At 39.2% G+C, this 64,582-nt stretch overlaps 1 protein-coding gene across 1 annotated transcript; it reads right to left on the bottom strand.

Moving 5' to 3' along the window:
* Nucleotides 1-9,590: 9,590 nt before the first annotated feature.
* Nucleotides 9,591-63,906, bottom strand: ddb1 (damage-specific DNA binding protein 1). The gene is made up of 27 exons (XM_080885711.1): nt 63,748-63,906; nt 62,471-62,619; nt 62,062-62,178; nt 61,452-61,673; nt 61,135-61,249; nt 60,769-60,866; nt 55,521-55,679; nt 54,323-54,406; nt 53,759-53,875; nt 51,074-51,176; nt 50,273-50,348; nt 50,079-50,187; nt 37,494-37,672; nt 35,036-35,199; nt 31,713-31,820; nt 29,283-29,490; nt 28,922-29,017; nt 28,448-28,559; nt 26,215-26,338; nt 24,427-24,591; nt 23,796-23,890; nt 20,903-21,073; nt 18,062-18,171; nt 17,121-17,290; nt 13,256-13,358; nt 12,408-12,531; nt 9,591-10,258 (listed from the first exon to the last, which is right to left on the bottom strand). Exons 1-27 carry the CDS (start codon nt 63,806-63,808, stop codon nt 10,175-10,177), a joined length of 3,423 nt encoding a protein of 1,140 aa, XP_080741837.1. The 5' UTR covers nt 63,809-63,906; the 3' UTR covers nt 9,591-10,174.
* Between the last annotated feature and the right edge of the window lie 676 nt (nt 63,907-64,582).

Raw genomic sequence — 64,582 nt, 5'->3', positions numbered from 1 at the left:
ATGCGTGTCATGAAGAATTAATGCAGTCGTGAAGGGAACCTAGTATAAGCAAGGTGTACCTAATGAAGTGGCTGATGAGCGAATACACTTGACTATGTGAGCATGTTAACATCTGCATCATTCCACATGTAGTAGTGTCTCTGTGTATTGTGATTTGTGATCATACAGTATGCATTATCCTATTGTGTAACACAGGGTTTTTGACTCATTGAGACGACTTTAAAAAGGCTTCAAATTCTAAATAATTCCAAGTATTTATTCCCATCTTGTCCTTCAGTGAACAAAATCTGTGTGGTCAGACTTTAAACCAGCCATGTGAGGTAAAAAGTTTGACCTGGCAAACTCCCCTGCATGTGGTCATCAATCAAACTCTGGCTGGGGTCCTTTAAATCGCCACTGATCAACTGACATACCAGATTGCAGCGCAGTTTGTAAGCAGCAGAAAATAACTTTGGCTTCAGTAATTTTTTCTTTACATTTCTCAAGCTGAGAGTGAGAAAATACAAACCACACAGCACTGACTATTTTAATACTGCTCCAATTGCTTTTCCACAATGTGGGCTTTTTGTAAACTCTGGTTTACAATCCAGAACAACTCTTCCTCTCTTTATGCTGAATTGTGATGCCAGCACTGATAATACTGTCCCGGTGCATTAAAAGGACACGGCAGAAGTCTGGCGAGTGGCGACAAATGAAGAGCTGGGGGGTTTCTGCACAGAAGAATATATGTCCCTCACATTGTAAAATGTCATTTTTTAAAAAGCAGTTTAAATAATTTACGTATTTCATTAGCAGACATTTGTGTTTGGTAAATAATATCAGATTACAAAGAAATGCACAGTATTTCTATTCATTTAGCTCCCTGTTAAGTCCAAAATTGAATTTAAAAACCTTCTCTTAACATACACGGTCTTGAATAATTAGGCCTTATCATATCTTAATGGCCTCATAGTATTTTATTATCCAAACAGAGCACTTCACTCTCAGAGGCAGAGTATTTAAAAGTAAAATGGAAGGCAGAGCCTTCATCTTTCAGGCCCCTCTTTGGAAATAGCTCCCAGTTTGGATTGGGGAGACAGACACACTCTCTTTTAGGATTAATGTTGAAACATTTCTTTTAGATAAAACTTATAGTTACGACTGGACTCTGAATTATCCCTCAGTTACTCTGCAATGGCTGCTGGGGGTGTTTCTTCTTTACTCTTGTTACTACTCTCATATGTTCACACAGCACTCTGCACTTAAACATTAGTTGTTTGCTCGCTTCCCTAGTGTGTTTTTTTTGTCCCGCCTCTTACCCATTCCCCACCCTGAGCCTGGTCCTTCCTCTTAAAAGGGAGTTTTTCTTTCCTGCTATTTCAAAGTGCAAGCCCACTGGGGGTCATCTGATTGTTGGGGCTTTTCTCTCTTTATCTTATGACAAAGTGCCTTGACTTGACTGCTGTTGTGATTTGGTGCTATATAAATAGAACAGAATTGAATTTGTGACAAATACAGTAACAGGAGCATAGATTGACTAACGTAAGTGGATTTTCTAGTTTTCTCTTGTTCCTTGAACACAGTGGATGTTACAGACAGCAGGGAGCTTGGAAATGTCTAAATGATTGTCTTTGAACAGAAAGATCAAATATAATTTAGCTTCCAGTTTAAAGAATTTGCTGAGATTCCCATTTCAGAACCATACATCTTTGAAGCACTTCTTTATTTTAGTTATTTATTTTTAACCTGTGTCAGAAGATAAATTGGAGACGGCACAGACTGCCAGTGGCCCACCAAAAAAATCCTGCAGTGAGGTCAGACGACAGAATCAATATAAGATGAACCAAAAACAAACTTTTCCTCTGTCGCAAGCGGTTAAAACTTTCATGTCGCTCTGTGGCTTAAAATGTGTCTCAGCTTCACTTCCTGTTGTTCACATATTAAGATGATGTGGTTCAGAGATCATTTACATAAAGGTTTGGCATACTTAGCTGATGAGCAGAGCACCTTCAGGTTTTTGAGTACTGCCTTCCATCTGATATAAACGTTTAAGGAGACCCTTGAGCTGAGTGCAAGCAGGCTCACATGCACAATTTAAGGCAGATGTTAAACTTTTATATACCCTTAAGTGAGAAGGGGTCACAGCTTTTGTCACAAAAAATAATTCCTAGACATGAATTCATAGAATTGTCTTATTTGCAGAGCAGGCAGGGTCCGTCTCCACCGGGCTGTTTAGACTGCAGCACCTCGATGAGTGCATGGACGAAAATGAAAATGTGTGCAGACATTTAAGATTCCCGGTGGAGAAGTCATGCCAGCTTTGATGCTTCCACAGCGTTTCTCCTAATGCCCCAGTTTGCTGACATGTCTTGACAAAAATGTTGAAATGTGAATGAGCAGTCGCGTCCTTCTCGGGTTGAATAATAAAGCAGAAATCAGAAAGTCAGTCAATCAGTGGAGGGCTAAAGCTGCTGAAAACTCAGCCTTCTTAGGGTTTTCTGGAGTTTTTCTTTTTTATTGTTGTTGTTGTTGTTGTACAATTTGGTTGCAGCCATGAACACAAAGCCAACGCCACAGGAAGCTGTGTGATTCTTGTTTGTCTCCCTGCTGTTGAGCGAGTGCACGACTACTACCAGATTACAATCTCCGCATGGTTATCAGAGAAAATCGGTGTTATCAGACACTTGCCTCCAGTCAACTAAAAATAAATAAATAAACTGAAAAAAAAAAAAAAGATTTGCTGCCTAATGTAGGGCACCTCAATTTGAATATTTCATGCAGTACACCCGAGCATCAAAACCAGTCCCATCTGAAGTTAACGCGATTAGAGGCACTGCATCATTAACACAATCGGGCGGAAATGATTGTGCAGGGCGTGCATTAGTGGTCTCAAGAACAGTTTTCCATCAAATTTTATCTTCAGTGTAATTTCACGGCGTAAGCTGTGCTCATTTCTGCCTCTAATTTAAGAAAGAGATGGCTGCTCTTATCACTAGTACACAGAGGAGCACTCATCGTTCCTTTTGAGTTGGGCTATCATGTGTTCCGTGCATTTGCCTGAAATCTTCACATTACCCTGTCAGCGTTCGCACACGTCTCCATCTTCCTACGCAATTACGGATAATTGTGGTATTGGAAAGGCAAGAGAGGAAAGCAACACTGCAATCTTCTAGTAATCCAATTCCACAATAGTTCTGCAGGGTGTAAAAAATCTAAAAGTATTAGTGCACTTTTTTTTTTCTTCCCAGCAACACAATGAGAAATTATTTCAGTATTTTGACATTTGAAATTTTTCAAAATTACACCTGGAAGGAATTCATTTCGTATTCCGGCAAACAAGATACCTTGGGCCTGGACTGGGATGTAAGACGGAAATGCTGAAAGGACAAAGAACAAAACAGCTCTGATCACAAGCTTGCAGAAAGGAGACAACAAACGGGGCACGACAGCCCCTCAGCTGCAGCAGGACAGGAATGGCAATAATAAATTATGTGCCAGAAAGTAGGGGCTCCCTGCCAGGGTCGAAAGCATTAACCATGCTGTTTAGAGTCCATAAAATAGTCCAGTTGTGCGCTGGAGGGGGAAACACGTTTATCTGGGGACAGTGTGGAGTCCCGCTTGCTTGAATCTGTGACAAAGACATCAGGCTTTTTTTGGAGACACGAGTAACCACAATATGAAAGGCAGCTGGTGCAAAAACGTGCAGAGCTGTCAAAGGAAAATCACACGAAAATGTTTTGGTGGTTTCAAACTGGGTTTCAAACTCAGGTGCAGTGCAGAGTTTCCCAACCTGAGGCTGGAAAAGTGTAGGCGGAGAGGTATTGGCAGCGGGAATGAAAAGGTTCACATGTTTAAGTTTGACTAACAAGAAGGGACACCTCCATTATCACTTCTTACTATTTTTCAATGAACTTTTCTCTTGTGAGAACCCAAATTTGTAGATCATTGAACTGCTGCATCATAAAGTCTGAAGAATCTGACCGGGACGTCTGTGTAGAACATTTGCTGTCATTTCTACAGAAACCTCACGTGTTCTTTCAAGAGACAATCCTGACATAATTCTCCATCCAACTATTAGTGGCAGTTATCAGGTCTACCGCCTAATGCAACATCATTAGTGCCTTAAAGACTTTAGACACCGCCTGAAGATATATGCCGTTATTGTTCATAATTCTTAGGCAGCAAATCTCAAGAATTAGTTATATTTATTTTATTTTTCCCCCACCCTGAGTTAGAAATCTTCACTTGCGTGCAACAAATTCACCAGTTTTATTCCTGCCTATACTCTGGAGGGATTTTCATGGAGAGGGTTCTTATATTATTCAGAGGTTGAATTATAGAACTTTTCATTTATGGAAACATTGTTGCACAAGAAAACGTTAAAAATGGATCACTAAGCCACACAGTTTGTGCTGGATGATGGGGTTTTGTTTTGTTTTACTACAGAGTCACAGTTTGGGAAAATCACATATATATATCACACTTTAAAGATTCCCTAATGAACTAAATGTGTATTGATCCAAGAAATGTAGTATGTGTTCCTGACTCACAACTACAGAGACCAGCAAGGGTAACCTAAGAGTAAGGACTAAAAACTAAAACTAAAAGTGTGCTTTAGCAATTTAATCAAACTATGACACTCGAGGAGTCTGCTGAAGCTCTCTGGGAGGGATGTTTTGAAGCCGGGGGCACCGACATCAAAGACTCAGTCACTTTTGGCACCGGGAATGGCCGGGGGGGGGGGGGGGCTCTCTAGCTCTGGCTCAGTGGGATTAAGAGCGGCCATATGTAGCTGGGGGCCAGACCAAGCGGAGGTGCGAAAAACTTCTCAGTGAAAAGAGTCAGCCCTCCGAAACAGAGCTGCAGGGCTCCTCTCTGAGTACACCTGTTTAGAATCAGCAGATAACATGTCAAAAAATCTGAAATGAAATTATCTCTTTGAGCCTCCCAGCTGCTCCAGCAAAGCTGCAAGTTTATGATATGAGAGTGCAGATGTAATGGACAGTTGCCAGAGGTGGTTCTACATGATTGACCTTCACCCATTTAAAGGAGAGTGTGATACGTGAAAGAATATCACCCATCAGTGATGGGCAGTGCCTTGCAGGAGGCCTTGTATGCAGCTTGAAACCCATCATCGGGTTAGAAAGAGTACATGAAGGGAGAAAGGGCTAACAAGCCACATACACGTTTCTTTTGGTTATTTTTTCTGCTGCGTATTGCTTGGTGTTATTTATAGTAATTTGAGTTCAGAGTTCACAGACGAGCCTTCAAAATAGAATTAGTGGAACTTTTCTCAGAAAAAGAAAAACAGCTGCTGTTGTTCTAAAACTAAAATCATTAGCTGAAAGATGCCAGAACCTGCTCAGAGCTTTAAGGTCAACATGATAAACACATGGGTTAATCATCACAAGCAGCTCTTTTTATGTTACACACCAGTATGCTAATCGTTTCTGCTGTGGACGTAACATATTTAACAGTGCCGCTTTAAGGTTGTGTCTTTTGTAGTTGAAGAGCTGATTTTAGCGTGCATGTTAGGAAAGGATAAAAATGTCTTCCTTTGGGTTTTATGAAGACATCTCTAAATCCAAATGTATTTGATTTACAAGTCTGAGGTCAACACAGTGATGTTAGCCTACTGATTCTCCTCTGCTTTAACTATAATGCAGTGCTGCTGGGTGGCAAAGGAAGCAGTCTTTTGTGCAGCGTATGACACAGTAGACGTGCCATAGAAGAAAAAGCACCGACCCACTTAATAGCATTAGGGTCATATCAGCCTCAATCCAGCACAAGGCTTCTGCTGGACTGTCTCAGATTTGCATAAAAATGTATGCAAATCAAATTTATGACAGAAAAATCTCTTTTTTTAACAAAATAATTCCACTAGAGGTTTGAGTGATAGCAGCGCAGGTTAATCCTGACTGTACAAAGTTGTAATCATATTTAAATACAACCCCAGGTGAAGAACAACACATGACACATTGCACCATGTCATTAATTATTTAACAAACACTTAGATCCAGCTTTAGCAGCCATGATCATTTTCTTTATGCCTTTATCAGTTTTTCGCATCATTGTTGGGGAATTTTGGCTCACTCTTATCTTTACAAAGCTACTTCAGATGGTTAAGATTTGCAGGAATTCATTTAATCACAGTTCTCTTAAAGTTCCATCAAAGTGTTTTAATCAGGTTGGACTTTGAGTTCATAGCTGGCTCAATGACTGCAAAGTTCCCAGGTCCTGTGGCTCCAAACAAGCCCAAATCATCACCCCTCCATCACCGTGCTTGACAGTTGATATGAAGTGTTTGTGCTGATATGCTGCGTTCGGTTTTCTCCACACTAGCCACTGTCCATCATAGTCAAATGTTTCCAATTTGGCCTTGTTCGTCCAAAAGGACACTGCATCAAACGTCTTATGATATTTGTTCAGATGCAATTATTTTTTTCAGAGAAAAGGCTTTGTTCTGGCAACACAACAAAGCCGCTACTTGTTCAGTCTTTCGCTAATTGTATTCTCATGAATTTAACAGGCTAACTGAGGTCTGAGTCTGAGAGCTCTTAGGTTTTTTTTTGCAGTTTCTCTGAACATTGCACAGTTTGACCTTAGAGTGAATTTGCACTTCTGGGAAGACTGGCTGCGGCCTTAAATTGTTTCCACTTGTGAATAAAATCTTGCTCACTGCAGAATGATGGACTTCAAATTGTTTAGAAGCGCCCTCATAACCCTTCCCAGATTGATGGGAAGCAGCACATGCTTCTCTAAGATCACTGCTGCCGTCTTTCCTTCTTGACATTATGTTAAGATACACCCAAACACTCCAATCCAGGAAACTGCTAACACGTCTCCTTTCTTAAAGGCGCTCACATAGCTGATGATCAGTTAATAAGAGACATTTAATTAGCAGCACCTGGCTCCAACTGACCTCCTTTACTTGGTTTCTCACACGGCACTTCTGAATTTTGGATGAATTTTTGTTAAATAAGTCATGGCATGGTGTGGTATGTCATGTGCGGTTGTTCATCTGAAGTTGTTTTTACATAATTTATGTTTGAATGTGCCCTGATACATCAAACCTTAGAAGTGAAGGAGTGTGTGCTTTCTTTCTGTGGAAACGGGGTGAACTTGCTGTCAAAACATGCAAAGCCATCGTACGTAGTCATGCTTTCAGTTTTATGGTTTAATGGTGACAGATTTCCAAAACTCTTAAATGTGTTTTAAGCGAGTAATTATGCAGGCTTTGTGGAAACAGCTGGGGGTTAAAGCCTCCATTATTTAATACAAACTGAGATGAAGTGAGACAGATTTTAGACATAAACAAATCATTAAAACTTGCATTCAGTTACTAAATACAATGAGCCATGGGGCTCTACACAGCCACCTTAAAGCGTTAGAGTCTTGGTTGTTTCAGGGTTTTTTTTTTGCCCTGTTGTCTGAAAGGGATTAGCTGAGTTTTCAATGAAAAATGCATGGCGATGTTTTTTTTGGTTTTTTCGCTTGAACCTCAGGGCTGATTATTTCTTTTAGTCCTGAATATTTCATGTTATAAATGTATTTTAACATAACATGTGAAAGCAAGCAAGTTTGCAAAGGCTTAAAATATTTAAGATCAGACATAATAGTTCAGAATATATTTGTGTGTTTTAAACTTTTAGTGAGGGCTGACCGCTTTGTTAACATTCGGGTTGAGGATGGACACACCCCTGGAGATCTACAAGGGGAATTATTATTTAACGGTGGAACAAAACATTGGGTCAAAGCGCCACATTAACCATTTTAAAGCTTAATATCTTACAGCAATGTTGCCTGGAGTGCTTTTTTATAAACCTTGCATTAACATTAAGAATGAATGCTGTGATATACACGGTTACATAGGGGGCTGTCACTGTGTCCTGCTTTCTGGTATGTCCTTGGTAAGGCATCAGTGTAGTGTGTATACACACAACTTACAACATGTGACTTACACAAAATAAAAAGCAGCAGTACTCAGAGTGATATGAGTTTCCATCACAGAAAATTGAATCCCCCATCAGTGAAAACAGGTACAAATATTGAGTTGACGTATTATTTTTAATGTCTGCACTCTAATTTGATTTCTTTGTGACATGTACAGAGGTCTCCAGTGAACTCAGAGTACAGTGGGTGTGAAGATGGAGGCAGAAGCAGAGCAAAAATGCCTTTGGATGGTGACAGTGGGACAAAAATAGCTCAGGAGAATTGGCAGTGGACTTTCGCTGCCAGTCAGTGACCAGTTTCCTTCAAAATCTCAGTGGAGAGAATCATTTCTAAAAGGCTGGTGCGCACAGTCAGCCCAGCAGTATTTCCATCTGTAAGACCTTTGATACCTTCAACAGGAGACGCTGCTTTATTCCAATCTGACATTGTTTACTGAAGATGAAGAGGAATGTGCACACGACATAAATTAATGAGATGCTTGAGAATACAATGCACAGCAGCATTCTGAATTTCAGCAGGTCTGATAAAGAAACACAGATGAGACTCTGCGTGCTCGGTACACAAACAGATTTACTGTCCCAGAAACACTTTTTAAACCAATTTTTCTTTATTTTTTTTGGGGGGGGGGGCAAGTTCACTGTGGCTGTGGCGCTGACAGTAGCGAGTCAGCATTAACTGCAAATAAAACCCAAGGAGCTGTATTAATTTGATGAACGAGGCTGACTGCAGAGATCGTAGAGGGCACCTTCTGGAAGAATATTAAATAGTTGTACATATAAAAACGGGAAAAGACTCAACTTTGCAACCTAAATAAAAACAGTGCCGCCTGAATAAAGAGGCTATAAAGTTGTACGTTAAGAGCCGTGCCAGCCGAGCAGTGACATTTTTAGATTCTTTACAGAATTATAAGTATTTATACTGCACTATAAAACCCTCCATTTCAGGTAAAAAGTACTAGCAATGTGCACAATTAAGCAGCACTATCTATTAATCTCTGATATCCTGGTATTTTAGTCCCGGTCTCATGTTTTGTTTTAGTGTTGTTTGATGTGAAGCACTTTGTGATTCATCTTGAATCTGCTCTTTAAATACATTTAAAAACTCAGTTGAAGATATTATTATTTTATCTCAACTGATTATTTCTTATCGCTTTTTAACAAAACAATGAAATTAAAGAAATTGCATTTTCCCATTTTAAAAGCTGGAATCAAAACTGTTTGCATCATCAGCCCAATGCAATTTAATTAAAGCTTAGTTATTAAAGCTCAGAGCAGCAGGATCACAGCACTTTGGCTAAACTGTAGATAAACATGTCAAAATGATGCAGTTTAGTGCATGTAATGTTCAATATGGGTAGTTGAAGTTATTAGTATAATTGTGTTTTATCAGTTAGCACCAACCACAAATAACAGACAACGGGGATGTCTACATCTTTGCAAGTAAATGGCTCATATTAAACCTATCAGCTGCAGAGACTTTAGATTTGTTAATCCAGATGAGCTCCATGAAAAGCAAGAAGTTTAAACTAGTATGCAGAAGTCTTCATGAGCAACTCTAATTATTGACTTTTACATTAATTACTGACAGCGGTAACCTCGAGTGATGCAGTGCACCAAGGCTTGAGTTTGGACAACAATCAAGAACCGGAGATAAAGATGTGAAGAGTACTAAAGCAAAGTTTATTAGAATTAACAAAGAAAACATCACAAAGACAAAATATCTATAAATCTATCTTATTTTCTTTGTCATACAGCAAGTTTACTCCAGACTTGACGAATAAACTTGGGAACTGTAAAGCAGTCACATTTAAAAGGTGGGGTGTAGACAATCAGCTAACCTTAAACTGTCACAAACATCCCAGAGAACAGCTTCTGTGTGAGGAAAATCTCTGGATTTTTCCTGTTTATATTCCACACACACACACGCGCACTCGCACACACACAAACAAACGCACGCACTCAGACCAGTGTTTTCACTTCGGTCTTTCTGTTGTTCAGACAGGATGCTACGCACTTTGCCTGGAGACTCTCGTCTAAATGAAGAGTGCTACAGTCATCGTGTAGCACCTTCAGGGTCTCAACAGGTGACAAATTATTGAAGTCTGGCAGATGACCATGCGCACATTGTTTATTTATAATTATTTACATATCTGCAAAACAACCAAACCGTTCCCTTCGTCAGCGTCTTCACTACGCCTCGGGACCGTCCCCTCGCTCGGCGGGGCTCTCGATGCCACTGGAAACTAGTGGATCCTTGTCAGCTCCTCTACAATCTTAATCACCTCGTCCACTGTGGCTTCACGCTTCATGCCGCTGCCGTCATCGATCTGAAATTGAATGACAATTGGAGCTATGAGGCTCCAATACTGAGAAACCCCCCCCAGTGCCACTCAGCCTCACTCCTTCACCTGCATTTATTATTTCACTTGAGTGGACATGAAATGATCTAAAAAGCTTCTGAAAAAAATTACTCAACGCTTAGTTTCTGCCAATTTTTTTATTTATCTATTATTATTATTATTTTTTATATGATTGCACTTAATCCGTGTCATTTTTTTCATCACTTTCTGCTGCCTGTAGAGGCTCTTGGGTTTTCCTGCTGTGAACCGAAACTTCTTTCTACTGGGATTTAAATGATGGGCTTTCAATGAAAGTGCAAGCAAACAACACAAAAGAACTGATTACATTTTTTTCTTGGACTATGTTTTTTTTTTTTTTGTCCAAAAATGACTAAAATGGATAAGGCTGGATTCCAGAGTCTTCTTTGGACAGAGTAAATGTGATGGCATCACTTGAGCTTCATAAAGCTGAGATTTTAATGGGCTTTTTAGCGTATTAAGATGCTAGGCTGCTGAAAAACAAAACAAGAAACTGTTAGTTGCAGGCTTAATTTTTTATATCAAATATGCAATCAGTTTTTAGTGTACCTATTTTTAGTTGCACAGAGACACCAGTGAGCAGCTAACATATTTTATTTTTATAGCAGTGATCCAACTTTAGCAGAACCCTGGCTTTAAACAGGCATCTCCTGGCAAACAAACCATCCAAATACTTTGGACTGTCTTTATTGGCTGCTCTCGGGAGGCAAACAGGGAACAGCCTTTGTTTATCAGCTAAAAGTGTAATTTTTTTTTTTTAAATGCAGTAAGGCTAAGAAGACACACAAAGCAGTATATTGTTATTTGTTTATATGCCAAAATTTATTTTCCCACCTGTTCTGCTATGAATGTTATTTCCAGTTCCCAGTCAGCTAATAAAAACTGTCCAAAGAGTCATTCAAAGTTCAGCGTCGCTTTAAGCCAAAAAACCACAAATACAAACTGCATCCTTCTTCACCAGCTGCTCCGGTTGGACCTGTTGGCTTCTGTCAACCTCAGTTATTACACCAGCTTTCATATTTGTTTGTTCACTTGAAATTTACTAATAACAATATGCAACTATACTAGAGGGAATAACACTGAATTTACTTCAGTGATATAGATGCAAGTCCATCTCTGCACTCGAGCTGAGTACACATGCCATAGAGAAGAGAGCTGTCTCACAAACCTAACACAAAGTATTTCTTTACACCAAAATGGCACTGCCTGCAAGATTTCCAAAGCAATTCAAGTTCCTATTTTAAAAGTTATGATACAGCTGCACACCCGGGAACAAAGTGTAAAATTTCCCGAAGGAGCCTCAGACTTTCAAAACAACTGTGGAGAAAGAGCCTCCATATTACCGGCAGGTACGTGCTGGAGAAAGTGATGGAGGCAGGAACAGACAGGCTGTAAGCTAAACACTAAACAGGCACGGGCCTGATGCCTCGCTGCTCTTTTGAACATAATACAACTTAAATATGAAAAGAGACGTGAAGACAGAGGTTTGGGAGGCGGTTTAAGATTGGACTAGAGCTGCTATAAGACTGACGAGGCCAATCTGACAAGCTGCAAGCGCTGGCAATGTTTGTCGTGAGGAACTGATGCTCTCTTGGTAATCACTGAACGTTCCAGGAAGACGGGGATCCTGAGCATACTGACTATCTCAGTTAGCAGACTTGAATCCAAGTGAAAAGATTTGGTGGGATAAAAACAATGAGCTTTTACAAATGAGGCAGATGGAAAACAGCAATTATAGACAAAGGCAATCTGACTAAAGTCAAAAGGTTCAGAAAGTTTAATGTCTTTCTTAAATATACTGACTAATCATTTGCAGAGGCCAGCCCACACTTTATGTGTAATCAGTGATGACAGTACCGAGGGATGTACAACTCTTTCTTGTACTCAACTAGAGGTCATAAAGGGAAAAGTCATCAACAAACTGTTGGCTTGGGATGAATAATGACTTCTATTTTGTTTTACAACATGTTATCACTACACTAAAAACACCAAGCGGACTCTAAAGAGACCTCTGTTGGTATGTTTTTGTAACAATGTTTACTCATCACTTGAAAACCATCCTGGTTAAATGTAGATCCGAACGGACATGAGCTCCTACCTGCAGAGTGCTGACAACCTCCTGCATCTTTGCCCGGCCGAGATCCAGGAAGCTTTCAATGAGGTCCCCGTCAATGAATCCCGTGGCCTGCTCCGTCTTTCGCTCCGTGTGGAAGGACCTCCAGGTGCAGCGCAGTCAAGGAAAATCAATACAAGGCAGTTGCTTCGCCTGAGGACAGCACCTTCGGTACAATAACGCACACTTTACCTCAGGCCGAGTCAACAGATATTCACTACAGTGAGAAAGCAGTCTAATAAAAGCAGCACTGCTCAGAAGACCAGAGAGAAAAGGTTGGTTGAGTCACCACGTTACTGCTGAATCCATAACAACTGTGCAATGCTTAATAATACTTTGGGGAATGTATTATCTAGACTAACATGCCTGGACAAATCAATGAAATCTAAAAAACAGAAAAATGCCCTTCACAATTTCCTAAAACCAGAGGAGATTTTCTTAAGCTTAGTTTTGTCTGACCAGCGCTCTAAAACCTAAAAACAAGCCGTCGCAGTACGTCAGTAGAAGATCAATGCAACCAGTAAAACCTCACATCAGAGAAATCAGAAGTGGCTCAAGTTTTGCTTAAAAATGATAAAATAAGTCACAAAAGACTTCTTTTGCCAACTGCTAAATTGCTTTAGTTTAAGCTGTAAATACAAATCAAATGATGAGACAAAAGCCTGTGGAGCCGAATACAAATTTTCGCACACTTGAAATATCTATCAAACAAATCAAAGCTAATTAAAAGAAAACAGTATTACTCCTCTCGCTTCTCAAACCACAGCTGCCAGTGCAGTTCACCTCCATCTTTCTGACAGATGGCAAGCGTACTATAAAAGTAAAAAGGATATAAGTTGTGCTCGATTTTTCCCACGCTCTTGATGACTTTGTTGAGGCGGTTCTGCAGGTCCAACAGGAGGCTGTACCAGCCCTCGGACAGGGATGTCACCAGACCTAAACACACAAACACGCACACGTTAGTCAAAAACACAATGGAGGCGTTACAGATTTTCACCTCGGCAGTCTTTTGCAGCAGATGGGAAATACTTCTGGGTTCACATCAGCGAGAAGAATTTTAAGGACTAGATTCATAATAAACTCATAACAGCTGTATAATTAATAAATCAAAAGATCATTAGTGTGACTGCAATCTCCCTAATACAAATTTCATGCTTGTATGCTGGGACTATGTTGGGTGTAAAGAAGCATGATTTCAATAGTTCAATAATTTAAAAGATTTCCAAACGGTCTCATTTTGAGACCGACTGTGCTGTAAATATTGTAGTCGCACGGTTTTGGGGGAGTGGTGCGCTCTTCTCTGTGCTACAAATTAAAGTTCTGGCACACAGAGTGGGCTAATCTAACGCTCTGGGGAAGTAATGTGCACTCAAACTGACTGCCACAAAAAACAAAACAAAACAAAAAAAAAGCAACTTGTGAACAAAGAGTTGCACTGATGTGCAATGCAGAACTTATTTCTGTGTCTGTAAAGTCATGAAAGTGCTTTGGGACATGAGCCTGGAGGATAGCAGGGCAACAACTAACTACTATAATCATCTATTAATCTGATTAGCTTTGACTGAGAAATGTCAGAAATAAAAATGTAAAACAAAACTTGGAGCAACAACTTGATATTAGGCACTTAACGCTTTTATGTTTAATAAAAAATGCTAAAGTGAATACGCTGTATGGCAATGTGATGGAAGCCTGTGCCGTATGCGTCAATAAACAGTAAATTCTATTTAATATGCTTTTTGTGTTGCTGTGACTGATGTGGAGCAACAGAGAGACTATAAAAGTGTTCCAAATAAAAGCTGCAGAAAAAAAATGCGACATTATTTTTCTTCATCAGAGGGTTAATGAAAGGTCTTTGATCATCAGTCTACCCTCTCCTTCTCCCTTTTCCACTGGAGGATTAGTGCCAGCAACTCAGTGCACCCAAATACCACATTCTGCATCAACAGTTCTGGATGAAAAAAACCAATGAATATGCATTTTCTCCTGCTGATCTTCTAGGAACTTGTATGTAAATTGGACTCATGGCTCATCATTTGCATGTTGTCTTGTTTTGTTTAACAAACAGTCAGAAATTTTTAGATAGAATATATATATGAAGTTGGGGAAAAAATTAAATCGAGAGGAATAAATAGATAAAAACTACAATTTATTCATTTTGGCCTCATGCTAGAACAAAACATATTTTGGAGGTTTAGCTAAAAGTGAATCAAAAAAACTAAATAAAACATTTTAAACTTCATCACACTGATTAAGCTCCGCAACTCCTTAGAAAATACTAACATCCAGTATTCTCTATTTGACTAATAACAAAAGTAAAATATTTAGAATTTACATTTAGCATTGAAAGACTGTTCCTAAAGCTCTGCCTTTCCCAAATAATGGACTCTCCCGCGTTACTTCAATCAATCACAATAATCTTCCCATCTAAGATTACCTACTATCCATTTTCAACAAGTTTATTGCAAGTTTATCTGCTTGTTTGTTGCTATCTGGCTGGAATAATCTTGCGGCCTTGCAGCTTCTTTCCAGTAATGTCTAATAAATCAAAACATCTCAGAGCAATAACCCTGGCAGAGGTATTTATCTTCATTAGACACTGAAGCTCATTTTAGTTTACCAGCTCCTGTGGAAACCTTTAACTGGAGCGTACAATGGAAATTCTCGTATCCTGTTAAACTTTCTTCTGACACTTTTTCAGGAGTCACAGAGAGAGTGCTGAGGGGAAATTATGTGCTCTGGGAGACCAAGGGGTGAAATACTGCTGTGTCTGAATGTTGTGTCCTCCGCGTTTTTCATCCCTGCCTTCATTACTGCCAGGATGAAAGTTACTAGTTTTAATCTGAGTAATGAGGTGTAAACTGTGATTTCTTTTCCTTTCTTATTCCTTTCTCAAATGGAAACATTAGTTTTAAAGAAATGGCTTTGGAGACATTTGTGCACCGTCTAATTAGCCTGAGGAATATGAAAACACTGACAGTGACTGTAGCACTGCAGAGCAGTCATTTGCTAAAGGACTGTCATTGTGAGATTTTTCACCGGATTTATTTATTTTTTTTCTTTTTAAATTTCCTACCTAATCTGTTAGAAAACTGTTCACAGAGATACCTGTGGTTTTGTTAGATTTGTATTGTTGATTGTCATTTATGCTTAGAAATATTTACTTATATATGCTTAGAGTTTTGTAATTAGTTGTAGATTGGTAGAGGTTTTGATCCTTGATAGTCTGCAAACTTTGTGTGTATTAGACAGCACTTTGGGAGCATGAGAGGTCATACCGTGTCTTATTCTATCAGGTTTATCCTGAGCAATGGAGGCAGCGTTTTGAAGCTTTTGATCAACAAAAAATATGCAGCTCTGTAAAACATAAAAACCACCTGGCTGTAATAATCTGCTATTGTCTTAAATATCACGGCGACGCCACTGCGTGCAATAGGTCGGCAGCCTCATGAAATTTCCCCTTGTGGGACTAATAAAGGTATATCATATCATATCACATTTCAAAACACTAGAAAGAAGTAAGAAAGAGAAACCAGGTTTTTTAAATTAAAACTCTAAAGACTTGTAGAATTCTTCTCATTATTCATCTACATATGCTGATCAGCAAAAACACAGAAAACACAGAGGTGAAAAGATCAACATTGAGAATCTCACTAGAACTGGTTAAAAACAAAAAGAAAGAAAAAAAAAAGCTGCCTCTTAGACTGTGTCCTTTCCTGGCGCATTTCATGATGCACGCCTTACTGCTTGAAAAGAAAAGAGCCTGGGTGCTATAAACTGGCCTGTCCAGACCAGTCACCTGAGCCAGTAAGAGAGAAGATTTCTCTCTTAAACCTACAGCAACTCCTCAGTTCATCAATAAAGAGCGTAGCAAGAAGAAGAAGAAGAGGGAGATTCAATAAAGTGCTCAACATCTAACCTTTGACAGCATTAAATTTAAAATGAACTGTATTTCCAAAAACAGTTTCATTTTATTATCTTTTAAAATTAAACACAGGGTTAAAATGAGCTTGTTCTATTTACATCTTACACCACAGAATAACTCCTGCTATCAATCCTCTATTGAATAACGATGGAAACTCTCAGCAGTGGCTACTACAAATAAATCCATGCTAATCTATAAAACTGGACATTACTAATGAGTGGGAAAATATTCATATTTTTGCCATTTAGGTGAAGTAACGCTAAAAGAGAAATTTCAGCAGTTAAAAATCAGATTTAGCCAACAGTTAGATGACTGGAGCCCCTGACTTCTCAGTGCATCTTTGCACAAAGGCTGAAAAACAAGGAGGGCGGGGATAAATCTTGCCTGGCTCTGAAAACTATCTACCTCCCGTCACTTCCACTAATTAACAAATTATCTCTCATTTGTCTGACCAGGACAAAAGCCAAGGTGAAAGTAAAGTTTTGGAGTGCTACATGCTGAAAAGTTACTTGGCTGGGAGCCTCCACTCAGTTCAAGGAAACCAGTGGACAGTAGGAAGTTCCTACTACCAGCCAAGAAACAGTGCACCGTTTGTCTTTGTGTAGACTGAGAGGCAGTGGGAACTAAATATTGTTACCTTTGTCACTTGGCATGTAGTTTCCACCTTTTCTCAGTCTTGGGAAGCTAAGCTAACTAATACTGGCTAAGCTAAACTATGCTAACTAATACTGGCTGTAGGCTTACAGCAATTTGTCATTTGTCATCAGTGCACTTACCAATCATGCCATTAACCGTGCCAAAGAGCACTGAGCCCTGGGTGGGTGTGGAGCTCTCGCCGAGGTTCTGCAGCACCAGCGAACCATGGCAGAAGACATTTACAAACTCCCCAAGGTGAAACAGCCCCACTTCCTGCAGGTGCTGACGCTCCTCGTCTGTGGTGGCCGCACTGACCGGAGAAAGGACGGTGGGAGAGAAATGCAAAAGGTGGAGAGTGAGGGATTACAAACAATAAAGAATAAAACATGTGAGAAAAAGAGTTGATGTATGAGCAAACAGGAGAGAAAAAATAAAGTGCAAAAACAAAGAGAAAATTATGTTAAGGGAGAATAAATTATTGGGGGACAGACTTGATCGATTAAACAAAACAAAAAACAAGGGGGGTAGAGATATTAAAAGCGTTAGAAAAGGTCAGAGAATGATAGAGAAGTAATGGATAAAAGGGTGAGAAACGGGGGAGAGCAACAGGAAGAGAGATGTGCCACAAAAATAAAGGTCAAAAGCATTGAGAGGTCCAGCTTGATGTAGAAGGCGGATAATAAGCTGGGACATAAATGTAGCACACTCACTTCCAGATCACATCTTTCTTACTTTTCCTTAAAGTCAACACTTGTTTTATAGCAGAATTACTAAAGAGAGAAAGGCAGCAGAGTGACTAAAAGTTCACCGCTGAGATAACTTCCAAAACAAATGCAAGGACAATTGCTGCTGCATCACATTCACTCCAGTGATGGTGCTCTACAAAGTACCGTGCAACTCACGGTAAAAAACACCCTCCTAATAAGATGATACTGCTTTCAGTGAATAAATGTTGGAGTTAACACAAACTTTTTGATGGTTGACTTCAATGGAAAATGTAATGGGGCCGTAATGCTTACAGGAATCATTCACGTTAATGTGCAAAACTACTCACGGCACCGTTTATACTGCTCCTCCTCACCTGTCCTTTTGGCAGACAAACAGATTGAAGGCGTTCTCCGCCCCCAGGAAGTTGTCGTCATCCAGAATTTCCACTGCACTCATCCAGTTAGGATTGAAGTCACGGGCAATCTAAAGCAAATAATAAAAAAACAAAACAAACAAACGTAAGATATGTCAGAGAAAACAGTAAACACCAGAGAGGTCCTGGGCAAAACAAAGGTGGTACTTGTCTCCAAGTAGATACTGCATTATCTATGAGCTAAGAAGTGCTGACTCCAAACATACTGCTTTTATGTTTCAAGCCCCGAGCAACATGAAATGTCCTTGAATACAAAGGCATGAAAAATGCTTTTCAAATCTGTTCTATTCATGCTGATTATGCGCATAGAGGATCCTGAACTGGGTCTATGATGGACACTATATATAACTCAAAGTATTTGCACTGTGAGCTCACTGGCTTATTTTAAATGAAGGATGCTAGATCATGTACAACTCCAGCAATAAGCCAAACAATGCTTTATCATCTATTTTACTGTTAATAGGAGTCTAATTGGCAAAGTAGATCACCGTGCTGTATTAAAGATGACTGAAAATTAGTGTTTGAGATGATAAACACATTAAGATGACCCCTATTGATCATTACAAAGAATACAGGTTCACATGACTACAGATAAATATAAGGCCAATATTTACTTTTAATCTTGTTTATCTTCTAAGGTAAATATCTAGCTGTTTATCTGTTGAATGTGTCATTACATTCAAAAGCTAGTTGCAAACTATCTCTGCTTTCTGTTTGGTGTTGAGCAGTAGGGGTTATACTGTAATATCTATCTTGAAATATTTCAGGAAAGGTGTGATAATGATATTTCTGGCAATGTAGAAAAAAAAATACTGAACTGAAGCAGCACTTATAAGTGTAAATAAATGAAGGACATTTTCCAGCCTCTTCCAATGAGCTACTGTCCCTGATGACACACTTCCTAATTTGAAGTGTGAATCTACTGAAACAAGTTGTTAGCAGGAGGAACAATATAGTGCAACAGTAGTGACACAACATAAATCAGGTGTAGCACCAAAGTAGTTTGAGTAGCTAGTTTTCCCAGGAAATCGTTGAAAATAAAGTAAATGCTTAACACTAAGTAATTTAACATGGTAGCAGATAGGGCTGTTCGATATAACGATATATATTGGATGACGATATAAAAACGTCTATCGTTTCATTTTACGTTATCGTTTGTTTCATGGTGTCGCAAAATAAACTGTTTACGGCAATATTTTTTCATCGTTCTGATGATCACTGTAGTGGCTAAATTAATTATATTAATTTCTCTCTTAAGTTCTCTCTTTCTCTTATATATATATATATATATTTATTTAATATAACCACACTACTGATGGACAAGCGCTTGTTTTTATGCCTTGTGGTTAGCAACAGCGACGGTAGCACCTTTGCATGTCCGCTTGTTTATGTTCCACATAAACCTTTCACAATAAAGCTCAAGATCCTGCTGAGACTTTTCAAAATAAACTGAATCACGTGAAAGAGCAGATTAGAGCCGCCAGGTGCTAAAAAATAAACCTTAGACTCAAATGTTAGAACAGGCAACCCACAGCACGCCATGTAATAAATACAAAGAAAACGGCGGCCGTTACAACTTATGTCTAAAAATGTGTAGTTTCATGCATCGGTTAAAACACTCGACTCCGGTTAAAGGACGCTCTTATATCGGGATATGAGATTTTGGTCATATCGCACAGCCCTAGTAGCAGATGGTGTTGGGCAGCTCCTGATAAGTTACAATGTTAAATTGCTTAACTTATCAGGAGCGGCCCAACACCATCACATAAAAACATCCCACATCATCAACTGCAAGCATCTACTTCTTTGTAGCCAAGCTGCACTGGACAGCTTTGACCTAAAGTGTTGAAACACATTTGTTGTTTCCTTGTTTTGCATGAATGGTTTTCTTGCATGTTGTCGCGCTGGGTTGTATAAGTAGCTCCTGTTTTACATACTAAATCGTCATTGCAGGCTGACAGGTGTGGCTGTTGCTCTCACACACGCCTTGGCTTGTCTCGTTAGTCCATGCACTAGAGTGTAAATGTATGCCACAGCTATAGCAATGATATCACAATACGACATTTTAATATCACATATCAAATTGATTGTGTTATTGTGAATGATGTTAGAGTCCTGATGGCCAGATAGAGAAATATACAGCACTGTACACTAAAACAAACAGCCTGTTGCACCGAACCAAAGCTGCTGGCAGAGAAAATTAAAGATTTTCTATCTCCCAACAGCAAACTACAGAGTTTAGTACTTGTTTTTTTTTTAGTTTTTTTTTTTAGGTGCAACACTTTATCTATTTTTAATGTAAAATATTGATTATACTTGCTTTGGTATGTAAGTAGATAATATTTTCCATCTAAAATTTTAAGGCACTTGAAGGTATATTTTGTTTCTAAATAAATTCAAGCCCTTTTGGTCTCCAGGACTTATTGCACAGAGCATAACAACACAACACGCACACAATAGGATGCGTGACTCATCATCAAATCTCTGTATCTTTCTTCCACAAATCAATTTGAACACTTTGCTCATCAGAAGGCTGGGAGGTATGAGGCTATGCGTGGTAGACATTAAAAAAAAAACAACAACAACATTTATACCCTGAAGAGAAGAGTGACAACATGCAAATGTGGGTAAACAGACACTAAACCAAAGTCTTTAAAAATAAAATCAAATTCTTTCAAAACCAGCAGCCTTGAATGAAACTCAAGGTTAATTTGTGTTTTCACAGCTGTTTTCAGTACAGACAAACCAACTTGTTTGATATATTAAACCTTCTCTTCTTACCTCTTCAAAGTTGCCCTCCATGGATTTGTATGCCAGCAGCAGGACGGACCTCATCAAGTCTCCCACCAGAATGAAATCTCCTTTGGTCTTCAGGTAAAGGGCCATAATATTGTTGTAGTGGTTACACTCGGTCCTCAGCTCCTTCTCGGCCGTCCACTCGTACAGACGGACCTTAAACAAACAAGAAGTGTGTATAATTGTTGGTTGTCAAGCTGCCAAAGATAAAAGCAGCAGTGATTAGCTTTAGCCATGTTTGATGAAGTGTATGACATTTTACTTCCACAATGCTATCACTCCAGATTGTGTGTGTGAGCATGAAGGCGAGGTGCTGATTGAGTATGTGAATTATAAGCTGCAACATTAATGAACATTAAACGGCTATTTACACTCGCAGTTTCATGCTGTCTGCACCAGCTAACAACTTTTTTTAAATTAATTTGAGTCAAGCAATTGACAAAACAAAAAAAATCAAGGTAGACCAAATTTCTACTCATGACGGTAAACTCAATAGAACAAAGACTAGCCGGTTTTATTTAGAATGATTATTATTATCATTATAGTCATCATCTATTGTTGTTATTATTTCAAAAAATGTAACTACATGTACAAAGTTTACATTACAACAACAACAAAGAAAACCAACAAAAACAAAACAACTTCATCCTTTATTCATTTAATGACGTCTTTTTGTTTTACTTTCGGATCTATTTTTTTCTTTGTTTTTATAGTTGAGTATAATTTAAAAATGTAATAAACATTTTCAAACTTTATTTACTCAGCTGTACTAGAGTTACTAAGGGGGAGAAAACAAACAAACAAACAAAAGAAAAAAGAAAAACGAAAAAAAGAGAACCAAAAAAAGATGGTTGCCCAGTGATTACATCAAAGTAGCTGCAATCACCATGCAATATCCTCAACCTCTGGGTCACCAATTTTGATCACAAGGTGATTGCACAGGTCACTCGTCTCTAAACAATCACGGTCTCACTTCAATCTATTTTGTATTCCTACGCTGCAATCAATCTGAATCAGTAATGACTCTTGACTGTTTGTCTTTGCAGTAGGGGACTCCACTCAGCTTGTAGTCCAATATAAGAACAACATTTCTACTTGAGTCAGGAATTTCTTAAATTTCCAGAAAAAATTTAAATTATTTGTTTGTCCATATCAAGTTTGAGCAGAAATAAAGAGTGTTGTGCTTAAAAGACACTAAGGTGCAGAAAGAAAGATCCAAGTGTAAAACTCTGTAGTTTAAAAACAAACAAACAAACAAACAAAAAAAGATAAGAAAAAATAAGAAAAATTGTCCAGTAAAAAAATCCCAAACATTTTGCATAATGCTCTACTGAGGTTGTCACCATAAAGAAAAATTAATACTGCTTCCAGGATTGATTACCCTTTAATCACTGTTTATCTTTGGGAGCTAGATGTGGAAAGTTAGCTGCAGTGAGTGATGAGTTTCAGATATCTGAAACCCATCACTAAATCTTTGGATAAACATGACTTTCTAGCTTTTAATCTATCTATATCTTAGTGTGAATGAGTGTGATATTACAAAAGAGTGGGGAGTGAGGCTGTTTCTTTCGCACTGTATGTCAAGAAATCCTCATATTCATCCATGTGGGATCAAATGATTTAGATATTGAAGAAAAACTGCTAAGGAGGTAGTTTTTGTCATTTCCTGTCACAATCAAAGAAAGTCAAAACATGCAAATCACTTGAAAGTGGACTAAATGAAGCACACTGAGCAGTCTGACTGAAAAAGTATTTGTTTTGTATATTTGTCACACTTAAATTTTTCAGATCATCAAACAAATTAAATATAAGAAAAAGATAATAAAAACAAAATGCCATTTCTTAATGAAGGTCTTTATTGAGGGCCAAAAAATTCACACCTACATGGCCCTGTGCAAAACAGTTAACCCCCTTGTTTTAACATAAATCAACTCCAGCCACACCCAGGCCTGATTACTGCCACACCAGTTATCAATCAAGAAATCACTTAAATTAGGACCTGCCTGACACAGTGGAGTAAAACAAAATTCTCAAAAGTGTGACAAATATTAAAAAGGAACTCAGGAAGGGGGCGAACACTTTTTCACACCACTGTCTAACCTCTGCAAATTTAAAACGTTCACCACTAGGGGACAGCATTATATCCATGGTTGTGTTGTGCTGGTTTTGTTTTATTTTAAATGTTTATCTTTAGGTCTATTCTCATTTCCTCATTCCAACGTCGGACATGAGAATGTGTTATTTTGGTCGCCTACATAAATGTTATATTAATTCAATGCTCCATCTTGTGCTACAAATTCATATTATATGAAAGTACAGCCTGGTCCCAGGTCACCTTCAGTTGATGTCTCTCCAGCACAATACAAAGAAGTTTTACAAAAGTACGCTTAAGGAATAAACACTTTAGAGTGTAAATGTTATATATTCACATACTATTTGGAAGAGAATATGCAGCTATTCTTCACGTTAAGGTGAAATGAAGGATCCAAGCTGGAAGCTTGAGCATCTGCAGAGCCAGGTCAGTTATAAAAGTAAACACAGTTTTTTCATAACTCAGTTTCCTCGACACATGGTGAGAAAACTGAATCAAAATAGAGAGGTGCTGCTTTTAATCTCTGGACCACATGGTAAATTGTGACGTGTGCAGTGAAAAGCAATTGTGATGGAGGTGCACTTGACTCAGGCACCTTCCCAAGGGCCGAAAGTAAAGATTTAATTATGCAAGCAAGTTTTTTCAGTAAAAGAAAAAAAAATAGAATCTGACAAATTAAAACAATTTAACCTTCAAGCTGCACTTTTTCTTCAGGTCTTCAAGCATGACTATAAGAAAAAGTCAAGATTTGTCAAAGACCAGCTAAAAATACTAATGTCCACTTACTGTGCTATTTATGCTGGCCAGGAATTTGCCATTGAACTCTACCATAGAGTAGACAGCTCCTTTCACCTCCTTTTCAGCAACGGTTTGGAGCTTACCTGGAGGAAAAAGCAGAGTGTCTCCCAGTCAATCTTGTGTTAACTTTCAAAGCATTAGACATGAAAGGTTGAGTTAAACTAGCTCCTACAAAAAAAAAGTGACTACTGCTTAATTACTGAGAGATGTGGGAAAAAGTGAAGAAAGGAAGACGGATGCGTTCAGAATGAGGATAGGCATAATGAAGAGTTGCAGGAGGATAAACGAAAGGCACGCAATGCACCTTGAGAGGGGCGCAGTGTGAAAGGAAATGAGAAGAATCAGTAGTGTCGAGAGGAGGAACGTCTGATAAGAAGTGATAAGAAAATGATTAAGTGAGGAGGGAAACAGGAGCGTGGCAGGACAAAGTGTTCGTGCGTGAAATACAGGACAGAGGGTGGAGAGGAGAAAATGAAAACAGGTGAAGGATGAAGAGAGCAAGGCGAAATGAGACGGGCTGAGAAGGCAAATGGGATAAAGGTTGAAGAACAAGACAGAAAAGTGATTTTAGGTTTATTTGCTGCAAATGGAGAAACCTGAAGAATGTTTGGGTACTGACCGTCGGTGTAGTGGAAGACAATGATGCGTCCTTGCTTGGGCTCAGCCTCCTCTGGGTACACCATGGCGGTGCCGACGATAAAATATACAGATGGGTCTTTTCCCAGGCGACAAGACACCAGGCTGAGAGCATACTCACTGGGGAGGAACTGATGGGCATGCAGAACTGACAAATACACAAAATACAAATGACTTTGTTAGAAATGTAAAACAAGGAGAATGTTACTTGAATTTAAAGTTTTTGTTAATAGTTGAAGAATGAATCTCTTCACAAATGGAAACACTGTAACATTGCAATAAAAGTCGGACAAGGCAAGCATGAGTGGCCAAGCAGGTTTTTAACTACACTATAGAGGAAAAACTACTGCAATCGCTGTTATAATGTCCTTTCACAACACACAATGTCCACTTGAACAGTTAAGAAATATTATTTTAAAATTATTTAAGACGTTATTAGTATTGTTAGTATCTAAAAATCTACAGATAATATCCATGATGTGAACCTCTTTTCAGTTCACAATCTAATTGAAAAGCAGTGCCGCTGGATACTGTATAAACAACAGAAAATCAACAAACACACCACACCTGCCCAGATCTCCCTCTACCATCCTCTCACGTTGCTTCTTTTGAATCAGATTTATCTCGTTGAGGTGAGAGCTCAGGTTTATCTGAATATTGCAATCTCAGCAGCACATTACACTGGACTCAATGTCGTGCAGTAATTGTATAACACTGCACAATACATTCATTAGTAGAGCTATTTTAAACACATGTCCTACACATCGTCTGGTAATTATTCGCCCAGTTCAGCTCTCCATTCGTTGTTAATGGATGGTTTCATAATTAGACAGCATGCTTTTGTCTTCTCATCCAAATATCTTATAGCCAAGATGGAGGATTGCCTACAGCTTGTATACAGGTCTGTTTGATTGTTCTTGGCCCATTGTACTTTTTTTTCTCCCCCATTTGTGTTTAATGCCAATTTCGATGTGTGACGCTGAACAAGATTTTCAGAATTATGTAGCAAACCGGGCTGATCCCCTGCATCTGTATACTATGAAGACAGGCATAATTTCTAACCTCCCTCGCTCTCTTTTTAGTTTTATTGCACCTGTCTAGAGAGGAAATTTTTCAATTTTATTGCTGCTTTTGCTCATTAACCTAGGCAGTGTAGGTGGAGGTAATTAATAAAATATAACTGCATACAAATCAGGATCTGCACCCTAATGCATCAAAATGTGTCTCCATATCTGATGGAAAACTCACAACATCTAAATAAGCAGTTATCTGATTGCACATTAATAAAGCAGAATGGGATGTGGACACAGTGTGCTGAGCCAGTCCCTTATTTACATATTATTAACATATAACATACACTAATTTATGTGGGGATGGTCATGCCTGGGTATTTAAAAAAAAAAAAAAAAAAAAAGGCTTGGTGCAGTAAAATCTGCAATGCAAAACAGACTGAAGGAAATCCTGCCTGGGATTCAGCTTGAACTGTTTGCATGACTCCCAAAAATCATTCAGTTATTTAATAAAGAGCCAGAGGTTTGCTTTAGATACAGAATGCCAAAACATTTATGTTTTATGAACCTTTTTACAATCATAGAACACAAAAAACCCACCATAAAAACACAAATATTTAAGCAGAAAATAAGATTAAATAAAAGAAAACAGCAACTTTTATTAGCAAATGATGACCATGCACCATATTGCCAACAATTTTACATTACTTTACTATCATATGCTCCTAGTTCAAATGGAAATATATATTCTGCTGTCTCACCTTCAAAGGTGTGTTGATCCACAACCAGCAGATTGTGAACCTCCACCTCTTCCCCAAAGGAAGTCTCGTGGGGAGAAGTGCTGCTGGGGAAGAGCTTGCTGGAGCTCACACTGCTAGAGAGAGCCTAGAAGGATGCAGATTTATGAGATGGAACAAGCAAGAGAAGGGCAGACAAAGCCAAACACAGGTTTATAAAACAATTCAAATCCCCATTTCAACATGAGCTGTGTGAACAGCGCAGTCGGCACCATCTGTGGCAGCAGATGTGCAGCATTTTAAAATCAGGTAAACATCATTCTGGTCATCACATGTGAGAGGCGCTCTGGCAGTAAATGCAAACAAATAAAAGTATACACCTGTCCCCTTGGAGAAGATAAAGAGCCATGCTGAGCGGGCATAACACATACTGCCAGTGTGGACGTTTCTGATTAGCTCTCCATGTGAGAATCCCTTTGAAAGTCTCATTCTACTATTTTTTTCTTTCTTTCTTGTCAGCTAAAAAGTCATCATCTGCATTTCGTGTCAACAAATTAAACAAAAGCTGACTATGTTCCCTGTTGTTAAAATTTGATGTGAACTCTAAACTCTAACCAGATAAATTGAGCTTGACTGTGAGCAATAGTAAGAGATGACAATGGAATAAAGCAAATGCCCTAATCCTTCCTCATTCATTCACTCTGCTGCTTTCTAAATGGCTTTACAGGACAAATGTTCTAACAATAATTGTAATCCTTCAGGGTTCCTGCACCATTTGAAAATAAAAATTAATGTTTTTATATTAGACTTAGAAAATAACCTATTAATCATCATTTAGACATCATACATTTACTCTTATTGCTACTACATTATTTTTGTCACCTTTATTTTTATGAGATGCGTAGTTAAATGCATGCCCTAGCGCCTATATGGTCACTGCCACTACATACAGGGAGTTTTATTTTAATGGGGCGAGACAGAATATCAACCAAAAATGAAACACAAAAAACAAATTTTAAATTGATCTGATTGAATGAAGTGCTGCGGACAGATGAAATCAAAATCCAGCTCAACCTGCTGTGAGGAAATACTGATTATGAGCTAAAGAATAACATTCCCACAGTCAAGCACAGAGGTGGAAACATTATGCTTCAGGGCTGTTTATCTCATAAGTTTACAGGATAACTTCAGTACACGGAGTAGCCAATGGATGGGGCTACGAACTGTAAAATCAAGGATGAGAACCTTTTTCTTTCACCGTGACAAGGACCTAAAACATACCACCACAGGAACAAAGGAGTGGCTAAAGCAAAAAGACATTAAGGTCTAGAGGCCTAGCCAGTGACCAGACCATAATGTTATAGAAAAGTAGGAAGGAGCTAAAGCTTCGAGTTGCCAAGTGGCAGTCACGAAACCTGCAGGATTTAGAGAGTTTTTCTAAAGAGGAGTGGGACAAATTCCCTTCTGAGATGTGTTACATGTTGACTTAAAGCTTGCACTCTATACTAAACACCTGCTGTTTCTTTTTACTCATGTGAACCACCACCACCGCCAAAAAAATTACTGACAAGTTTATTTCTTCTCAAGGCAAATGTAATGGAATTATACCGTTTTACCATCACATTTGAACATAGATACCATGATTTGCTGTTCTCCAGCCAGTACAACATGCTTTCTCTTCACACTGAAAGCCAGAAACAACCCGTTGTTATCTAATTTGTATATTTAAAATGCTAAAAATTTCTATGACAAACCTGACAATGGCTCAGTAGTTGATTACTTCAATTATGCTATTAGGTTAGTGTTTAATTAACAGCTCCCATTAATGCATTCTAAAATAAATAGATGTGATCAAAACATGAGAAGAAAAAAAAAAACACATTTACTTTCTGACTTCTCTAAACTCCACATAGCAACATTTCGAACCTTTTAAAACTTGCATACAGTATTGTTAATCTCTGAACAGGAAACCTTTTACTGTAACAGCTTCAGTTACGCTCAGATTACAATTATCAGGTTGTGATTAAGCAAAGTGTAACACTGAATACCACAGGAGTCAGATTTTAGACTCCTAGCTGAGAAATTTGGGCTGCAGTGGTCCTCACAGGTAACAAACAAGACAAAACATTTGGCGTCTTGACAGCTCACAGATTCATTTTATGAACAATATTCTCAGTCAGTGTGCCTGGCTAGATAAGAGTGCAGAACAAACAAGCCCTGTGGTGTTTATCATCCAAACAACAGGGAGGTACCGCACCTGAGTGCTCGCGCTGGGTCGTACAGCAGATGTGGTGCCGCTCACATCCTGAATCTCCACTCTGCTGGACAGAACTCCGAAACACTGGGAAACCTCCTGGTAACAGATCCGTCTGAGTGAGAAAAGACAGTGATAGAAACACGTTAGCGAATATGAAAACAGCAAATGGGTAAACAGGATGAAAAAAAAGCCCCTAGGGGAGCCTGCTTTGTGTTTTCTGACTTGATAACATAACCTTATCAATAACCTAACCTGATAGCCTTTATCAAATGATATTAAGCCATGGCTATCACTTAAAAGATTGGGGAAAAAAGAATGACAAAAATTGATCCAGCGTATGTAACAAAACCAGTGTGAGAAAGTGGTTAGAACAAATGGGCACTGCAAACATGAAGAACAAACAGCATTATTTGTACAGATGACGGATGTGAAATGCTCATTTCAAGTTCAGTTCTAACTCAATATTTGACTGACCTTGGAGATTCATACAGGGGAACAGTGCGAATGTGGAGTTTCTGAATCTCATCGATGGTTCCAATAGTCAGAGTGCTGTTGTTGGCCAGAGCCAAACTGTGATGAAAAACGCAGCATTAGTAAGGGGCGAGAAAAGAGGCAAAATACACCCACTATCTGCAAATCAAAAAGTGGGATTGTATGCATCTGTAATCAAAAGAGACTACATCTGAGTCAGCTCTGTCAGCTAGAGGATCAAAACAAAAGACGTTAAGGGCTTACGGCTACCAACTCTTCAGAGCACAGAAAAGAAAACAGATGAATTTCCCATAAAACCACACACTGATAAAATATGATAGGGAAGAAAAGTTCTGCTGCTGACCTGTCGGGGTAGCCCTCAGAGTTGAGTGGGCACATATAATTGACCTCCTTGAGGTTGACATTGGAGAACACCAGCTTGTGGTTGGAGGAATAGATAACAGTGGGTCGGTCAGAGCAGGCAAAGACATTGGAAGTGGACAGGGATCTGAAGGTCCTCAGCACAGTGGGCTGTGTACCAAGAGTGACCTTCTTACGCTCGCTTAGGGCACCTAGGAAAAGGAAACGAGATCAAACCACAGACTTGAAACAGCTTGAGAAATGGGTCTACATCCGTATTTGGGTCAAAAGAGCCTTTTGCCAAGTTCCTTTAAGCCACCCAGAAAGACGCACTGAGAGCAGATCCTCTGCCAAAGCAAATGCTCTATCAGGGGGTTCACGAAATTCAACTTGGTAGTTTTGTTGATCTTGCTGGCATTAAGTATTAATGCTTTGCCCTTGTGTTCTCCTTGTATACGTTGCTTTTAATGCTCACCAAACCATTCAGTGGCCCCATGAGGTCTGAATAAAAGCATCTGCTTTAATTACGTTTCACCGCTCCATTCAGTTTTTTCTTTATCTTTTGTACAGCCAGTAGTTATAACAGCAGTATACAGAGAATAACCTGCACAGGCGTTGGCCTTTAATTTGACTGAATTACTGAACCATATTTATATGAACACACATAAATTATTTATTAATTTGCGTAGAGATAAAATCTGAAAAATCTTGTCTTAAAGTAAGGCTGAAAAGCTAGTTTATACATTGATTAGCTCCAGACTGTTGTAAATCATTATTATCTGGTCACTCTAAAAGCTTGAAAAGCCATCAGCTGATTCAGAAAGTTACAGTGATTGTACTAACTGGGACTAGAGAGAGAGAGAGAGCATATTTTTCTCCCATTTTAGCGTCTCTGCCTTGGCTCCCTGTTAAATTAAGAATAGAAAATCTTCCTCACATGCAAAATCCTGACCCCATCATATCTTAAAGACCTCATAGTACCTTGTTATCCTAACAGAGTACTTCACTTTCAAACTACTGGCTTATTTGTAGTTCAAATTTCATAAGACTATAATGGAGGGTAGAGCCTTCATCTTTTACGCCCCTCCTCTGTGGAAACATTAGGCTTAAAACTGTCCTTTTTAACAAAGCTTAAAATTAGGCCTGGATCAGGTGACCCAGGGGAATCTTTGTGATGTGTTTGTAAATGAAATATGGCATCTTTGAACTGCTGGTCTGACAAAACGAGCAATTAGAAAATGTATCTTTGTACTTTAATGGACCTCATAATTTCCACAATCAGTAATGAACACGTTAACAAACTGGCCTCCCCATTGGACTACATCTCAGCACATGCCTACATTTCACTGTAGAGGCAGAACAGATTAAGTCTTGATTAAGAGGCATTAATGGATTTAAATGTTCTGATTGGTTGGGACTTACATAACATTCATTCTAATACAGTAATAAAGAATAAGAATCAAAAACTTACAAAGATCGCTGTAAAACACTGCCAGATGTGTTTGGGTAAATCAGACAGTGATAATGCATGCAGCTATTTAAAATTCAAAAACAGACACCTGAAAATCGGTTTTAGTTTCGTCTGGCAGCAGTTCAGGACTATTCAACTACATTTGCATCAAATGACTGCACCGCCTGTGATAACAGTTGTTTATTAGAAGGAAATACTAACATGTTGAAAGTGCAGGATGATGAAGTGGTCATGAAGCCTGAGACCTAAAATCCAGAGGTTACCAGCCTAAGCAGCTTTTATTTTAACTAGCAATATCAGAAATACTACATTAATGTTAAGCAAGCTACCAGAGAGCCCTTTCTCTATAACATGGTCAAATTCGTTTGATCTGATGTGAATGATGCAGCATACTAAATGAAAACCGAGGTAATTAGTGGAAAGTCTTTGCTAGTCCTCAGTGCGTAACATTAGCTAATGCACATATAAACACTCACTGGACTTTACTGAACTGCACAGCATCTTTTCAGGACCAAAAAGCAGACGGTTAAACACAGAAAAGCATTTATTGTCTCACTCTCAAGTCCTCCTTTTACAATTCCATTTAAATATATCCATCTCATGTCAGAGACCCTTTAATATTTCTATTCTTCTGGCCACATTTGGCCTTGATGTAGGCTGCCTTGGTCCTGTCTGTGAAACTGCTGCTTTTTTCTGCCTTTACCACATTGAAAATCTTTAACAGTTCAATGACAGCCTTTCAATCAAACTTATAACACAGCTTTCTTCAGGCAGTAGAGTTTCTGAACCAACACATCCAAATATAGTGCTGGCAGTTACGCAAGTCGACAAGAAATGATAAACTAAAAATGAAAATGCTCACAGACAGCAGCCTGTGGCCCAGCCTGAAGGTCCTCATCAGTCTGGAGAAGTCTGAGAAGCTCTCGTCTAAAGATAGTAGCGGTAACAGTGAGAAGGACCTACCAGTCTGCAGATCCAGACCAAAGTAGAAGAGTGCTCCATCTCCCAGGGCACACAGCAAGTAGTAGCTCCCTTCAAAGGTGGTCATTAGGATAGAGCGAGGAATGATTTCTGAGGACACACACAAACAAGTGATTTATTTTTGCTGTACTCTAGAGTCACTGGTTCTATACTAAAGTGATAAATGTTTGTAAAAATACCTCCATCAGAAAAATCAATCAAGTTTATTCAGACTCTGTGGTAACTTTAAAAGAAACAACATTTGAATGCTTCAGGATAAATATAAAGAGTTCAGTTTTGCTCAGTTTCCCAAACACCGGTTTCTTTGACTGCAGGCCAGTTACATCAAAACAACTTTGGCTATGATTAAGTACTTACTGGCTGACTCACCAAAAAGCACCACTGTTCAGATAGAAGTGTACAAAATGAAAAGGGGGACATATTTCCATGGAAATGTACATCAATTATTTTTAGCTGAGCAGGACAAATTATTAAAGTTCAAACATGAAGATGTACTCTGAAGGACATGCATAGAAGGTCTAAAACACAATCAATGTAACAAAGCTAACATAGCTTAAGGGCAGGAGTGGGACGAAGTATTGAAATTCTGCTTCCACTGACAGATCTAAAAATGTCAACATGTTGAGTATTACAGTACTGTGCAGACATCTCAAGCCACGCCTTATTTCTTTATGGGATGCTAGGAAAATATGTGCAATGATTTATTGAAACATGTCCAAACATAAATGGAAAGACAGTATTAAGGCAAAAATAGTGGCAAAACTACCTCTATTCTTCAACAAAACCTGCACTCTCTCTTGCACAAGCTTCCTTCAAGTATCAAATCAAATTCAAATTTTATTTGTCACGTACACAGTCATACACAGTACGATATGCAGTGAAATGCTTAGACAACTGCTCGTGACCTAAAGAAAAAAAGAAAAGGCTACAAAATATACACAAATATATATATCTCTATATCTATCTCTATATATATATCTATCTCTATATATATATATATATATATATCTCTCTGACCTGTCTCCCCATGTGATGTCTGTGTTGTGTATGTAAGGTCGGGGGGGGGGGGGGGGGGGGGGGGGGTCCCATTTCGCTGCAGGGCAACTTGCATGTGACAAATAAAGGCTTTCTTGAGATGATTCCACACTGCTTCAAAGAAGTTGTGGTCTGGGCTCTGGGGAGGCCAGTCCATGACTCATACTGTTCCACTGTGTGTTTTTCTTTTTAGACATACTTTTACTTTTCAGAATGGCCCTTTATTGTCATTGTACACATACAATAAAGCACCTTTCTACCATCAGTTCCATTAATATTAATATCTCAAACATCACTGGCTGAAAGGTAGCTCCTAACCATCGCTGCAGATACTTTTGCACCTCTCTTCTGACCTGCTCATATTAATGAAAATGATTTGAACCAACATTTCAAATTGGGATTTGTCACTCCATAAGACCTTTGTCACAGATTTTCAATTCTTGTGTTCCTGTCAGCATTTTCTCTTTGTTTGCCTTCCATAAGAATAGTTTCTTCACACCAGCCCTGAGACCATTCCTGATGAAGCTGCAGTGAACAGCAGATGGATCAACTAATTGTAGATTTTAGGCCTGGAACAACTTCTTGACTACATTTCCAGAATTTTATGAGAACACGCTGCAAACCATGCTGAGATAAGCAAAGTTTTCAGTTAATAGTTCTTTAGAATCTGATTATCTAACTCTGCTATCGTTGGCATTTTTCATAGATTCAACTAAAAAAAGAAAAAAGAAAAAGGAACAAATTAAGAGTTTTTGCAACAGGATGCTAGTAACAAAGTGGCTAAAGATACAATATGAATCTAATTCTGTCAAATTGTCCGTTACGTCTGGAAACAACACTGGATCTTTAAAGAACACCAATAATGAGGGGTGGCTCAAGACTTTTGCACAGTATTGTATCTTAGCTACGAGTTTAAACTCTGCAGTCAGACTGTAGTTTGTATGGCAGCAGGCAAAAAAAGTGTAAAAAAGTTTGTTCACTGAGCATCTGTCAATCAAACACAGTTGGAAAATAAAGTGTGACACTGTGGGAAAGACTGTGGAGTTGTTCTTTGTGGAAAGTAAGAGGCCTGCCAGTGCCAGTTCACTGTTATGAATTTTTTTTTTCCCAGTAACTGCTGACTTTTTCATAAGTTCAACCCAAAAAGTATTCAAGTCCTCTCTTGCATACTTTAAACATTCAAAGTTTAAATTCTTCTCAAGTGTATAAGTGGTGCACTAAATGCATTTAGATTAGCAGCATATTTAATGCTTAAGCACTCATCAAGTACTTGCTAAAATGAGCTGCTTCATGTGAGATGCCATTTACATCTATTAAACTGGAAACTGGAGATACAATCCATTTCACTGAAGCCATTACTGCACTATTATGGACCCATGCCTTGGAGTGATTTATTAAAATTCTTAAAGCAATAGTTTCACTATTTTTTTTGTTTTGTCCAGTTCTGTCCGGTCACAAATCAACATGTTTCAGTCTGCTTATTTTTGAGCACAAAAACCAACAACTAGCTGTTTCAGAGGTCAGTTTCTGTAGGAGTATTTCTTAGCTGGGAGCAGTTGAAGGCAACAAGAGAAGAGCTACTGCTCTCATATAAAAAAAAACCTTAATATTAAAAGTTCATTCCTGAACTTTTAAAAGGTGCTAGTAGGCATATTTTGTTTTACCATTTGACAAAGCCAGGCTATCATTTTCTCCCATGGTAAGCTTAGTATCTAACTCAACTGTTTGTTGGATTTGACTTTTCCCCCCAACCATCACAGACCTAAATTGAAGAAATGTAAGCTTTTTTATTTAGAGAGAGTTCCACATCTCTTCAAATAAACCATGCACATAAAAAAATGGAACCAGTTCAGTAGATCAATGTGAACCAAAGTATTTTATATTGTTTGCCTTTTCTGTGGCAGGTATGTTTGAGAAATTCTGTAAAAACAGCTTCCTCAAATGAAGTTTGTTCCTGTTTCAGTATTCTTAATATTATTTTTGCTATCAAATCTTATTGGGATTAGGCTTTTGCTTAATAATTTTACAACACTCATGTTAGTAAATTACTGTGGTCACAGTGATATTGAGACCTCAAAGTTCATGTTATTCATACTTTCTGAGAACGGTTCAGGAATTGCTGCTTTTGTACAATTGTGCGGACCATGTATGCACTACTGTGCAACACAAATATACTTGAATGACATTATTTCCATCGACATCTCTCTCCACAAGCCACTAACAGCTTTCCACTGCTCTTGTCTGGGTAATCTCATTCTCATTTCTCTCACCTCCACCGAGCATTTCCTTGTGCAGGGCTGTGAAACAGGGTAGTTTGAGCACACGGGCTGAGATGTCAGTCCAGAGTCCCACAGCACAGAGCGGTGACTCACCGCCACCCTCCCCGAGAGGTGTGATGTCCAAGCAGGCGACCTCATGCTCCATTTCTGTGGTACTGAGAAAGGTGAGGAGGATTTGAGAAAAAAGTAGCAAGCTGCCCTGCAAATTGTGAAAAGAAGTGTGACCAAATTTGCGCGCGCGCGCGCGCGCACACACACACACACACACACACACACACACACACACACACAAACACCTGACTAAAATAGCTAATGGGATAATTGTGTTACTGACACGGAGAAGGAGTTCTAATCAATTTTTCCTCAATGTGAGATACAAACTGAGAAATGTTACACTGATAAGTATGAGTCAGTTTAACACCAGCTAAAATTGCCAGACAACCAAACAACCAACCTTATTCAATTCAGAGTAATGGTTGGTGATGTAGAGGAAGAGGCAGTGTACATTTTGACCAGGTCAATAATAATAATAATAATAATAATAATAATAATGGATTGGATTTATATAGCGCTTTTCAAGGCACCCCATTCACAATCACAAATTAACCTAACATGCATGCCTTTGGACTGGAGGAGAAAGTTGGAATACCCAACTTTGCAGACATGGGGTGAACTCCAACAACAAAACTTCCTTCTCAAAGATGAGTGTCAGTCATACAGTTTACCTTCCTTGTTTATGCTCTGCTGAAAATATATATCTTTAACGACAAACCCCATTAGTGTGGGTGTATATGCTTGCTGAGTAAAAGCACAACATCAGGACATACAGCATCAATGTGGAAATATAAAATTACAGATGCCACAAGAGGCCTTTTCTTTAAATCATTTTAAAATGTCTATTGCTAAACTTGATAAGCGGATCTAAACATAGAAACAATTTTGAAGATGGAAAATATTCTAAGCTTTAAATTATAAAGGACATCAAGTTAAATGCCCTGGTATAAAATCTTTAATTCACTGTCATTAAAATGATTTTAAAAAACAGCCTTTTAGTATCACACATCAATCTGTACAACGAAGGTCAAACATCTAAATTGGTCATTACTACAAAGAAAGCTTTGAATAAAATGACAAGAAAAGAAGCTTTTCACTTTTTAATTAAAATGGCCAATGAACTGCATTGTAATGGAACAAGGCTACTCAACAATGCAAATATAATGGATAATCACTGTCCAAGGTGAGTACTCGCACTTTAATTATATTAGAGGAGAGCATTAGAGTCCTGTACACACCTTTAAGCCAACAGTGACTTTCTGGTTTACACAGATTTTTGTGACGCACACAGCAAACCAGCTGCTTATTGATGCAGCCCAAACATTATTTCAAAGCCTCCGTTTAAGACTCTTCCCTCTGTCTCCGTTTCATCATTTATGAACACCCACTGCAAACAAACACAGTGTTCCTCAAGCAGCCCTGGTGGCAAGCTTTACAACTGTGCATCCTTCTCTTCTAAACTACTGTGAAATAGTACATACATTACTGCAAAAGGGCCAAAAGACAGTCATACAAGGAAACCAGAGCAGCAACGTGAAAGAACAATAAAAAGTAACTCCACTATCCTCCTGCAACATGTATTAAATAAAAAAATAAAAAAAACATAACTGTGAGACTAATGAACTACTGGGGATAGAGTTAATTAACCTTTGTTAATAAGCTTCCATACCTCTGTTCTGTTGGGCATTGCATATGCAGTCAAATGTATCATATTGAATATTCAAATAACGTGAAAGTAGTCTAATAGTTATATAGAAATTTCTTTACGAAACATTTGAGCCCAACATCCTGAATTAAGAGTTCACTTTTTATTAATAGGACAAGATTTAAGTCTCTGCACTCAGATAACTGAATAGCATTAACTGCAGTATATAGCTTTATTGCTCAAGTGAATCTGTATCGAGGTCCCAGTGAAAATGATGAGATTGGACATTGGACATGCTTGTGAACTCGCAAGCTGCTCATATTTGCTCACTAAGGCTTTCCATGATAATTATGCAGCTAAGTGAGCAGCCAGTTGGCTTTGTGGAAAGACTGGAAGTAATAATAATAATAATAATGGATTGGATTTATATAGTGCTTTTCAAGGCACCCAAAGTGCTTTACAATACCACTATTCATTCACTCTCACATTCACACACTGGTGGAGGCAAGCTATGGTTGTAGCCACAGCTGCCCTGGGGCAGACTGACAGAAGCGAGGCTGCCATATCGCGCCATCGGCCCCTCTGGCCAACAGCAGTAGGTGGTAGGGTAAGTGTCTTGCCCAAGGACACAACGACCAGGACAGAGAGCCCGGGGATCGAACCGGCGGCCTTCCGGTTACAGATGCGCAGTGGGAAGTGGGTTTTAACAGTGAATAAAAAAATGTTAATAAGTCCCCATTTTTGTCCTACCTGATCTGTTTGAGCTCTCCAGCTAGGATCTGCAGGTAGTAGAGGGCTCGGCCCACAGCAAGCACCACTTGGGTGTGGTTGCACGCAGCCACACTGATGTTCCTGCCCTGTGGCTCCTTCCATTCACTCACCAACGTCTTGCTGTCCTGAAGCACCAGGCGCACAGAGCCTGATGTGATCTGGAGAAACATTATTTGTTATTTGGTGTTTCCACAGATGACAAAGAAACTGTGAGCTAGAAAGTATTTTAAAGAATATCTTATTGCACAGAATATCTTAATCTATGAAAAACCAAAGAGGTTTCATCCTTCTTCTAATTTTTTACATAAAATTTCCCATCTAATGAATTCCACTGATTTAGCACCGTTAACATATCAGATGCTAAGACTGCTTTAAAACACTTCCATTCATACTTATAGAGCTGATGCTAGACTTAAAGATAAAAGATAAAAGCAAGATAAAAACAAATGAAGACAAAGCAAAGGCTTCAGTAACATGCTTATTAGAAAATAAAGCAAAATCATTTTGTAGAAAATAAAGCAGTTTAACTACAATACAAATGTCAAGAAATATAGTATGATTTTTTCTTTTAGAAAAAAAAAAAAAAAAAAAAAAAAAAAAAAAAAAGAAATATAGTATGATTAAAAGAAACATGAAGGATGAATGGCTGCCATTTGTTTGCTCCCAGAAATCACTTTTGTGAAACAACAAAACCAAATGTCACTGTAGGGTAATTTCCAATAAACCAAGTTCAAAAAAAGGGAGTCTATGGCTGACGCGTGTTCCTGGTTTCCAAGAGAAATGCTTCCAGTTGCATTATGGTTTGAAGACTGTTTTATTTATTACAAACTGAGGATGTAACAATGAATCTCCTTCCAAAAAAAGGCATGAAAATTCCAAAAAATAGCAGTTATCCAATACTAGCTGTGTACACGGTCAGAAAACCGTGAGACTCCTCACCTCTCTGTCCATGCTCCTCCCCTTCCCTCTCACACAGGGTTTCATGCTACTACTGCACTTATGTAATGAATCTATGAATAATAAAACAAACATGAACTCAATCGTAAATAAAATATAAAGCAGACGTCTGGCGCTTACATTACCGGCCCCTAATTGTTCTAATAATGTATTGCCTTAGAACAATTACCACATTTTTTAACTTTACAAACTTAATATGAACCACGTTTAGACATATCCAATGTTTAAACACATGACAAAATATTATTTATAGACAAATGAATTGTCCAATACTTTGCCAATCAGCTTTGCAAAGTATATTAAGGCTGGTTTCTGTCCATTTCCAAAAGAACAGGTGAAAAAGAATAAGAAAGAAAAGAAGGAAAGAGAGAAAGAAGGAAAGAGCCAGAGGTTGCTAGCACATGGCTCATCGTAGGGGCTTAGTCTTTACCACTAGCCCATTCAGATTCCACAAGCAGACAAATCTTGGTGATGGGTCTGTCCAAAACATTAGTCTTTGTCTTTATCCGTACTCGGCGAACGAGACCCTTCTTGTCTGGAACTGTTTTGATGATCTTTCCCATAATCCATGAATTTCGTGGTGCACAGTCGTCCACAAGAAGAACAACATCTCCTTCTGCAAAGTTTCTTGATGCTGTGGCCCACCGCTGACGTTCCTGAAGTTGAGGTAGGTATTCTTTAGTCCATCTCTTCCAAAATAGATTGGACATATATTGCACCTGTTTCCATCTACGTCGTGAGTAAAGGTCATTCTGGTCAAACAATCCTGGAGGCAATGAAGATTTTGTTTTCAACAACAAAAGATGATTAGGTGTCAGAGCCTCCAAATCATTTGGGTCGCTTGATGCCCTGGTGATTGGTCGGCTGTTGATGATCGACTCTGCCTCGCATAAGACTGTATGAAGGCATTCTTCTTCCAGAACTTGTTCTCTCACAGTAGAATTCAGCACTTTTCGTATTGATCTTATCAACCTCTCCCATGCTCCGCCATGATGTGAAGCAGTGGGAGGGTTAAATGTCCACTTAATTCCATGCTGTTGAAATAGATGCTGAAACGGTGAAGTGTTCCAGTCAGCGATTGCTTCCTTCAGCTCACGATTGGCAGCAACAAAATTTGTCCCATTATCTGAGCGAATCGCCCTCACTTGTCCTCTCCGTGCTATGAAGCGCCGGATTGCATTTATGCATGAATCTGTGTCTAATGATGAGGCCAGCTCTATGTGTACTGCACGAACCGCTAAACAAGTGAATATAACACCGTATCTTTTTAAGATGGTTCTTCCACGTCTTACTTCGAATGGGCCAAAGTAGTCTACACCAACCCGGGTGAAGGGTGGATCATCTGGCAACACTCGCTCTTGTGGAAGATCAGCCATCAGTTGTTTCCCAACTCTCCCATGCAGGCGACGACATGTCACACACTTTGCGATGATCTTTCTAATGGCTGTGTTGGCACTTGGGATCCAAAACTTCTGTCGCAATTCAGAGAGCATGTGATTGCGCCCTCCATGCCCAGTTTCTTCATGTATCTGTTGGAGGACTAAGTCAGAAATGTGAAAGTCTCTAGACAGGATAATAGGCTGCTTAGCGATTTCCGGCATAGCTGCCCAGCTCAATCTTCCACCAACTCTCAACAGATCTTCCTGTAGTACAGGGTTCAGTTTGTATAAATGGCTGTTGCGCTTCACACTTTGTCCCTTGTGAAGAGCTGAAACCTCTTCCGAGAATTTCTCCTTTTGGCAAAATCTGATTATATCGAGCTCTGCTTGATTCAGGTCTTCCACTGAAATTTGTGTAGGCTTAAAGCTTGTCCTGAAACTGTCAATCTGACTTTGCCTCAGCTGTCGATCATTGTCAAAGCTATTCTCCACACTGGTTACGCATAGCTCTTTACGTTTTTGACAGAGACTCCAAAGTAAGGCTTTAAGTTTCAGGAACCACGCCACCGCTCTTTTCAACTTTGTCCATGATGAGAAGTAATTTATCAGTCTCTTGAATGGAGCAACATTTTCTTCCACCTCTATTTTGTTTACTGTGGCCTTCTTGATCTCAGGATCACCAGAAGTGATTTCCGGACAATTCAATGGAGTGTTAGGCCAAAACTCTACTGGACTGCGAAGAAAATCTGGCCCAGACACCCACGTTCTGTTCTTCATAAATTCATCTACTCTTTGCCCTCTTGAGGCGCAGTCAGCAGGATTCTTGTCTGTGCTGATGTGTTTCCACTGTTCCACATCAGAGCCTTTCAGAATAGCTGCAACTCTGTTTGCCACAAACGTACGAAAACGCGTGGTCTCATTCCGGAGATACTGGAGCACCACCGTACTGTCTGTCCAAAAAACTGATTCTGCAAGGTTCAGTTGTAGCTCTCTTCTCAGGACACTATCCATCCTAATGGCTACTGTAGCAGCAGTCAATTCCAGACGGGGTATGGTAGGAGGCCTGAGAGGCGCCACTCTGGACTTGCCCATCATAAATGCACATTGTGTCTCATTGCTCGTGTTACGCATGAGTAGGTAGCTGACTGAGCCATATGCATCCTCACTTGCATCTGCAAAGTGATGTAGTTGTGCAAATACATCATTTCCAAAATCTTTGGGCTTGAAACATCTTGCAATTGAGAAGTGTTCCAAAGCAGGAAGGCTGGTTAACCAGTCAGTCCACCGCCTCTTTATGTGCTCAGGTAAGTCGTCATCCCACCCGATCTTCAATCTGCACAATTCCTGCAGGATAATCTTTGCTGGCAAGACTGCTGGCGCCAAAATGCCTAATGGGTCATACACTGATCCAATGACAGAAAGAAGTCCTCTTCTTGTGAATGGGCGATCTTTGATGTTGATCTTAAAGCTGAATGTGTCTGACTCAACACACCAAATGAGAGCATGAGGGTGGGAATGGATGTTTGTGTCTGTGTGTGCCTGTATGTCTGTGTCTATATGTCAGGTTGGGTATCAGACGCCACCTCTCTGGGGACACCTCAGGTCCTCCAAGGTTTGGAGGCCTATCTCCACCCACCACCACTTCCCCTGCCGGTGGCGGACTCCCTCAGGTGTCGGTGCGTTGGTGGTTCTTTGTGTCTGGGGGTGGGCGTCCGGGTGCACACCGGCTCACTCCTTGGCGGCCGCTTGTCGGGGCCTGGGGCCTGGGGCTCGCTTGGGCCCCTTTGGAGGTGGGGTGCCCCCGGCCTCTCGGCCTAGGGCTCGGTCACTCAGGCGCAGCTGGGGGCCGGCGGAGCTCACGGGCGCGTCACTGCAACTCCCCCTGACTTCTGCTCCGCGGCTGCTGGGCGAGCCCTCATCTGGGACTCTCCTCAGCTCTTACTGGGACAGTGGCGCGGCTGCCCCTCTGTTGGTCTTCCATGGTCTCTTGTGTTCTGGGGGCCTCTGGATGTCTGGAGTTTTGATCTCCTCCATACCTGCTTCACACCCTGGAGGACGGGGCTGTGGCCCCCCCCACACTCCCTAGCAGATCATTACATGGAGAAACCTTTGGAATGCAAGCATGCTGATCCACACAGGTATGCACACATGGGTATTCACAGACGCGGACTAAAGCTTTCTTGGCTGCTGCCTCAAAGCACACTGTGCGCTGTCTATCTTGCGTGCTGCACAATATCGTTTATTACTTAGTAAATACTGATATCTATGACTAGCTAGTTTATTGTGATGGTGCTTTGTTTTCTCTATTATTATGTTGCTCTTTGTTGTTTGCTGTCTCCTCTGTTTGTTTTTGTTTGTTTGTTTTTTTTTTTTTTGTTTTTTCTCCATACAGGTGACCCAGGAGTTTTTTTTTTTTTTTCTCTCTCTTCCCCCCCCTTCTCACCGTCTCTTCTCCCCTTTGGTTTTCTTTCTTTCTCTCCCCCTCTCTCTCTCATTCATTCCCCCTGTCCTATTTATTAAAAAAAAAAAAAAAAATGACAAAGGATGAACTGAAGCTCTGCCATCACGTAATGTCGCATACTGCTGTTTCTGATGTCATTTAAGAAAAAAAAAAAAAAAAAAAAAAAAAAAAAAAAAAAAAAAAACACACCAATTGAGACCAAGGGCCCTCTCAAGTGGAAGTTTGCCATGATCCAGGTCCAGGCTTTTCATTTCTGCTGCCAGTTCAGACTTTGGGATGGAGTCAAGCACCTTCCTTCGGTTGCTCACCCATTTGTTGAGACGGAAGCCTCCGTTGGCACAGATTTTCATTAGATCTTGACACATTGATATAGCTGCCTCCTCCGTAGCGACAGACTTGAGACAGTCATCAACGTAAAAGTTCTGCAATACTGTTTGAACAACTTCAGCTCTGAACTGCCTACTCTGGTCTTCAGCACACTTCCTCAAAGCGAAATTGGCACAACTGGGTGAGGATGTGGCCCCAAACAAATGCACAGTCATCTTGTGCTCAGTCAAAGCTTGATTGCAGTCGCCACCTGTCCACCAGAGGAACCTAAGTAAGTCAGAGTCACCGTCAGGCACCTTCACCTGGTGAAACATTGCTTCAACGTCTGCCATAATTGCAACAGGTTCCTGTCTAAATCGTATGACAACACCAATGAGACTGCTGGTCAAATCTGGACCCTGAAGAAGTTGATCATTCAGGGATGTGCCCTGATAGGATGCTGCACAGTCGAACACAACTCTTAATTTCTGCTTCACAGGGTGGTACACGGCGTGATGGGGTATATACCACACTTTTCCTTCTTTGTGCGCCAGTTCATCATTTGACAGTTGTACTGCATAGCCCTTTTTAAGAAGGTCTTCCATGAAGTCTGTGTACTCTTGTCGGAAGCAGTCATTCCTGAGAAATTTAAGCCTCAAGTTACGTGCTCGTTGTTCAGCGACTGAGTGATTATTTGGCATGTTGACCAATCTGTTCTTCAGAGGTAGACATATTGTATAGTGGCCATCCATCAGTTTTGCAGATTCCATGGCCATGTCCATAAACTGATGGTCCTCTCTTGACATTTCCACTTCATCATGTTTTCTTCCCTCTGGAAAATCCACCATGAACTGTTGAAGCCACAGGTTCTCTAAACGGCTCACTGATATGCGGTTTGCATTAGCCTTGGCTGGGTTTCTCTTGTCTGCATGACAGCCAGTTTCTCTCAAAGGTCCATTCACAGTCCAACCTAGCTTGGTTCTTACAGCATACGGTCCATTACCTACACTGCTTACAACCTCCCATGGCTCCATTGCTTTAGGTACATTTGCTCCTATAAGCAATCCAATGTCAGTCTCAATTCGAGGCAGTTTTACTTCTTTAAGGTAAGGCCACTTTTCGAGATCTTTCTGTAGGGGTATGTTTTCTTTTCCTACAGGTATTGTCCTTTGTGTGAAGACATCTGGCAGATCAATAAAGTCGTCACCAGATAAACTACTGACCTCCAAGCCTGACACTACATGAGTACAGACAGGTTTCTCTTCATTCATAGTTTTCAGTAGTATGTCAGTTTTCCTTCCAGTGATCTTCAATTTGTCCATTAATGTCTCTGTACAGAATGTGGCAGAGCTTCCTGGGTCCAAGAAGGCGTAAGTCTGCACTACTACACTTCCCTTTTTGGCCTTGACCTGTACAGGAACTATTGCAAGTGTGCAGTCATCTTCCCCGGCCCCAGTTGGCCCACAATCCTCAGACTCTGCACAGACAAAGGCACTTAAGATTGTTTGACTTTCACTGTTCTTAGTTTTCTTCTCTGTGTCAGCGTCTGTGTCCCTTTTCTTGATATGCAACAATGTATGATGAGCAAGAGAACATACCTCACAGCTCACCTTTCTCTTACAAAGTTTGCTCATGTGACCTTGCTTCAAACAGCTAAAACACAGTCCTTTGCCTTTCAAAAATTCCAACTTTTCGTTGTGTGGCTTGCCCTTAAACTTACCACACAGGTCTATGATGTGCCCACCGTTACAGAACAGACATGCCTGTGGAGTGGGTTTCACGTAATTTGTGTTTTCCATTGTCTTTGTGTCTTTCTCCTGAATGTCCAATGGTATGGCACTGGTGGTGAATGACTTCTTCATTACAACCCTTTTCTGATCCTTGTTACTGTTTTGTTTAATGGTGAATGGTTTAGCAGTGGTGCTATCCTTTATGTCACCAAAAACAGGGTGAAGTGCAATTTTGGCTTGTTTATTAATAAACTCCACTAAATCATTGAACTTGACTCGTCTGTCGCCTTGCTCTTGCATACCACACACAACAGATCTCCACCTTTCACGTAACTTGTATGGAAGTTTTGCTACAATGGCTTTCAGGCTTGCGACGTTATCAAGTTCCTCCATGTAACTCACTTCAGCCATGGTGTTACAGCAAGCTGTCAGAAAGAGTGAAAACGCATTTAAAGCTTCTGCATCTTCTGGCTTGATAGGTGCCCAGTTTGAGACCTTGTTCATGTAGGCTACAGCAACTTTGTAGTCATTTCCGAAATGCTCTTTGAGGAGCTGTTTAGCCTTGTGATAGCCTACATCTGGCTTCATATGAAGGCAGCTCTTTATTAGCTCTTTCGGCTGTCCATTAGTGAACTGCTCTAAGAAGTAGAGGCGATCCTTAGGACTTTCAGTGCGAGACTCTACTCCGTGCTCAAAGGCGCTTACAAATGTATTGTAATCTAGAGGATCACCACTGAAGGTAGGGATGTCTAAAGGTGGCAATGTCATCATTTTTTGTTGTTTCACCATCAGCTCTGTTATATTATTCTGACGTGTCATAACAGTACAGAGTGTTTCAACTGCTTGTTCATCTGCTGCAAAATCCACTCTAGACTGCTGCGTACCAATAGGGTGATTTTGTAAAGGCATGAATTCCCCATATCCATTTTCTGTGTTGGTGACTGGAGTTTGACTTACAGGTAATGGTATGAATCCAGAATCAATAGTCGTTGGGTATGCAGGACTCACATGTGACGAGCGCTCATTTTCAAAATTCTCTAATACCTTTATTTTAGCATCAGAGGCGGCAATAGCAGTTTGCAGATCTAGCTGCTCTCTTTTTGCTTTCAACTCAGTTTCCTGTCGTTCAAGCTCTTGTTTTTGTTTGAGAGCAGTTGCTTGTGCAAGCAATGTGGCTCTCTCCATTTCAGCTTTGAGGCGTACTGAGGAAGCAGTGGACACTTGGCTCCCAACGGCTGACCTGCGCCTCCTGCTTTTACTGCTTAATGCAGCGGACATCACAGAAACACTGTCGGAAGGCTGGATGTCTGCATCACACTGTCTAGCTTGTTCTGTGCGCTCCTCAGCTGCTTTAACCCACGTTTCCACATGTTGCATAAATCCGCGAATACGACTAGCATTAGGTTCATACCAAGAACTTTGGTCCTTTTCAAATTCTTCCTCATGCATTAATACTCTCAAACTATCATTTATCTTACACAGTTCTCCAAATGAATCTTGGTAGTCTAAACGCAATTTCTGCTTAACAGCATTCACGTTAGCATCATCTTCCATTAGCCGTTCGAGCTGATTAGCTTGGCTAGTTAGGTGGCCTAGCTTAGCCTTTCTAGACTGGGTCAACCTGTGCAGCTTTTCCTCGACAGCCTTTTCTGTCATTTTTGGTTCTCTTTTTCCACACACTAGTTCTTCATCACTCTCATGCATTATGACAAATTTCCACAGTAGCAAAGCTTGTTTTCACTGCTTACCGTGATTCTTCCTCCAAGTAGGCTATTGCCTTCAATCCACAGTGCACGGCATTGCTAAACATGATCCTTTTCAGTATTCCTTTTTCCAAAAAAGGAGCAAGAGGGTTTTCTGACTAAATGTAGGGTAATTTCCAATAAACCAAGTTCAAAAAAAGGGAGTCTATGGCTGACGCGTGTTCCTGGTTTCCAAGAGAAATGCTTCCAGTTGCATTATGGTTTGAAGACTGTTTTATTTATTACAAACTGAGGATGTAACAATGAATCTCCTTCCAAAAAAAGGCATGAAAATTCCAAAAAATAGCAGTTATCCAATACTAGCTGTGTACACGGTCAGAAAACCGTGAGACTCCTCACCTCTCTGTCCATGCTCCTCCCCTTCCCTCTCACACAGGGTTTCATGCTACTACTGCACTTATGTAATGAATCTATGAATAATAAAACAAACATGAACTCAATCGTAAATAAAATATAAAGCAGACGTCTGGCGCTTACAGTCACTGTAACATATAGTAATGATATTACTATTGTTGTAACGGTTCATTTCATTGCATTTGTATTTCACATCCCACAAAAGTCCCTGAGGTTAGGTAGCAAGACAAATGCAATGTTTAAAATATAATGGTGTATTGTAAAAGGGGAGTACTACTAGGGCTGGGCCATATTATACCGTTCACGGTAATACCGGTATAATGTTAGGCAACGATAGGAAAATGAAATATCGCGATAGAATGGGAGTAAAACGCGCATGCGCAGTGCCTTTGTTTTCATACGCACATGGCCGATTGTTGAGTGAAACAGATGAACCAGAATTGGTTTGTAAAAATGGTGCAACTTCCGTGATGTGGAACTGGTTTGGTGTTTGTCCGTCAGATACACAACAAAGCACATTTTTTTGCAGAACATGCAAGCGGCCGTTGTTATTGTCGTATTTGTCGGACTAAGATGCTCTTAAATCTGGGAGTAATCTGGGTCCTAAACTCCGTATTCTTCAGGTCAAACAACACTGCAGCATCACTTAGAGTTAAAAACTGTCTAAATTCTTTCATCTTTAATAAAACGATCAGCATTGCTGCTTTACCAGGTGTAACTATGAAGTTTAACTTCCAGGCATCCATGAAAACAAAAGTTATTACATTTAACGGAGTTAGAAGTTAGCAGGAAGCTAGCGGAAGTTAGCTCGCTAGTTTCGCTAGTTACCTAAGCATGATATTGCATGTTCTGACTGAGAGATTTCTGAAAAAAAATCAAACGTACAGCTCTGCTATCACTTCCAACATAAATGAAGACAGGAAACTAAACAGCAGTGACGTTTGTAGGGTTACTGAAGTTGGGCTAGCTGGTATATAATGATGTGCTACGTGATCGCTAGCGACACAGCTATGTTAGCATAACATAAACAGTGAAGCTGGAGGACCAACACTAACACTTTTCCACTTATAAAAGTTAACGTGAAGGTTCTTCATGGTTAGAGACAAATGCAATCGCATGGCAGGATGCTGTAAACGGACCAAACTTCAGTCAGGAGAACAACTGAGATAATCCATCCACAATACGAGGTTAGTCATTAATATACTGCAACAACATGGGAATAGAGCAGCTGCCAGAGAATTCAACATTAATGAATCAATGGTACAGAAGTGGAGGAAGCAAGAAGAATGAGTTTAATAAAGTTTGATTTATTGGACTGCTTTGTTTCGCTTAATGTGCCTTATAATCTCGTGCACCTTATGGTCCGAAAAATACGTACTGCACACTGCAGTTTAATGTTGCAAAGCACCTCTTTTTAACTTCAGTGGATATTATACATGGTTATGCTCAGGATATGTCAGCCCATTTCTACTGGAAATGCCTTTTGGTTAAACTTTCAGCAAGGAATTTGCATTTGCACTGTTACATTTTTATAAAGCTTTAATGTACATAAAAACCAGCTTCTTGTTTAAGTGAAAATAAATGGAAGGTTGTCTTTTTGCGCTAGTAATGTTGTGGAGTTGTATTTTGTCTCGCATCAATTATATCGTCGGTTATATCGTTATCGCAAATTTTCAAATATATATCGTGATAAATATTTTTGGCCATATCGCCCTGCTCTAAGTACTACTATACAGCAGTGAAAAAGCAAGACAGGACAAAGGCGCTGAAGAAGCCCTAATTACAGACTGCAGCAGGTATAAACATTAAGAAGTGAAGGTAGTGCACCGTTTAGACAATGCAAAACCTCACGCTGCAGCACAAATACAGTTTGATAAGAAAAAGAGAAGAAAAAATAAATAAATAAATCATGCACGGCAGTAAAATGCAACACTGTTGTAAATACAACGGCAAATTAATGCTGCAGAAAATAATGTTGGGATTTAGTGCACGGAACAGTATATAAGTGAATTATTTTATGCTCATTTTAAGTGTGCTCAGTGCTGCTGTTTATTACTAATGTGATGGTTGCACATTAGAGAGCTGTGTATTCTGTGTTATAGCATCTGCACTTCCAAGTGGAACTTTTGGAATTGCAGTAGATTAGCATCAAGTATAACAACATTTAGACTTTGTTTAAAATTACCTAATGAACTAAAAGGACATTCCAGTGAGAGAATAATGCAAAGTTTGCACTGTTGTAACTTCACGGTTGAGCTTTATGTGATGTTAGTAATGTACAGCTCAACAACTTGGACAAATAAAATGAAGAGAATCTTTACTGACCTTAAAACATGCTGCAAATAATCTACGAAAGCGTGAGACAAAGCTATCCAACCAAATTATGAATTAGGCACAAGTTACAGCGGTGGTTCATCCACGTATAAAGAGAGCCACTTTTGTAACACAGAAAATCTGACTTTAAGATTGACAAAGCTCGCTAACCCAGTCTTGCTTTGTAGTGCACCCCTTTGGAAACTACCTATGTATGATATGATGGTTAATCATACTGGTGTTTGCAATGGCAAATAGACAACATAAGCATCCCTCTGAAACTGTGTTTGTTGCCACTTGTAGGTGTTTATGTGGTGTTTTACTGCTTCTGAGAGAAATATCAGCATTGTTTACCAGCTCCTTTTTCAGACTTTTTGCAGTTTCGTGTAAGTATGGTAGTGCATAGTTGGCTTGTCTGAGCTTGTTTACTGGAATCAGCTGCCTAGAGCTTTTATTGTGACATTAATTAGAGCAGCGAAGCACATGGCCTATGTGCAGGATGTTGAACCAAAACTAATGAGCTAAAAATAAGGCTAAAAGCTGCAAATAGGTACCAAGTCAGCCATTCATTCTGAGTTTAGTGCTATGAGCATGTTCATGGCACACCGAGTAATTAGGTAAATAATAATCCTATGTTGACAATTTCCTATTACAGCAATATTTAATGTGAATTTTACAAACTTTCAAATTTGGACACTACCACTAAAAATTAACACAGTCTTTAGTGTTCTCATGTCTCATGTCACCAGTGCCATCTAATACTATGCTGTAGTGTCCTTTCGGGACAACCCCTCTATCACTGGTGGCTTTAATGCAAACGTAAGGAAAACTCAACTGAAGGGCCAAAACAATGAGTGGCGTAGCAACACTCAGTCAGATAATAACGTCAAAATGTATTCAATATAAACACATGAAGTGTACGAGTTAGTAAAAAACCCCAGCACTGAAATACGAGCAGAGTTTTCATAACCTAAAGATTAATGGTTGAGGTTGTAACATTTGGCAGAATTCCCAGCAGGATTCATCCACATTTCCAAAAGGGAGGATGAAACTTGAGATTAAATTAAGTAAAATATTTATATTAAGTATAAAATACATGAAGTCTTTTTGAACTCTTCACATTCAGAACTGGCCCTTTTAATCATGCATGATTCAGCTCCGCCAAAGGATATGTTATTAAATGGCACAAAGCCACAGCTGAATAATTAATTTAGAATTTGTGAAACGAATTCTTACTTTCCAAAGCATGAACAGACCCCGTACTTTATATATAACAGATATGTGCATGTGTGCATACAAACCTGAATAAGTTGTTGGTGTGCCACATTTCCACAGTAAAATGTCTGCTGGTTGTCAACAAAGCCTGGAAGCTCAGTCTCCTCAACTTCCTCACCACTCAGCATCAACACTCTGGGGGGAAAACATACTCTTGAGATAAGATGCGCATTTTCAAAATTGACCCTGTCCTTATCTGGCATTCTGCACAAACGCTCACCGTGTCTGACCCACAAAAGACAGCACCAGCATGTCATCTGTCTCTCTGCCTGCCTCAGAGCGGAGAGGCCACAGACCTTGAAGGGAATTTGAGAGTGTTAGACTGAAAAAGTTACTTTCAGCACCAATTTGCAAAGAAATAAAAGAAATGCAATATCAAGACGGTGCCCAATGTTAAACTATTCCATTTGTCAAATGTTAACATGTTGGAGGATGTACAGGTTGCAAATCACTCTCGAGGAGCCATTGATTACCTAAGTAAATAATTGCCTCTCATAAAAGAGGCCAGGGGCAAGAGCCAGCAGCTAACTCTTTTAGGGCATAGATGGTCGATAAAGAGCTATAAACTAACAAGTGTGAGCAGACCTTAACTGGCCTGTGTGTCTCATTCAAGCACCGGAGAAGAGTCCTTTGAGAGACACCTAATTTTCTGGGATTAAGAGGTGTCTGCTGTCGTTAAAACCTGACGAGCTTCCTAAAATTGTCTGCTTACCATAGCAGACACTGCAGAGCACTTTGATTTTCTAAATTAAAACAAATGCCTCCAAACCAAACCTTGGCAATGTTCCTGTTATTTAGAAAGTGCAGAGGGAAGACCTATGACATCGGAGCCATCTGTTCCTGTTCAGGTGCCAAACCTGAATGAGCAACAGCTGGCATCTTGGCCAGCAGAGGCAAACAGATGTGCGGGGTGAAGTGGCTCTACTCTGAAGTCAGTAGAATATTAAGGTCCAAATAAAGTCAAGGCTCGAGAGGGAGATGGCTGATGAGACACAGACTTACACACACAAAACACACAAACCTTTGATTCCTGGCAGGTCAATGCTGGCATGCTCATGAATTCCAATGCCATTGCGGATTATCCGAAGAGAGCCCTCTTTAAATGCACCTGAGCATGTCACCAGCTGAAAGCACCAAAGAGAGACATTAAGACAAAGATTGAGATATGTCGCTTTCCTCCCCCTTTTTGTCAATTAAACAACACCTTATTTCTGCTTCCAACCAACTATTATGTTTTTGTAAAGAATAAATCCTTTCACACAATCTATAACTTTTTATATATTCTAACACATCATTCACATCTGTAACAAAACTGTCCATTACAGTCACTAATCACAAGGGAGTGAGCAAAAACTGCAAAGATCTGAACTCAAGGACATGACTAATGGGACAAGAAACATGAGCAGTCAGTCATACCATTTTACTCCCAAATGAAGTCATTTAAATAATATGGCTATGTTGTAGCGATGTCTTCATGTTTCAAAGACCCCAGCAATTAACTTGCTCACTGCATTGTTGTTATAACTATTCAGTTAATCAGCGATTAATTTTCTCCATTAGTTTCCAAACTGTAAAACGTGATAACATTAGGGATGCACAGATATATCAGCCTTAAGTTGGGATTGGCTAATACTGGGTGTGCTGAATGTTATGAGCCAATTAGTAGTCAGTAAAAGATATCCATCTGCTGCTGTGGTAGCTAAAGGTTCAAATTCAGTGTAATGAAGACATAAAAGACTCTGAAATAGTTAAATACTTTTGTTCTTTGTGAATACGGTATTAATGGGCAGAAACACAAAAACAAAAAATAACAATTTCATAGCTTAAAGATTTTGTACTAAATGAGTGCTTCAGTGCCAAGAGAAAGCAGTTTAAAACAAACAAACAAGCCCCCAAAATGTTAGTATTTTGGTTAAAATTCAGTCAGACACATTATTATCATTAATGCTAAAAGACCTAGTTTAAGTACTTGTCATAAAAAGTCATAAAAGTGCAGAAATCCTTCTTATACGGTTTCGATAGTAAAGCAGACATCAATACAACTAAAATGTAGTTTGTAGAAATTGTGAACTGGCTCACAGTAGAGCGTCTCTGAGACTGCCATTATAAACATCACGCTGTTGAGATCCAGCAGCCTCAAGGTAAATAACTGCCTGTACAGTATGACTGGAGAGCACCAGAATGTTATTTATGCATCCAGTCATGGTACACTAACAGGATTAATACCACAGCCTGCATAATCTCAGCGTCTACCACCTGCCACCCAACAGTTTCCTCCCAATAGAAACAGTCATGATGATCTTGGCAACCCACCTCGCTCCCTTGAGCATGTTTTCGAATGCCCTCACACACTAAGCCACACTCTCATGGGGCCGACTGCCTTTTCTTCTGTTGCACATCCATGAGCACAACCCCTATTATGATTTATCTGAGAGAGGTCGTGTTATATTTTCTCCTGCGCCATGTGCGTCAATCCTCTGACATCTTAACTGCGTTGCAATGTGTTTGCATTAATTAATCAGGGTCAAATGTTTTCCAGATTTGCAGCTAATGGCAAATTAAAACAATTGTGACTGGATTTATTTCTGGCCCTTGAATTAGAGAGAATGGATGAATGCAGGCAGTGGCTGATGCTGCGCTCGTCTGTACCCAGTAGAGTGGCTCAGTGCTCTAGTGGACCACTGCCTTTGGAACCACATCAAATACCCTGAGGCCTGGTGTCAAACTCTGCCAACAAAACCTTCTGCATCTCCCTGTGCCCCAGTGATTCAACACAAAGGAGGACAAATGTTCAAATTAGAAATTGGGGGGGGGGGTTTGTGTTTTTTTTTTGTAGCAGATACCTGCAGTTATGTGTTGAAGAACATGCCAAAAGATGGTTGCATTTTAACATAAGCATTATATTTTGAGAAATAAGATAACATTTTCTGGATTTGTGGCTCCATTTTAAATCTGGCATTACCATGCAGTACAAGCTAGATCACATTGTATCCTGAATACAAATGGTTTGATATCTGCTCAAGGTAAACAGAACTAAGCACACACAAGTGCTGAAGATGATGGATTGTTGGGATACATGCAGACAGGGACAGGGTCTTCACCGTCAGTTTGAAAGGGTGTAAATATTATTAGAGGAAATTACATTCACAGCAATCTGGCTTTGTGCAATGGAATAAGAAAACCAATTTAGGTTTGTGTAGCAGAGGTGCATTTTAACATCCAGTGTAACTGCAGACCAGCTAACCAACATCTAGACTCGGCTAGGTGAAAAAAGGCACCATACATAAGAAGAACAACCACATTACATACAAAGCTCACAGGAATCTCCTGAGTGCACTGTACGCAGATTTTCTGGCTTTTGCAAGTTTGTGCTCTGAGGCATTACAAGCTCAATTCTGCTGAGAAGAACACTGTTAACATGGCCCTCGAAATCGCTGCATTGGTGGTATAAGCCGAGACTCCCTGAAGGCTGTGACAAAGATGATAATAAGGAGGAAAACTCAGAGGGAGACTCAACATAAGGCAAGTGTATCCAGTGTCTGCTTGAAGGGTTTTCAGTAATCACCATGTCACATATAAACTCTCTAGCAAACACCCCCACCCAAAAAAATTAATTTGATTTTGTTACTGAATATGTGATCTAGCCTTTATTTGCTCTGAAGCTCTGTTTTTTCTAGAAATAAAGGATTAAGCATGTGGATTTTACCTGGCCTTGGCCTTGCCTCTCAAGGTCAACCACACACATATCCACAATAGGGCCCAGATTGGTGAATGTCTCCATCACAGCCACGTATGAGCCTTGCTCATTGCTGTCCACGTTGAGCTGCAAATAAACAAAATTGTCTTTACAAAGGATGTAATCTGTACAATTTCTCTGAAAATCACACACGGTATGTCAAATTACGATGATCTTGGAGGTTATTAATTCACTATTTACTATACTTGCTTATTATATTTAAATTTAGTAAACCAAAATGCAAACATAAAAATAATAGAGCAGAATAATGAAGAACCGAGGGAAAAAAATTAATTTTCAAAATTAATTTCTGAATCAGTTCATTAAGTATTTCCATTGTTTAAAACAAGGTATGAAAAACACTGCAGGATTTATCACACATTTCTACACACATCTACTAAAAGTTTAACTTCTTTTAACTTAGTTTACCTTTTTTTTTTTTTTTTTTTAACCAGAGTAAAAAAACCCAATGTGTTTAAAGTTATTTTCAATAACAAAAAACAAAAAAAAACAAACAAGACTCTTTCTGCTTACCTTTACTAACTGGGAGTCGCCTAATCTAGAGCCCACAAACACAACACCGTTGTCCAAGTAGGTCAGACATTCAGCAATAGATGTCTGTCAGTGAAGGGACACACAAACATTTCAGCCTCTTGATCATAGCACAGTGGGGCTGCAATTTACAATCAGTTACATTTTAATCAATATGAAAATGACTTTGCTGATTAATCCTCTACCAATAATTGTCAGAACTTAGTTTGAAAAAAGAAAAGAAAAGTCACAAATATAATGATATTTTTTTTTCCATCTGAAATTAAAGATTTTGACCTTTTATACATTAAATCATTAATAAAAAAAGAATTAACCTGATGATAAAAAACCCTTTTTTTCCAAGTATAATCCTCTAACAGGAGAATCAGAAAGGTCACCTAACGCACGACTGTTCAGCTAGAAAATTAAAATAACTTTGGCAGACAAAAGTTATTCATGTAAAGTGTAAAAAGAAAAGATTTTAAAAATTGAATTATTGTATTTCATAATTAAATGTCAGTAAATCTAAGTAATGTAAAAACAAACAATGTTTGTTATTAAATTTACCCATCACTGTGTACATGATTTTAGACATATTGACTTAATAAAGCGTTCTGTCTGACATTTTAACATACAGCTGTTCCTACGTGTTTATTGAACAGACTTGTCCTAATAGCAGTAGACTTTATAATAATCTAAAAAGCAAACAGCTCCCAACTCAAAAGCACTACTAGAGTAAAACTAGAAGACTAGCAGGAAAGCCTTTTCCATCTCTAAACTCCTCAGAAAGTAATTAAAGAAAGGTGCTACAAACCAAATGTCGTCTGCCTTGAACATGAGCCTTAGCTTCAAGCACAGTATTGAAATACAATCATTACCTAAATCAACTTTAAAGGGATAAGTGACAGCCTGGCAAGCAAGCAACAAAGAGGTGAGATAATTTGTTCTTATCTTCTGTGCAAGTGTAGACAGATCCATTAGCTCAGGGGCATAAACCACTAAAAAGTCAATTGTAACAAAAGACAGCACAGAGATGATGAGAACAAAAAGCAGCGGTAAGAAAATCAGAAAGAAACAGAGAGGGTCGTTGAGCCAGGAAGTGAGAAAGTGATGGGAGAAATGCCCGAGGAAAGGCAGGTGGATAAACAGATGGAAGACAGCCAGCAATACCTCGGCCTAAAGAAAAAGAGAAATGAAAGACCTCTCCAAGCAGCTCCACATGCAGGTCTTTGAGCACCACTGTGCCATCCATTAGCTCCTCCTTCTCCAACAGCAGCATAAAGAGACGTCCCTCCATGTCACCGAGCAGGTACCGTGAGCCATTGGGGTCCACGCGGTTGTGGCAGACAATGGTGCTTTGCTGTAAGCGAGAGCAAGACACAAACACATCAAACACAATATGACCAACAGTGGTCAGCCAACACCTATAAAAGCTTGATTCTAATAGGGTCCACGCTTTAGCAAATCAACCATTAGTCAACTATTTATATTTGTGTGTGCAGGGAAGTAGCAGTGCTCCACCACCAAAGCACTTCTTGGAGTATTAAAGAATTCAGTATTATGTGTACACCATTTTAGGTACATTGCAAAAACCTTTCATGTTACTTTAAAAGATCTTTTAAATTGCATGTGGGTGCACAGCAATACATGTGCAGAGAAGGAAGCTGGAAAACTAAGTTGTCAGTGCTCTCTGTTGGACAAACTTTGCAATAGCAACAGTATTTCTAAACACATATTTTGTATGCTTGTAGAGAAATATCATGTCACTGATGTATTTTTGATATGCTAATATTCCCCAGGAGTAATCTGAAGCAGACTGATTTATCAGCCATTCGTACAATAATGTAATGCCACTCTTATATTGTCTTATCAGTGTTTGCTGTCATAATGTATCATGCTGTTTAAAATATGCTTTCTAAACTTTGAAAAGGTATAGGAAAGGACTATCAACTGAGGCTGTTGTAAAATATTTTACAGTACCTTCACTTTGAGGCTCGCTTTCAGCTTTCAGCATTGAGCTTTTCAAAAATTCTTACTCTAAACAAAACTGAGCAGCACCAAAACATGTTAGGAGATTCAAATAATACTCCAGATTAAAGCTGGCATTTAACTCCCGTAGTGTGACCGAGTTTGTTACTTTCTTTCAAAAGGAGATATTATTATTGTCAACGACTGCTGTATATGCAGAGTCAATTTCTCACTTGATCAAACCTTTACAAAACTCATTTTCACAATCACCCAGCCTGTAGCATTACTTAAAACTTTTGTCAAAAACTTTTATTTTCACAGCTTTGCAAACTTGTGGACTCCTCTTGACTGAATGGCAGGTAATTAGCTGGTTAGCTCTGACATGTGAAACCAGTCTACTTCCTCACCAGCTACTGTAATGCCCTAGATGAGCTGAGACATTTTCAGCAGACCTCCGTGTTGGCAGAAGCTTTGGTGTTCCACATTCATTTTTCACTTTGGTGCTCCAGAGTGACAATTTATTAATTAGCTGCCAAAACAGTTCTGTTATACATCAAAGGATAAGCCTCTGTGTTTTCTTGATACTTTTGAAAGGAGTGTGTTTGAACTGAATACAAATAACATATTAGGTGAAAAAAAAAAAAACAAATTAAAAAAAAATGTGGCTTCAATGATCACTTAAGAACTTTCCTATTACCTGTTCCTATTCAAACACTAGAAAAGCTGGACAATGCTACCGTGCAGTTGTAGTAATGAAGACACGAGAGCTTGAATTAGAGAGGGAAAAAACCCTGACAGATCAGTAGGTCTGGAGGATGTTTTGAGCTATTGATAAGACATGAGAGGAATCTGTGTTTGAAGCCACCATTGTGTTGCATTTTCATTTGAGGTGTTAACTTTATTTTCATATGGTTCCAAAGTCCTTTTAGAGGCAGATTTTGCAACAAGGAATCCATCCTGAAACAAACCCACGGACTTATTTGAGCAGTTATTTTGAAGAATGAATTACATGAACTTTGATTCCTCTATAACATGAAAAACTGATTTAAATGTTTCCTGTCCTTTGTTAAAAATATTGCTTTAAAAAACCCTTTTCTCCTAGATGTTATCATTTTCACCAAAGGATTATATGACTAAATTTCTCTCTTAAAATGTCTGTGGTGGTACTGATACAGTTACTACTTCTTTTTCCATTTTTGCTTCTATTATAATCCGACATCAACTAAATAATCAAGGGGAAAAAAGCTAAAGGGACAGCATACTTTGAACAATGTTGGTTAGTTATGAATATGTTAGTAAAGTGTATCCCAGTGATAGCGCTGCAGCTAATAAGCGCCAAGCAATGCAATTAAAAACAAGAAAATGTCAGGAAAAGGGGAGTGATAGAGGACAATACCAGAAATGAGGCTCATGCCATCATGGGTGAGATGACACACCAGGGCCAGGAACACCAAGAAAGTATCCAGAGAGAGCTCCAGGATTTCTGCTGTACAGCGGGACCTTTTCTCAGGGAGAATTGGAAGTACAGTGGTCCCTTATTTATCTCAGGAGTTACGTTATAAAAATAACCTGCGATAGGTGAAATATGCGAAGTAGCCAGCTTTATTTTTTACAATTATTATAGATGTTTTAAGGCTGTAAAACCCCTCACTACACACTTTATACACTTTTCTCAAACAGGCGGGAACATTTTCCCACAATCTCTCGTTTAAACTCTCTCAAAGTTCAAACCTTCGTAGAAAAATAAGTCCAGAAATAGAATGAAACCAAAGATCAAACCCTGTTTTCAGGTCCAGAACATGGGAATAGAGCAGCTGCCAGAGAATTCAACATTAATGAATCAATGGTACAGAAGTAGAGGAAGCAAAAAGAATGAGTGGAGTAAAGTTGGACTTATCTGACTGTTTTGTTTTACTAATGCGCCTTATAATCTGGTGCACCTTATGCTCCGAAAAATACGGTAAGTTCTACCTCATCTTCCTCTGCCTTTTGGGTGCTACTGCACGTGCCTTAGATGGTGCAAAACGTTTCGTCGACATTGTTGTGTTTGTTGGGGAGAAAACTTAAGCATACAGTACAGCACTTCAGAGTCACACTGCTAGTGATCGAAGATTTATGTAAATTTGACAAGCTGAACTCATTCTGTACTGTACAGGAGACACAGCACGGAGGAGATTGATTGACAATGGTCTACAGCCAATCAGGACGCAGAACACAATGCACTGTTAAAACCCCCTGAGGAAAAAAAAAGCATGCGAAATTGCACAAAAAAAATCTGTGAAACAGCAAAACCGTGTTATAGTGAGGGACCACTGTAGTTTTTTTTCCTCCTTCACTTTGATCCTATACCTTTAAAATGTTGTGTTATTATACAAATAGATGTTAACAGACTACAAAATCCAGTAAAAACAGTAAACTTGGTAAAAAAAAGAAAAACACATTTTGAAATAAAACAAACAAACTTCCAAGCGGAGTGGCAATGCTCAGTTGTAGAAGAATGGTAGAAACAACCCATCATTATGGAAACAGGCCATAATATCAGCGATCAAAGAAGGGGAAAGAGGGAACAGAGTAGGTCATACAGACCCATTTCTAGATCACATATTATAGAATATTTACTTGAATAATTCCAAAAAGACCAGAAAATATTTGACAGATTCTGGAAACAAAAAACAAAAACAGGATTTTCACGCAAGACAATGTAAGGCGAGCACTGCAACTTGTTGATATCATGAGCAATAGTGGTTCAAAGTCACTGGCCAGCACTCTTAATCTACAAAGGGCCCATGATGCTGTACAAAGCCTATCTTAATCAGATTATTCATCAAAAAAAAAATGTAAATAAAAATACTATTTAAAATGGAATACCAATAATATGATGTACCTGGGGGCTAATATCCCAAAGAATCTAAAAAACTCTTTAAATTATGGCCACATCAAAAAAAGAAATAAAACTAAAATTTGACTTAATAGTGATGTAATTTAATATGATTTAATAAATGTAAAAGTTCTATACCGAAGATGAATATCTAGGTAATTAGTTGGGTAAAATATGATGCAAACTTCAAACTTTCTTGGGGACTTTGTTGGAAAATTTCCAACATCTCAGTGAAAACTACAATTTAGACATACATGATTTGTTTAGATACTTACAGGTGAAGCAACACTTTTATAGAAATGCTAAAACTATTGGGGAATCTGATAAGAGCACTGTTATTATTTGGGGCACTATCCACAAGAAACAGGTATCTACAATTTATACATGAATACAATTTCTCATGAAATATTCCACCTTATACATCAAAATCAAATGGGAGAAGAAGGCAAATGTCACGCCAATAGTTGACGATCGATTAAATATGTGAATTAAATGCCAGCTAGTGGAGAGAATATTCATGAAAGAATTTTATGTTTTATTGCTCCAAAAAGAAAATTCCTACAAAATAGCAGATATGACAAACAGTAACACAACCATATCAGGTTTTGAGATTGACAATAGTTGTGTTATTGTATATTTAAGTAATATACTCCCTGATTATTACATTCAAAACAAATATTTTACGAAAGTATTACTTATTGACAGTAAAAAGGAAATAATAGGGAAGTGGCTGGATAAGGAGCCACCGACTAAAGACTAAGCCTGGTTCAGCCAGAGGTTTTATCCAGTTAAAAGGGGAGTTTTCCCCTTCCCACGGTCACAAAGTGCTTGCTCATAGGGATTTGTCTGATTGTTTGTGGGGCTTTCTCTGTTTTATTGTAGGGTCTTCCCCTTACAATATAAAGTCCCTTGGGAAGACTGTTGTTGTGGTTTGGCGCTATATAAATGAAGTCAAATTGAACAGAGATAATGTTAAAAATGCCCACTGTCATGGTCAACTACTGACTACGTGTGCCTTATTGTATTACTCTTGGGCCTTGAGCTCTTTTAAATGCCAGTAGAAAGACTACAACTAAATCTTGATAATACTAAAACCCTGAGGTATTGGAAGCTTAGCACCGATAAGAGTCATAACAAAAGAAAGCACATGTACACCTTAGGGTTTAAAAAATATAACAAAACAATCATGCTTACAAAGTGTGATTCTGAAGACAGCTCTACAATCACACTCTTGATTTCACACCGTTTTATACACAAGCTTCAGATTTGGGCTCATGTTCCCAGACAAGCTCGATTTAATTAGTTTGCTTCCATCAGCCCAATACTAACAGCTATTTTGATGCATCACTGAATTAGATATAGGATACTTACTTGTGATAGGGCACTACTACCCGCTCTGCAAGTGACTTCACCAACTAACTCTATTTTGACTGCCCCTGGTACAGAAATAGTCTATTTGCTGAGACTTACAGTGCTTAGGCTTCTAACAGCCACAGTCTAACTCAATTCTACATTATTGCAACTTAAATGTTTACCTAGCTTCTTTTGAACAGCTGAACGATCAAAATATCTAAAGCAGAAGTGTGCTATCTGTTATCATTACCTTGATAGTGGGTGGTGCAATGGCCAAGTATTTGTCTCCATTGTGGTAGGTGATAGACTCTTGTCCTATGATTATAGCTCCACCAAATGGCTCAGGGACTAAAATACAAGAACACAGACAGAGTGATTATTCTGGGAAGTTTCTGCTATTTTGGAGATGTTTACAGCACAGAAGCTAATATCCTCTGCATTACCAGTTATCAGTAGTGCTGTGGGTTAAATGTATTCAACAATTGAAATTATTCATGACTTGTAAACTAAACTTACACACTTATGAACTAGCAATTCATAGCTCACATCCTTGTGTTTTCACACAGCAGTTTTCGCTATTATCACGGCTATATGTTGAGTTAAATAGTTGAAGTACCTGGGATCACCATTGAAGCCTCAGCCTCCACATTCTCCTGTTTCCAGGGGCCTTTGTTAAACTCCTTCTCCCTCAGAGAAACCTCATAGGTCTTCACATGGCGTCCCTGAGGGTCCTATGAAACACAACACATGGAATAAAACTGGTCACTAATTGCACTTTGCTACTGTGCATTGCTTAGTTACCATAAGCTTGAAACCATTCTCCCGGAATAAATAAATTAAATAGAAATGTCCCGGATATATGAATTTTTCAACATATTCTTTTTTTCCCATTTCATTAAAGGCACATTCCCACATTCTGTACTGCTCATGTACCTGGTAGATGAAACAAACAGTTGGAGCCTGGCAGCCATACAGAAAGTGAACGTCGATGACCTGGAGCTCCTCCAGTCTGATGTTGAAAGCTTTGAGCTCACGGTTGTCCCTGTCCAATGGGATCACCTTAAACAAGCCGTCATACAGCCGCAGGCCAATCATGCGGCATTCTGGGTCTACAATTCCGATGATACCCGTCTCTGATGGACGCCCAATACGATCCTGCAAAAGAGCATTGGGTTAGGAACTGTTTAGCACTGGGAGTGTATGAGAAAGCATCACATTATGTAGCACATAGCTAGTTACATTTTTCCAGCTGTTATAGTCTAAGAAGTCCAAAATGTCACTGATATAAACCACATTAAAGAATACAAGAATTCTGAAATGTTACCTAACGGTGTTTACCAATTTAAATGGCAAATGGATAATTTAAAACAGTCTAAATTAAGATTTATTAATATGAATGTAGTGGAGCTAAAAAAGAGTGAACTGCTGCATTCAACCAAGAAGAACAAAATACATACTGCCCTTCATATGAACACACCATAACAAATAGAATGTCCTTACAATGTGGCTCATGTCTATAACAATATTAGTGTTGTTGTCTCACCTGGACATTGCCATGGGCTCGGGTGATGATGTCAATGCTCTCCCCGGTCTGTTTGTATTCTAGGATGCAGGCGTTGTACTTAGATGTAAGAATGAACAGCAGGTCTTTGCTCTCACCCTGAAGAATGAGGAGGAAAAAGGCACCAGAGTTACATGTTATACACCTGATCAGCCTCTGTGAGCCCGATTAGAAGACAGTGCCTGCATGTGTCATATCCTATTTGTAATGTGCAGACTTTCACTATTTTTGAGAGGCAAAATTTGCACCCTACTTTGTAGATGATTGAGAAACACACCACAGTACAAATCATTTATGGTGCAGTTAAATATATATTAAATAACCAGACCACTAACTAGTCGAGCAGGAAAAATAATTCAAAGTGTTGCCGACTGCACACAAAACCCCTTACCTTGGGCCTGAAGAGCTCCATAACAGCAATTCTGCCATACATGCCCACTTCTTTGACGGGCCTCAGGCCCTCTGCTGTGACCACATAGATTTCCAAACGTGTGTTTTTAGCTATGAGCAAATTGAGGTCTTCAGCAGAGGTGAAGTGACCTGCAGAAAAACAATGGTTACATTATGTTCAATACACTGGTTTTAATGTGAGAGTAGTGGGCACACAGAGAAATTAAAAATGTCCACAAATATCACTAAATTGGGGCATAAATATTCTGGTGCTTCTCAAATACATTTACATATCAGCTTAACTGCTGATTTTTAATGTCTTCTTTAGTCTTTAGCAGCTTAAAAACAACTTACAAGGAAATTATCCAACTTCCTTAAGTGTTCTAATTTATCACAATAAGGAAAATCGCAAACGGTTACTTGTGTTCAAAATGGTCTAAAATAATATATCTTGGCCAAACTGGTTCATTCCATTATCTACTCCAACAAATGTAACTGTGTCAGAGTCAGTGCTACAATCAACGACCTACCATGAAAAGTAGTAATTTCGCAACATCTTTACACTCTGATTGCACTTGGCAGTATCAATTATCAGATTGCTTAACAATAAAAGTAACTTGTAAGTAGATTTCACGTCTAGACTATTACACGTGAGCATTCATCTCAATTCGTCACCTCATATCATCTCGAGGTCTCTACTATCGCCATGAAAAATAAAAAGAGAGTGAACATGAAGAGATGATGCATCCTACGCAGCCATTTCATGAGTGCATGTCAAACTGTAACTTTAATGTGACAGAATTCCTATTGGTCTAGCCTGAAATACAAAAAGACAGCAGCATAAGCGTCTCTATGAGCTTTAATGCATCACGGTTTTTGTGAGTCAAATGAACGAAAACGTAATCTAGCTTAACTCGTTTTAAGTGGGGCACTAAGTCTGTGTGATATGCTAATGTTTGTGAGCAGAGGAAGCGCATTTTGATCCGCTGCAACTGACGTGCAGGACACAGCTAACGTTACATCAAAAAGAAGAAGCAAGAAAAAAAAACGTCTGCCGTGTGTATGTTAAAGCAGACGTGACAAGAGATGTGTGTGTTGAGACACGCATACAAACGAGCAGAACCTATGTGACAAGTAAACCGTTGACATAGCAAAACAAGAGCTAGCGGCTACTACAGGCCCGTTTGGAGCACTTTAGTTGTAGCGCGGGAGCAAAGCTAACATGCAGGTGGCAAATGTTTCCTTACTGCACAACGGCGAAAAACAGCGCGGATTTACCTGTGATGCAGGCGTTAACCGCCGTAGGTTTCTGGGCTGTTACAACGTAATTGTAGGACATTTTTGACAAAAACAAAAGACAAACACCAGAATAGTGTTTAATCTCTCTCAAGTGACAAAATCATTGATAATAAAGCTTCCGGAAGTAGAAAGCTGAGCTCTGTAGAGGTCTGAGATTGAGCGCCGCTAGCGACGCGGAGGACTACCAGCAAGGCAATGATTTTATTTATTTGTCCAACGAAATACGCGGTGCGTTACATTAAACGGGAAACGCATTAGTCAATCGCTAAAAGAAAATATATTCATATGAAATGTACAAATAAATAAATAAAATGAAAGTACAACTCTGACCACTTAGGTGATCAGTAATTTAGCTTATATAAAGAGCTGTAACGCTGCAACAAAATGGTGTTGATATTTTTTTTAATGTTGCAAAAACTATATAAAACGGTCTCTTTTGATACATCCTGCTCGAGATATTAAATTTTTGCAGTTTTATGGGAAGAACACAGAAAAAGCAAATTAAACTCCCAATGCCAATATAAAATGTGTTCTCGCCCTCAGAAAATGGCTAAGAGTCCTTGAATGCACTCAAGGTATTTCACACACAACAGCTTAAAAACGAGTGCGCCACCAGGATGTTTCCCCTGTAGTGAGCAGTGACCCCTGCTGTCTCACTAGTACTATTACAGAACAAAATGTTTCCTAAATGTTTTCCTGAATAAAAGCGAGTACAAAATCGATTCTCTCACATGTGTAATGCACCGAGGGTGAAAAGCAGTATTTGCCTGTAATACGAAAGATATTTCTTTAATATTTGTTTTTGAATATATCT

This window comes from Rhamphochromis sp. 'chilingali' (assembly GCF_963969265.1).
Source record: "Rhamphochromis sp. 'chilingali' genome assembly, chromosome: 6".
In the NCBI taxonomy this organism is placed as follows: Eukaryota; Metazoa; Chordata; class Actinopteri; order Cichliformes; family Cichlidae; genus Rhamphochromis; species Rhamphochromis sp. 'chilingali'.
Note: the sequence above shows the minus strand (reverse complement) of the source record. Positions and strands in the feature narration are given on the sequence as shown.

Excerpts from the sequence above, each read along its gene's own strand:
- ddb1 (XM_080885711.1), bottom strand. The coding sequence starts at position 63,808 with ATGTCCTACAATTACGTTGTAACAGCCCAGAAACCTACGGCGGTTAAC. Across the intron at positions 55,680-60,768 it reads TTGCACCACCCACTATCAAG|CAAAGCACCATTGTCTGCCA; the intron begins GTAATGATAACA and ends TCTCGCTTACAG. Across the intron at positions 18,172-20,902 it reads TGGAGGGCAACTTTGAAGAG|ATTGCCCGTGACTTCAATCC; the intron begins GTAAGAAGAGAA and ends TATTTGCTTTAG.